Raw genomic sequence first — 67694 nt, 5'->3', positions numbered from 1 at the left:
TGCTCACTAAGCAGTTGTTGTACTGTCCTGTGGTTTAAGGTCACCTGTGTATCATATGAGATTGCTGCTGCTTGTGTTTTTTAGTTTTTTTTGTTTGTGTGTTTGTTCTCTGCTTGTCTGCTTACAGGTGCTCCATGTGCTTCTAAGGTTGGATTCCCCACAAAAGCCGTGAATCGTCTTCAGTTTTGTTTTTACAGGTGTAGCAGCTGGTTGTCTGATTTTTCATTGTTTCTGTTCTTTTTTTTTTTCTCTTCTTCGCTTTCCCTGTCTCTCTCTGTCCCCCGGTCCGGTTCGGCACTATTATCTTATCATGTTAAATATTGTAACAAAAAAAAAAAAAAGATGCTCATAAACACTCTGAATGCAGCACTGGTGGCCTCTATCTGCGTGAAAAGCTCGAGTTCAAGCCCCATCCGACCTTAAGTTCTGTTACTTTTCAACTACGACGCCACTTGTGATGGATTAAGTTTGGATATTAGACACCTGGTTATGGTTAGAAATTGTAATTACCTTAATGGTTGGCTCTCAAACTATTTTTGATGTCCAGTATGTTTTCCTTTTTTCGCATTTCGTCAATAATGCAAAATATTGGGTGTTAAGAAGACCTTCAATGACTGTCATCACACTGGGTGTTGGAGCTGACATAATAAGGGCAGGAGAGCAGGAATATGTTCATTCATGGAGGAAAAATACACAGGCCGCACCGTCAGCGCTGTTAAGAAAAACAGTCCAGCTTCCTTCTTTATTTATAATGTGACTAACACTGGTTACAGTGACAACATCAGCATAAGAGCATGGAAACAACCGTTTTCACAGGCTAACAGTGTGGAACACTCGAGGTGCCCTGCAGTGGGAGGCCCAGACTATTTTAGCTTGCAGAGGATAAGTTTATCTGCGTGTGGAGTATGCATGACAGATGCTTAAATGTTTCTCAACTGATTAGCTGCGGTATCTGCTTCAGTTGTCTGGGGCTGGCTTGCTTGGCAGAGTTTCCAGATAGAAACCGTTTTTACTCTCCCCAAAAAAAGATGAAGGTGGGGTCACAGACCATCTGAATTGGACGGACACTGATTGGAACAGTCTCTTGTGGATGGACTGTTCAAAGTTAAAAGTATAGCAGTCTCATCCTATACCTTCAGGGAACTTGTTTGTTACATCCCAAGTCTAGTCTGCTCCAAAACTACATGGAGTAGAAAGAGAACGAAGGCATGTAATCAGGCTTGACCAAAAGGTTCGGACCATGCAGCGAACAAATGGATCTGTTCTGGATGTGGAGAGATTGCTGGAAGCTACTGTGAATAATCTCACGGACAGGAAGGCCAAATTTTCAGAACTGGGATCAGTACTAAAAGTTGATATTTTGAGTTGATATCTCTAAGGTCTGTAACATTACTTTTGCATTCTGTCCTTTGTATTGTCTGACAGAATGGCATGTCAATGAAACTGACTTCATCCCAAAAAACTGTGCAGCAGAACTTCATTGTTTATGCGTGCGTGCATACTTTTGGAGGGCACTGTACATTCCAATTTGCTCCTGCCAATGTCCTGCCGTCTCATCTGGGACATACTGCACGCAGATGTACTAACAAGCAGTACAAATGTGCCCACAAGCACTCTGTTCATGTGTACTCTCAGAGAAGATACGCAATGGAGCATGACTTGCAAGGCCAATTAGTGATAGTGAAAATGTTTCAGAAAAGAGCTCAGAAAAGGAGGAGTTATCAACAGAAATACTGGGGATTTCTGTCGGACTCTGAGGAGACCTTTCGAAGACAGGAAGCGGCATAGCCTGCTGACTCAGCAAAGATGGAGACTTGAGTTCCCATGAAAGGAAAAGAAATCGCCATATAAACAAATGTTTGATCTCCTCGTCTCGCTTTTGTGTAAACTGACTCCCCAAATCTGGTGGCTCTGTCGTCAGATCTTAAGAAAAAAAAAAATCAAAGCAAAAGTATGTTTGCATGTACACCTTCGGTGAAAGTATTTCTGGTCTAATTGCTACCAGGTACTTTCTACCTTGATGATTAATAAAAATGCCACCTCGCTTGTTTGCCTTATTTTCGTGTCTCTCTCCAAGCGTAACAGCCACACACGAAAAAATAACAAGTAACATTAATCTTTATCTTTGAAAACAACTTATTCAGGCGTGCTGTTTGCGTTACAGTGGCGTGCGACGAGAGTGAAGCGATGAAAAGGTAATGACTTGCCTCTCTGCAGTAGTCTGGCTGTGAGATGTAATTACTTCAAAGCAGAGGGACGCTTTGAACTGTGTATAATTAATTCAGGCAAGCAGAACTAGGGTGTCTTTATTAAATGCTCTGTTCTTGCTTGAACAACTCTCAGACAAATGTAATGTGACCTTCCTGGACAGATCCTCTGGAGAATCCAGCCATTCAAGCAGATAATTCACTTTGCTCGAACAACGAGCTCACACTGCTTCAAACACTGCAAGGTTTTAGTGTTCATTCCTGTGAAATCTGTGAAGGCTGTGTTTTAGAGAAAAGTTTCGAAACTTATAGAGTCAGTATTTGCCGTTTCGAAGCTATCATTCAGCAGTATTGATTTACTGGTGCTCCGAATGCCCTCTGTGGCTTGCTGTCATGCCGTGACAATGGACTCTTAGCCACTGTGTCAGCGAACTGCAGCTCAGCCCAGAGGTTTTGTTTTCCAGGCAAACAAAGGATCAGCTCGGCTTGTCACGGGCCACAAAGATTTGCTTGTTTTCTAAGAGCCACAATAGCTGTAGGAGTTTGCACTGCTGTACAAATTAGTTTCAAAACCATTATTATGTATTTTGTTTTGTTTTGACCATGATTGTTTGTTTTAAAACAAACGATTTAAAAAAATCTAATTTAAAACATTAGAATCACGTGACTCCACCTGTAGTTTGAGGTGGCTTTCCATACCAAGATTGGAGCTTAACTTTTTAATGTCTTCCCTTACAGCCATTTTATTTCCTCGGGGCAATTTGTAATCAGTTATTTTTCAGGAAATGATTGCGGTATCACTTCAAAGTTTTAAAAAGTAAGGGCGTAACATATACCTCAACCATGTGGTAGAAGTGACTCGGCAGGTTTGTCCTACCCTGACAAATTTGTGTGGTCACTGCAAAATGTGCTGGATCTAATGGTAGAGCAGGACATCAAAGGGTTACATAGAGTTTATCCCCCTCATACAATTGTGATTACTGTTTAAAACTAAGGTTTATGAGAGTATTTCTTATGGATTGCATCAGATCAGACTGACACAAAAAGCATCAGTTTCTGCTATTCTGGTATTCAAACATGCCAACTCTGCAAAAGTTACAGTATTTCTTACAGTATTGTCAGAATGGCAGCTTCTGAACTTGCCAAATCAATCCGTTTGAATTAGATTCTTTAGATTTTTCTGCAAACATTTCTTTTGTTAACCAGTTTACAACTGAGGTAAACTCACTTTGTAAATGCACTTACAAAGAGGGACTGCACATTCAACAAGTTGCTCTCCATTTAAGGCTTGCGGTGTCTTTTTTTTTTTTTTTTTAATTCACTGCTTTGAAAAGAAAAAACACACCATAACAATGTACATAAAAACATTTTGCGTACATTTTGATTTAATCTCAGTAACAACCAGCATGGACAGCATATGCTAATATTTGCCGTTTTACATCAAATGTATCAATAAAACATCATTTAATTTCTCTTTTTAAAATTAGGCCTACTTTAAATTTTTGTTAAGAAACCAATAACCAACAACATATCGGTAGAACAAAGATGCTTCATTTGAACAATTAAGAGGTAAACAAAGGTTTTTCTCTACTGTTCTTTAGGCTTTGAACTAAAACTTATATGGCTTACTTACATCCGTGTAGTTTGTCTGACAATGAGAAAAGGCAGACGAGTCCTCAGTTGAAAAGAAAAAAATGTTGTATAACTTCTCTTTTAGTGAACACAAATAACAGGCCAGATTGACCCGGACATCTTTACGAGGTCAAATAAAAGTTGAAATGTAAAAAATAAGAAACTTCTGACAAAACTTCAGTCATAAATGTCCTCTGTTAAGACTGAAAAAAATGCAACTGGCTTGGCTTGGCTTAGCTACAGCGTTAATAAACTGCCTTTATTTGTATTGCTTTATGTGTTGTTGGGGACTACTGTAAAAAAGCAAAAGCTAAGGAATGTGAAATTCCTCGGTGATTCACTTTTTTTTTAAACACCAGTGTGCATGTAGGGGTTAGGACCCTCTCGTGGGGTTCCAAGATGATTACAAGCCTTAGACGCTTGACTTTCCTCTGAACTCAGGACTTGTAAATCAATTGTTTGGCCAACTGCACCAAAAAATGTCCACGGGAAGCTTATTCAGCCGGTTTGTTAAAAAAAAAAAGTTATTTTAGATAATATCAAAGGCCGCGTGACCCTTCCACATGCCAGTGGATCATTGAAACATTTTCATGATGAGAAAGAAGGCCTGAGTATAACTTCTCCTAATATGTCACTCATCAGAGAAGTTTTCTTTCTTTTCTGGGAGACAAAAAACAGATTCAGGTCATCAGTTGCTTTATCTGAGAGTAGATATGGTCGAGAGAAACATAACTTTTCTTGTCCAGGGACAAATCCTGGATCATGTTACTCTCAGCTGACAGCTGACTTGTTTGGCTTAAAAAACACGGCGTAATCATGAGCAGTGTCGGATGGACATCAAATGCCCAGTAGATAACATGCAGAACAGAACTATGCTGGGTCACAGTTTGTATATCTAGTTGCATTTTTAAGAGAAATATTGGTTGTGATTTAATTTAGGTTTTCATTGCGCAGATGCATTATTTCAGGTGGTCAAATCAAATTGTAGATTTTGATGAGTTGCAATCAGGCTGCTCAGATGGTAAAGCTGTGGCCATCTTTTAACAGGAGCCTAACCTTTGATAAGATAACGTCTCTGTAAAGCCATCAACGGAAATTTATAGGTCCCTGTAATGACACTGCTCTGGGTTGTACGCGCTTGTGCTCAGTGCTTAAAAGAAATGACAGTCAGCTTTTTTTTCTCCACTTTCCAGTATCCAGGTTGAAGGAACATGGGAGCACAGAAGCCTTTTCGTGGAAGCAGCACTTCCCTAAGAAAACAACTTCAGACAGAGATACTGTCTAAAGTTGGAGACGGAGAGGAACACCGGGGAGATGGACACGGTGGTGTTGAACAAGACAGCTGAGGAAGAAGCTGATCACACACTCACACCAAACACACACACACACACACACACACACACACAGGGCTGTTTAGAGCACACTGTTAGAACTCATTCATCAGCACTGTTTAAACGACACTAATTCAGCTCAGATGAACAAAACCCCCACGTCCCAAAGACTGTATCTGACGTGCCCTCGTGTTGCAAAGCGTGCACACGTGTGTCAGTTTTTAAAGGGTGAAATCACCACTCCCAGCCCCAAGCAGCTAGCTCTGAATAGTCAGCGAGGCACGGGGGCAGCAGGAGTCTTGCATCACCTTTCCTGTCGTGGTGGTCTGTGGAGGGAGTTTCCCAGAGGAAACTGGATATATCCTGAGACGGCTGCCCTCCCCTGTCATTCTCCAACATCTGGTTTCCATCAGGAGCTGCTGTGCTGTCAAGGTTTTCCCCAGAGGATACCACCTCTTTTTCTCTTCCACTGACATTTTTTCTCAACCTCTTTCAACTGTCTCCATTCAATTTTCATTTCTTTAGATCAAAGCCAAATTGCAGCAACGTTTGGACATAGGCTGATAAGTAAGTTCTGGCTAATATAAATTTAGGTAAAAAACTAAACGGGTGGTACATTCAAATAAGCGTCTCAGGGTGGTGATAGCCAAACTACACCAACCTTGTCTTCAGCCTTGGCTGCATGATAAGCAGTAGGGATTTAAATTTTCCGCTCACTGACCAGGCCGGACATCATGATCCTAAGCAGCAGAAATGCTTTCAAATTCTGGATGTAGGTCTATGATCCGCTCATTAGGCTCAAATTCAAATCCTCATCTCTGCATTTTGGATGAGTTGAACAAGTTGGTCGGAGTTATATCTTCCTTAATCCACACGGGCTATCAGCAACTTAAATTTTTCTTCTTTTCTGCACTGCCTTTTGAAGTCAAGTCAACACCAAAGGTTTCTCAGGTTCTGCTAACCACTGAGGAGAAAGAGCGTGTCAGTAAGACAAGAGAGTGTCCTGTTCAATTTCTCCGCACAGTGAAAACTCACCCATGCATACAGTGTGACTGACTGTGAGTGCTTCTTCTGTCGTGGCTAAACTGGATTTCTGTTTCCCTATATCTCAAAAGAAGATTTTACCACAGAGGAAAAGTTGAAAGAAAAGGGTGTGTGCTTTAGATCATTTTAAGTCCAGGTCTGCAGTCAGCTGTAACAGTACCAGTGGTTAGTTTGCATCACCCAGCATGTAAACTGTTTGGTCTCTCGATTGGATGTTTTCTTGGCATGCCTCTATCCTGTTTTTGAAATCCATCTTCCAACATTACAATGGCTTCTTGAAAGACAAAAACACGTTTTAATCAGCACACCAGAGAGAACATCACATCCGATGCATGTGGATGCCATGATTTTTCCTAAACAGACGACTAAATAAAAGGCACATTTCTTACAGATAACTACTCTTGTTCCTACAAACTGAAGATTAGACTCTTACAGTCAAAGTCAATGATGAACGAACAGGATTTGTGAGCTGGTGACGCAGCACACACCACGCAATGACCAAATGAGGTGACTGCTTCACTGCGCTGTAATTACATCCACATGATTGGGCCTGTGGATCAGTCTCCTTGGCTCAGTCCACACGGCTTCCCAAAATTTTGCAAGACCTACTTTTCTGACTTTTCAAAACTGGGCACAGTCTGAATGTTTAATCATACATTTCACACAGCTCCAAAGGAGATCGACTCACAACAAGGAGGACATCTGCTGATATGATATGGGCTAAGTTAATACTGAATAAATTAATGGATTGAGACACTTTAAAGTCATCTTAAGACTGAAGCCTGGGTAAATCACTGGCATGATGTAGCATATGAACTCCGCAGTTCTATCAAGTAACCTGCCCCAAAAACGACTTTAAGTATTCTGAGCACATCAGCATTTTTCAGTCAGAAGACTGTGATGCTGTCAAAGCCTTGATAGGAGTGCTCTCTAGTGGAGAAACGATGTAACTGCATGCTGCAGAATCATTTGTCTCCATGTCAAGCATGCAGATGAGAGAGTGGAATAGCACCTCATACCAGTGCAGTTAAACCCTTTGTTCAGATGCATATCACCAAACAAACTACATGTGTAAGACATTATGAGTCCAGCCCTGCCAGAATTGTGGTCTACAGGTTGCTTATTGTTGGGGTATATAGCCTACTACAGTGTGCATTTACTAAAGCATTTGTTTACAGTGTGTATGAAGTAAAGATGCATGTTGTAAAGATTTAAGCTGTATATTTGTGCAACTAATAATATGCCCCCCAGAAATTCTCTACACGGCTTTTCATATGATAATAAAAGCCTGAGAAAGGATGATGAGTTAACCCATTTTCAGTAGACAACGCTGAGTGTTGCGCCAGTAGTGCGCCATCAATCAAGAAGTTGTCAAGGACCGGTGGCTGCGCAATGTTGGGGCCCCACTGACGTTCGTCGGTTGAGAAAAATATTGTGCCAATGAAAACAACCACCTGATGCCAAAGAGAACCCAAATAAAAATACATCAATAGGCCACACAGGCACATGTATAAGAAGTCAGTTAACTTCAGTGTAAGATAATGTCCATCACAAACACTATGGAACCACTCCCTGGCTTGAGTGAATGAGCTAGAGATGTGACAGTATGTTGTGGTGGGCTAAGGTTTTAAAAACAATATATATATATATATATATATATATATATATATATATACATATATATATATATATATATATGTAATCCAATGAGAAGCTATTGTGTCAGAGTTAAGGAAAAACACTCATTCAGCCCTCAGACAACAGAGAAGAAATTTTATTTAATAGATCATTTCCAAATGTTTTTTGAGAATACAAGGTCATTCATAAAAGTGCTTAAACAACAACACTTATTGTGAAATCTGGTGGATCTTTCTCATTGTTTTTCCTGTCACATTCAGCCCCTTTTGTTACTACTCAACATATAAAAGGTTTTATTGATGCAGAATAAGGCCTGCAACATTAACAATACAAGACCATCCATTTTGTCATTCATATTTTCTTGCTCTTTTATATTTGATTTAAAAAAAAAATGTTATATTGCTAAGTTATCTTTTGTACTTGTGTACAAAGGAATGCTGTTAAATAGGTGGTTTCATCACCTTAGACTCTAATCCAGTTTTATACACTAGTACTTAACAAACAATCAAAGCGATTAAAACTGATAAGTTATTGGTTCAAGTTCTAGCTGGTATTGACCAGAAAATCAGATGATGTGCTCACTGATGAAGAAATGTGACACGCTACAGGCATCATAAAGAATACCTGTAGTGGAACTTTAATATAAATATACACTTGTAAAATAAATAGCTATAATACAAGATCTTCTATTACTGGAGAATTCTGAAGCATCCTGTGTCCAGCATTAGCAACAATACACAGTTATTTTAGTCATCCCTGCACCTGTCCATTTCGCTGCTTACAATGGACTGCAGCTTGTCTGAATACGCGTGGTTCATCACAATGCATCACATATAGCCAGCTATATTTAGACATGTTTCTAAGTCCTGGGTGACAGTCGCAGTTCTCCTGTTCAGCAGTTGAAAATGGAATTAATCCTCATGATACGAAGGACCTTCCTTGCGGTGTAACTGTACTCATACTGCACGTGTTCATGGAAGAAATACAAGTATCCTGAAAGAGAAAAGAGTGGTATAATTATTAGTGAAGGTAATGCTGCTTTGCTGAAAAAAAAACTTTTTTTTGTCTTGTATACAGAAAAGGAGCAGTGTGAAGTATTTAGCGACTTCTAGTGGCGAAGTTGTAGATTGCAACAAACTGAATACCCCTCGCCTCACGCTGTTGGAAAAACCACAGCGGTCACAGACAACATGGCCCTCTCCAGAGCTGGTGTTTTATTTTTTTTTTGTCTGTCTGAGGATGTAGATATTTGTAGATATGACTTTTAAAAAACTAAAGAATTAATCTTTCCATGCAACTCTACTCCAGATAAAACACATTGTTTAGTACATTCTATTTTTTACCTATAGATTACCCTGAATGTTACATACTGGAACTTTGAATGTATTGAGCATTTGATAGTTTTTATAATACCGTAGCGAAAAGCAGCAGCGTCGACCTCATCATCCATTCCTGGAAAGTCTTCCTCCATGGATCGTGGGAAGCCACTGTCCATGATGCCTGTTGCTTCATCATAGCTTTGGGTGCCAAACAAAACAGAAACATTGAAATATAGAAGTCTAAGTAGCAAGATTGAGTTCTGGTCCCTAAAGTTACTGTTCTGTGCTAATTTAAAGATTTACGACTGTTAAATTATCTGACATGTAATATGGATGTCCACATACCTCCAATAGTCTTCTTCAGTGAAGAGCAGAGTTTTGCCAGTGTCTTTAATGTGCACAGCTGCGTCTATTTTCCTGACGGTCTTGGGAAGACCTAGTTTGTGTATGTACTTTGGGTAACCATCCACAAGGTTATATCCATTTAAAGCCCACATTCGAATCCCTGTTGAAACACCGAACAGAGTTTTGTTGTGTACATACAGCGTCTTGTATTTAACAGACAACCAGAAAGTACATAAGACCTACCACTGAAAATGATGACTAAATCCTTCTCTGGGTTCTCATATGCTGCATCAACTTTGTTCGGGAGGGAGGGCCATGTTGACTTGATCAATGTCTGCTCGGGTTCCACCATCTGAGGATGGAGACGCCAATAGAATCTGCAACAAGGTCATAAATCACAATAATCAAACACATGGTGAGTTTATCAAGTTATATTGAGTGAAACTTCTGAAAAGCCTAGAGTAATTCTTCTCCCACACAGAAGTTTTATAATGGCGCCTCACTAGTGGCAGCCTGCTGCAGTAGCCCTGGACATGTTGTGTCCTTCTATGCAGCTTCTTGAGATTTTCTAATGAGCCTATTTTTTTCTGTGAAAACTCAGATGTTTAAAACATTTTCCAAGCTGGTGTGGACGCTGTGTGGCTGGAATGGTTTGTGCTGATTATTCTGCTAATTCTTTTTATATCTGTTATTATCCATGACCCAGGCAATGGGAAAGTTGTTTGCATGTTGGAGCAGTGGAATGAGCTTTCCAAAGCCTTAATAATGCCCATAATAAGACCCCCCATCCAACTGGCTGAAGAGGATGTTGTGGCTGTAGAGTAGGGAAGTGGAGACAAAGGAGGAGGAAGTTTAATCCATTTATTCCCTTGATTGTCATGGGAAATGTGAGATCACTGGCAGATAAAATGGATGGACTTGGAGTGCTGACAAGGTCACAGGGAGAAAATCAGGAAGGCAGTATTTGTTTCACCTCTGTTAACTGCTGTTGCGATGTGTGATTGTCAGCTAAGTTGCTGCCAAGCCACGGAAACAACACCCAAATCCACTGATGGCGATCTCTGAGGATTTCTACCACACCTCTTTCTGTCACACTTCAACTTTCTAAGTGTTTGTCAGCTGATTTTTGATTTTATCTTATTTTGTTGTCAATCTATAACAATAGCATAACATTTTCATAAGGATTTATGCTTCAACAATATAATTTATTATATTGTATTAGTCAATTGAGCTGAACTGAACTGAACTGAACTAAATTAAAATGAATTTAACTGAATTTAACTGGAGCCATGGCGTATAAGTTTAGATTAGTCTCACGATGATGAAGATCTTAAGCGCCATATTTGTAACAGGCAACTCCTACTTTACTGTACCTGTCTTTGAAGATGATGGTTTCTCCTCTGAGCTCTGTGACAGCATCAAGACTCAACATGGGATCACATTTGTTTGGCGCCTCAGGCTTTGGCTTCACTTTCTTTGAGTCTGGATTCGCTCCTGGAATTGACATCTGGCATTAATGTACGACACTCATACTACTCCTTGAAAAATAAACCAAGCCTTCAAATCTTAATAGTGAGAATATTATTATATAATACATACAATGACGCTAAATCTAAACATAGATTATGCATCTGCCCACCATAGAGAGCTTGAATGCCTTCAACGTCATCCTCAGACAGCGGGAAGCCTGTACTGTAAGAGTAAACTGGATACATCAGGGCACCTGCATCTGATGAATGGGACATGCCGAGGGCGTGGCCCAACTCATGGGCTGCCACTATGAACAGATTGTAAGCTGTGGGGGAAAATCGATGGTAAATTTAAAAATATTGTTGACCTTGCCAAAGATCAATGTCATTGTTGAATATCTGACAACTATTATCACTTGATGAGTCTTTAGTCCAGTGTTCATCCTCATCAAAATGAGTGTCTCCTCCAATCCCTTGGCCGGGAGGGTAGGCATGAGCCAACAGTCCATCAGGCCCATCAAATGGGTTGTAGTCTCCATGCTCTTCAGAATAAATGGCAGAAACAATATGAACCATTATAATGTAGATCTATGTGTCGTTTCAAAACGCTTTAAGAATACATTGTTGTAGGCTTTATGTACCTTTTGACCCAAAGCTTATCATGATGTCAGCATTGCCTTCGTGCAGCTTCTGAAAAGTCAAAGGGGTGACATCAGCCCAAACGTTCAGCGCCCTGCGGATGGCTCTGTCTACATCAGACCTCTTCAGATCTGGTGTGTAATTCAGTATCCTAAAGCATCAAGGGACACAAGAAAAGGAGAGTTGGTGAGTAAGTTACAGTCACATGACTAATGCCAGGCCTCACAAATTTGTCTTCAGGTATGTTTCACTTCATACCTGAATGTTACATTGTTGTTCTGCCATTTTAGGTGTCCAGGGAAGTGGTTGTACTCGCCAATATCTGGGACCCCACACCTGGCTTGCTTCATCAGGTCCAAAGTGTTGTCGTCCAGATTCCCTGTAACCTTTACAAGCAGAAGAGATTGAAACAAAATTTGTCACTTAGGTGCATGCGGTGCCAAATTACAAGAGGAGATGTCAGTTTAGCAGTTGCTGTAACAGTTCACAAGAAGCACATCCTCCTTCCTCTTTTTAATGTGAAATATTGATTGTATTTGACCAAAAGAGACATGTAGGAAAAGAAAAACTCTGAAACCATGGCATAAATAGATATTTTCCACATATGGTCACCTCGAGTTTGAAGAATCTTTGCATGTCCATTATCTTGGTCTGAAAGGCACCTGATGACGATTGTCGACCTTGGTAACCAGCTGGAAGACCATAGAAGCGGCGAAGGTATTTCTTTTTGAAATAAAGAAAAACCAGTCAGATAGACGCTTACACAGTAAATGTTTTTTGATCAACTATGACAAAACAGCCAACTGAAACCAGCTAATAAGGCAAAACAATGAATGAATAAGAGCTTAGATCTCACCTCTGCTAAACTCCAGTTGTCTCTGTCCACAGGCAGCAGAGGCAGAGCAGAGTAGTTAGCGACCAGCGCCAGCAGCAACAAAAAAGCAATCATTGTTGTTTACTCTGAGTTGTCCAAACCAGTGTTTGGAGTCAAGACGTTCTGAAGGGTTTTTATAGTGTTCTCATTCAACTTTTTTTTTTCTTTTCCAAAGGATCCTGGTGATTCATGTAAAAACACCTAGCCACTTCCTATTCTGCATGTTGGGAATGTGCTTGTGTCTGTAAATCTGCAGTGACTGTGGTTTGAGGATGCTGTTTTGCACTAAACAAAAAAGCTTTGATGACCCCCCCCCCCCCCACACACACACACACTACCTCTGGCTTCTGGTCATCATCATCAGTGGAAGTTAAATAGTATAACAGAAAACAGGGAATTTTTCCATCGTGCTGCTGTTGATAGTCTCATGATAGTCTTGAGTCTCATGTGTCTTAGTTCATCTGAACACGTCACATGGCAATGTGAAATCTAAATTTCAAACAAATGATTTACATACTTCTTATGAGTTTGATCATTTTCCAACAGTGGTCAGCATGCTGTGATTACTGTCATCCTGGCAGGACATGAGTTGGTGTATAAGATTTGATTTGAAGTATTAAAAGCATTGTTACTTGATGTTGGTGTGTTCCATGTTGCCATGTAAAGTCTGATTCAGAGTTACCAGGAATACACAAAGCATAAATATTAAACCGGATACCATGATGACCCAATTCTGAGGAACTGTAGGATGTTTTTAATCATAGCATCGAAAAACCTCAAAGCCATTCCACTTAGATTATATCTAATTTATATTATATCTTAGAATGCAATGTTTTCAAACATAGCAGCATACATAGTATACAATGTAATACAAGGTTCATCTGATCATAATTAGCATATTTAGGGATTGTAAAATATTTATTAGGTTATTACTATACCATAAATGTACTGGATATGGCTTGCATTTATGTGAGTGGTGTTGTAGAAACAATATGTTGGCATTTATTTACAGGAAGAATATGTAGTCCTTACTGTGATGTTTTCCACCTCTAACCAAGTAGTTTGGTTCTCTAACTCTAGACAAGTAATGGTATTCCTGAAATACAACCAGGGGCCTGTACTATAAGCAAGTTCCTCATAAACCCCCCATACCCCCCACCCTAAACACACTTCCTTTTTCTCATCTGTGTTTTCCATCCTGACAAGTTGGAAGCTAGTGATATGTAGCCTATAAAAATGTCAAAGGTAACTTTTTCAACATTATCTTTCATATTACAAGATAGAAAAACTGCTCTCCATTACTGTGGTTTGGTGGAAATCCAGTCTTATTTGCTATGTAGCACTAAGGTTCCGAAAATGCAAGAAGAACAAAACGAGTTAAAGAGCCAGAGCTTGTTTGGTAGAATATCTGCCTGAGATGTTCACAAAGCTTTCAAATGTGTTTTATGACGTATGAAAGATTTGAATGAAAGCTGTATCCATTTATGTTAGGAGCCAGTGGCTGCTTGGCCTCGCTAGTCGTGAGCCACTGGTGCCAGGTCCGGCCGAGCGAACGGTCTCTGGCAAGGCCCATGAAAGGTTTTCCATTACAAAAACTTCAAAAATTTTGACAACAATGAGTTTTTGGGGGATTCATGACTGCCAGAATCAACTCTTAAGTCAGTTCTCAGTATTACATTTCAAAATGAAAATTTGGCTGGCAAATATATGTAGGGTTATTTCAGAGAAAGGTAGGTAAATACTAGCTGCCTCTTACTGTTACTTCTCCATTCGTGTTTCTGAGACAGCACATTGGAATGCAATTATTAGCTCCTGTCAAGATTGTAGAAAAAGACTGGTCAATGACCATTAGATTTGTCGTCTTTTAGGCACTTACTGCCATCCTAAATCAATTAGCAGTGAACTGCTGCCCCAGCGATTGACAAAACAATTGCTCTGATTGTCAACATTCTTTTGGAACATATGTTGCTGCGCAGCCAGAAAAAACCCAGATCTCATTCACTGCCTGAAAAACAGCCATTGGGGTGTTAGTCAATCATGGTTCGTCAGCTATAGTCTGATCACTTCAAAAAACTAAACTGAGCTTACACCTCCATGTAGAGAAAAATACATCATAATATGGTAATGTATGTCATAAAAGTCTAAAGATAAAAAAACAAACAGAGATTAAAAAAGGCCTTTCCCAGGTGCACTCTATTAGAGATATCATGTACTGTGCATAAAACAAACAATCTAACCCACACATTGCCACATCTTGCAGAGAGACAAATATTTTTGGAGTAACATCAGTGTTGAGGTGGTGGCTGAGAGTGCTTCTGACTCATGCTGGGGAAGTTGAATGTTGGGGGGGGATTTTTGCAGTTATTTTAAAATGTCACCAGCAAATAAACATACACATACATAAACACTGTGGGAGAACAGACACCACTGATCTGTGCTGTGTGTGTCTGTGCTGAGTTGTGAAAAATCCAGTTGACCTAAAAAGTCCTGTGAACCCCTCCCTGTGCCCTCAGTGACTGTTACAGACATAAGAAATATATTGCCAAACTATGCAGAATTGACACATTTCTGAAAAAAAAAGGTTTTGTGATGTTTCAGACAGCCCCGTGATTTTGTGTGTGTGAGTCACCAGGTGCAGTTTTTAAAAGAATGTATTCCAGTGGGAGATGCCGTTCGTATTACCTGAGGGTGTACTATGAATACTACAAAGCAAGTTCAACACAGCCAGGCTTTCTTGGTTTAAACCGTCTCAACAAAACCTAAATCACCACTCAGAGATAATGGGTACTTATGATAATGGGTGATTATGATGCTTTTTTTGTCAACTCATGTCCGCTTCAGTATCTTTGCATGCTCAAATAAAATGGGTGTTTTATGCATTATTTGACACTTTGCCTACACAAAATGCATCCCCCATGATCTTAGGTCTGTCATTCTCCACTACCTTTGGAGGTGCCGCCCATTTTGACTTTGGGACTTCCAACCCATACTCGACACAGATGTTCCTGTACAATATTCCTGACACTTGGCAATGGTGTCCCATGTATGTTGTACCTGCCTGCATCTTACACCTTGCTGCTATGATTTCTGGAATGTCTCAGAGGCCTGTTTGCCAAGTTTGCATCTAGGGTCTTGTGTGGTATGGTAGTCCCTGGCTTCCGTAACCAAGGAAGTAACCAAGGCCAGTTCTTGAGCTGCCATTATTAGCGCCTCCGTATTGTCTTTCAGACCAACCTTTTCTAGCTACTGATAGGATTTCTCGAAATCAGCCACTTCTTCAACTGTCAAAGGTACATGCCATGCAGAAACTGATCCTTCCATGATGGTTCCTCCTCTTCCTCTTTGCCTCCTCTGAGACATTCACTTGGCAGTTCATCACTGAGGAGTATCTTCTTGATGTATTCCTGGATATTTGTTGTGACACTTACTAAAGACTGGCCTCCCTCTTTCTCCTTTGTGTACAATCTCAGCGTGTTGGACTTGGGGTGAAACTCTCCATGCATTGTGAGGAGCTTTCTTGTGTAGATATCAGTGGTTTCCATCTCCTCCTTTGGCCAGGTTATTATACCAGCAGGGTATCTGATGACTGGCAGGGCTTGTCTGTTGACCTGTGTAATTCCAAGGTATTTGTAGCTGTTCTGAATGTCTGCTATGCTGCCCTCTGGTAACCCCATCAGTCGTAATCACCTTGCTTCCCGTTGATGTCATTCAGTTGCATTTAACTAGTTTGAATGACATGATGTATATAAACTTGATTGTCAATTGGCAAGCTTCGTTGTAATTTCAGGAATGGTCCTCCTGGCTTCTTAAAACGTGTCTTTTGAAGATAAGTTTTGGAAGAGCTTTGGGTTTGTTCTCCCTCTTGGCTCTGAGTTGGACCTTCTTCTTCTGCTTTCGGCCTCTCCCTTTGTCAGGGGTCGCCACAGTGAGTCAATCTCGCATCATCGATTTGGCACGTTTTATGCCGGATGCCCTTCCTGACACAACTCTCACCATTTGGCTCTGAGTTGGACAATCACTCCATAAAACCAGTTGCTACTGATTTACAGTCCAGTTCTTGGAGTTACTTGGCATACCTCAGCCTCTTCTCCTTGTTTCCCTTTCTTAAGAATGGCTTCCTGAAAGCCTCCATTCCATGAAAACTATTCCTAATGAGGCTTAGTGAACAGGAAATGCACAGTATAATCTATCAAGGCTCAGATGAATTCATATCTTGTGTGCTGAATTTATTTTTTCTACTTCACAAGGACATCACTTTCAGATTCTGTTAATCTGCTTTAGATTTTTTTCCTCTTTTGTCCTCCATGAATCCAGTTTCTAAGGACCCAATGCAGTTCATACCAAGATACGTCAAGTTTTCAGCACATAGCCCTTTGGGAATATTACTTTATGTCTGTCAAACTGACTTATCTTTGGCATTTTTCATAGACAAACTAAAGAAAACTTTGACATCCTGAAGAAATATTGCTTAAGCCGCAAGCAATATTTGACATGACACAGTACAAAACTGATACTGCAATTCAATTTGTTAACACTGCAGTTCTACAAATAAGATCCAACAAATGGTCCTGGCTTCACTGAGCAACTGCAACCAGAGACAAGATACTACCCTGCCCTCTTGTCAACACAAGAAGGCAGCAGAGACCCAATGCAACAGCTTTCCAGGTTAGTTGAGAACTTTGAAGATGCAAATGATTCTATCACTTAGACGTCTTCTAGTTGTCAGTGCTCGTTGACTATGTGACACTTTGGCAGATGTTGCTGTCTGTTTATTTTGTTTGTTTTTTCCAGAGAATTTTCTGTTCATGATGATGCTTTGCTCGTTTTGTGCTTGAACAGAATGTGAGCTCACTTTTGCCTCTCTACCCTTTCACGAAAGGCTGTGGAAGCGTTTTAATAATCAAACAATATCATTTAGTAATTTCTGAAATAACCATTGTCAATTTGTATCTTTATGTCCAAGACAAGAATATAATATACAAGTAAAGACTTTTTAGAACTTAGGTGAAATTTTCACGTGATTACAGATTCTTTAGAATTTAAATGACATATGTTGGTATATATGTGTGTGTGTGTGTGTGTGTGTTTGTTTGTGTTGTTGAAAACTACTTAGTCAAAATGCACAATCTTGGTTTTAATCTTGGTTTCAGTTGCAGTATTTTATAGCAATATTTCTGAGCCAGAGTCAGGTTCTCTTAAAACAGTTTTTCATGAACTCTGTGGTCATGCCTTTTTAAATCCCTGCAAAATTGATAGTATAGTGATGCGTTTATTAGAACTTATCACTGTATTTAGGAATTTACAGTTTGGACTAAGTTTTCCTGAGTGATAGGAATTGATGGAGAGATGTGAATATATTATTAATGTTGTCTAGTTCAGTGTTGTTAATAATGTGCAATCACTTACCTTCGATATATCAATAAAATCCCCTGTTAGGAGAGAACAGCCTCCAGTTCTGAATAATGTGGTAAAAGAAAATGCTTTTGAATACTCATTTTAGACCAGAAAAGATTTTTTCTCCAAAATTGGAACATGTGTATTACTTCTGTCCTCTTCTCTGGCATGGCAGTCATGGACAAAGCTATTATGCTGAAACAGAGGGGTTTGAATAAAAAGTCAAAAGAACAAGTTCCACTACAGTCTACAATTTAGATTTTTGTGTTTGATGACTGTGCAGAGTGGAAATGTGCAAAAGTACATGAACTTAAAAAGTTCAAACATTTTAGTCCATATTAGACTTATCAGTGCAAACAGAGTAATGCAATTTCAGTGTCAATGCACCTTGTCAGTGATCTAGGGCTTCAAAAAAAAGCAAGAACCTGGCAGAAGGTCAGAACTTACAACACCGGATTTGGTTAGTATCCACAGGTATGATTTTTGCTGTTTTTTCAAGAACACAACTCTGTAGAGTGACATAGTGTCACAGCGTTTTCACTATTTTGAAAAAGTCATGTATTGACTGTTGCCTTACATATTCCATGGGACAAAAGGTCATTTGGAATTTGCAGGGGTTGAAGAATTGTGCTACACAACTCCCTGACAAATGAGAGTCAAGATCTAGTTCATTACTGACTGCCAGTACTTTTTAGTAACTTTATCCTTTAAAATGGCATTTTGACATTCAGCCACAGCGTTTCCTGTGGTTTCACTTGCTGATTTGTTTCTTTTTTACACTTTAAAAACTACTTGGTCAACAGTAGATATCAAAGTCGAGATGGCTACAGTTAAGAAAAACACCATGCTAATAATGTATCGTATCAAAAAAATAATTTTCCTGGATTAATGGCTGCTGAGTCTAGCCCTCAGGGCTGAGGTCACAAAAATTGGTGGACACACAAGCCATATGTCCTTTTGAAATACATTAAAAAGTTGAATAAATAAAGAGATTTTGAAAAAAAAACATTTTCTTTTACTTGTCTATTTCAAGTTTTCTGTGACACTGGGTTGCAATAGTACCCTGTAGTATACCATTGACTCTAACTAGTGTATTGTATGAAACAAAAATTCAAAATCCATACTCTTGTCTTGTTTTTGTTTGTTCTCTGTATGTGAGTCCTCTCATGCTGCATTCTGATACTTGAATTACCCAGGTATTTGGAAAGGTCTCTCCCAGCTTGTAACCTGGCAGTACTGCACTCGCACTCTGAAATACCACCGCTGGTTAAATCTGACCACATTACCTCGTCTGTACTCAGACTGTAAAACCAAAGCAACACAGATTCTTAAAGTCTTCCCTACAGAGGGAGGCTGTTGGTCCCATAAAGCTCCACAATGACCAATCAACTGTAATTGTAGCCTGAACGTACCGCAGCACCACCCTTGCCAGTCTAGGCATCCTGGCTGGTGGCAATTTTATTTTGTGAAGGCCTCAAATCCACCCCTTGCGAAGGCCTCAAATCCACCCCTGCAAATCCACCCCTGCAATTTCAGCTCCCTTTCCTCTCATTGAAAGCTCTTCAGAATGCGTGGGACTGAGAAGTGCCTCTCAGGTCATTGTATTGAATTAGTCTGGAGGGAGTTTAGATGATATTCTTCCTCAGAGGCTCTTTTGAGGGAATCATGTACATTTTATATGGTATAATTACCAACATGAGACCATAAAATGAACAGTGCATGCATTTAAATCCTCATTTTTGCAAGTATGTCACATGACCAAAAAAACCCTAAACGTTCAAATGACTGTTTTTTTTTTTTTTTTTTGCTGTCCCTCACACTCTGCAAACCCCTCCCTAAATCCTTTGTACTGTATGAGGCTTTCCAATGATTTGCGAGTGGTATGAGTCACAATCATCATTTAAAAGGCTTTCTCATTAACCAGAACTTCCATGTGCTTAAACTGTAGTAGGTCACTGCAGTTCATGCAGTATTAAGACTGTGAAATGCATGTCATGCTGCTTTCTTTTTGTGTCCTGGTCTGGCTTGTGCCGGGTCCAGGTTTTACAGCACCTACATTTATTCGGGACGAAGAGAGCACTCCATCAACAGAACCACAGGTTGACTTGGAGCTGGCCACAGTAAGTGCATAATTGCATGAAATGGAAATTGCATAATGCGAGGTAACAACCTGGCAAGGACTTACTTTTGTATTTTGATAAATAATTGTTATTGCATTAGATTTTTGCATGGGTAGGAGGTGCACGTAAGTAACTGCTATGCCCTTTGAGTCTTTGTCGCTGTTATATTGCTGATTTTAGCAGATTCTTTCTTTCTTTGTTTGGAGCAAGCTGCCTGTTATCCATAGTTATCTGATTATCCATATCTATAGTTTTCTGATTATGCACAATCTCCAATTCTTGCTGTAATAGTGTCATCAAATTTTGCATTAATTAAGATTATTCATCTGGATCCTCAGTGCAAAATAGTTTCTGAATGTTTTCTAAATCTACTGATAGGACTACCTTCAGCAATATTACAACCTGCAAAGAGATCCTTTGGGGTTCATGAAGCGGAGTGGGCTCTCCTTCGTCTCCAAAGTGAAAGACATGCAGAATTTCTTTGGGCTCAATGCTACAGGCGTGTTAGACTCTGACACCCTGGAGCTGATGAAGAGCCCCCGATGTGGAGTTCCAGATGTGGAGGAATACAGTCACATCCAGGGGACACGCTGGGATAAGAATGTCATCACATACAGGTACTGAATGTGGGTTTTAATCATGTCTTATGATCAAGCTGCTCTTAGTCTTTTTACTTTAAAAGCTGAGGAAAAAAAAAGGTCTTTCTGAGACCTGTCGCGGATGACAAAAAAATAAAACCGTCTGGTTGTTCTGAATTGCGGAACCCCGCCAATTCCTTAAACTCAGTTTGAGCCAGCAGGCAATAAAACATTTTGGCAGAAATAGAGGGAATCAACTGTCACAAGTCATTGTGGTTAACAGATTTTCGGCTTTGGACTCCTGCCTCTGAGAGGTTTTGTGGGTTTGTTAGAGAGCCAGGTTGACCATACATGCATGAACTTATGTAACATTGTCTGTCCATTTCAGGGTAAGCTGTGTTTTAAGGATGCCTAGAGGATTGCACACAGAATAAATATATAATTAAGGACAAGTTAAAAAAGGCAGCTATTGTCATTTCTTTAAAATATAACAGTTAAGTTACAGAGGTTTGTATAAATATGTATGTACATGTTTTGTCAGCCATGAGATTGGGATTACTACTAGTCTTTGAAAAAAAAAATACAAGTTAGTATAATGTTGTGGTATCAGGGATTTTAAAAAGAAAATAGCTAGTGTGCTTGTGTGGTGACCCTGGATAGCATTTTACATTGTTCTTTTCTGTGCTCTCGCAGCATCGGCAGATACACCAGAGATTTGCCTCGCAGCACTGTGGATTCTTTGATTGAGTCAGCTATCGGTGTTTGGGCCAGAGCCAGCGGCCTGACATTTATTAGGTCAAACACCCAAAATGCTGACATCATGGTAGAGTTTGTGACCTATGGTGGGTTGGATTTTTTGTCTCACGCTGAAAAGTGGCAAAAGATGTCAGGAAGAAAATGTCCGAACAGCAGATATCTCAGGGTAACCTGTAAAGAGGCTCTTGCAGTTTCAGTTGTAACTTAAATGTTAACTCAGGTAGTATCATCTTGTGTTGGTTGCTGAACTTGGTAGACTCATTCAAATGAGGTGAACGTGTAATTTCCAACTGGCATGAAAGAAAGTGGTTTTCGCTGTGGTTTCTGTCTCATGTATGGCCTGGATTATCTTACGAAGCGCACGGTGACTTGTATCCATTTGACGGCCCTGGAGGTACGCTGGCTCATGCTTTTGGTCCGGGATTGGGAGCTGGAGGGGACACACACTTTGATGACAATGAGCGCTGGATGGCAGGAGAAACAGGTGCTGCACTGACTCACACTGAAAGATGCTACACAGAAACTGCTAAAGGCAATAATGTCTACCTACATGCACTTTTTGTCTTTGTGGTAGTGCAGGTTTTAATCTGTTGGTGGTGGCAGCTCATGAGTTTGGCCATGCATTGGGCCTCAAACACTCCAGAAACCCTGAGTCACTGATGTATCCTACCTACAAAACCTCACCTCCTGCCAACCTGCTATCCAGAGAGGATGTGGCCAATATCAACGCACTTTACAGTAAACTGTTTCTATTGATGAATATATGACTGTATATCTACAGTTGTGTTAAAAAGAAGTTCTCTCTAATCCAGTTAAGACGTTTATGAGTCAGAAAAAAAAATAATAATAAATCACCTGGGGGGTATTCCTAGAAAGTAGCAAAAGTAAGCCAGGCTATAGCCGGTAAGCGTCGCTTGAACTAGCGCCATCTCCCAATTAAGCCTCAAGTCGTTCCCCGAAGACATTCCAGCTGCATCTCGTTGAAGCTAAGGCTTACATAGCCTAGCTTAGTGTGAGTGCACGAGCAACGTAAGAAGCCCTGACGAGTGGATGGTGGAAAAACGGAGATCTGTGTGAAAATGAGAGCGAGAAGCGCTGTTATTTTTTCGGCAGCTGAACAAATAATGCTTATGGAGCTGTATGAGGATTTTAAAAGTGTCATCACCAGAAATGGTAATACAGCTGCGATCAATAAAGCGAAGAAACGGCATGGCTAACAACTGCAGACAGACTAAATACGTAAGTTATGAAAGTTTCATACCATTGTCAATTGTTAGACATTTATTTTACTGTCCTCGTGTATTTATATTCTCCTCTTTGTGTTATAATTTGTTTACATAAAGCATGCTGAATTGTCTCTGTATGTGATGTAGGCCTACAGCACAAATATACTGGCCCTGCTCACTTTATTAATAACCCAATAATCGACACGCATCATCATACTTTGTGACTATAATATCGTGAGTGTGAGACCCACATATTAATTTTTTCACTGTTACATCTCAACAGGATCAATCTAACAGCCAAAAGCGTACCTGTCAGCAAGTGAAGGTAAAGTACAGGAAAATATTTCAGAGTGGTAAGTAGCCTTTGAAGAAATGTGTTTGTCCAATAAAGAGAGCACCAAACTAGATATGGAAGAAACTGAAAATAAAAAAGATCAAGCTAGAGATCATGAAACTGGAGAGGGATGTTAGTATAAATTCAGATAAAGGAGAATTTGGTGTTGTGAACTGTATTTAATTCTGTTTTCTCTCCACAGCTTGAGAAACATGTAATAATAATTAAACAATTCAACTCAACTTGAACTCAAACTTGTCATTATTGTACGGTTCATGCAACGTGTTAGAAATGTGTTTTTTACATTTTTATTCACAGTGGGGTGCCATGACCTAAGGTGTGGAAAGTTATAAATCATCGCAATACTGACACTCTCCCTCTGTTCAAGTCTAAACTCAAAACCCATCCGTTTAACTTTGCTTACCTACAGTGATTGCTCCGTTCTGTGTATTTTTAATATGGTATGTTTTAATTCCTGTGTTTTTATCTAATATCTTGTTTGTACAGTGTCCTTGACTGTTTTGAAAGGAGCTTTCAATAATTTGTATCATTAACATTATTACCTGTCCCCCATTTTTCTGAGTCGGGTCCTACGTGGGTGTAGATCGGGTGTTTGTTAGGTATTGATTAGTTTTAATGAATACCATGTTCTCTCATTTAATTTCATGCTCAATACGTGTGTATAGTTGCGTTTCTTTAGTTGCACTGGCACCGACTGATTGATTTTTCGAGACAGTGAAAGTGGTGATATGATAACCACAGTTTTTGCTTTGTTTTTTAGACAAGACATGAGTTGCGGGAGCGCAGAATTCTTGGTGAACATTTCTTTCCGGAGTCCGTTTCAGCCGGTCGGACATTTTTTGAGTTGCAGCTAAGCTAAGCTTCAACTTTAGCCTGCCCGCGACCAGGCTAGTTCAGCAGCATAAACTACCTTGGTTACTCAGCGGGAGTTCAAATAAGCCAGCTTTATGGAACGGAACTCTCGCTAACTTTAGCCAGAAGTAGCGAAATAAGCCAGGCTTTCCGCTAAGCCAGCTTCTAGTAATACCCCCCTGGTCCTTATCAGGTGAGAAATAAATAAATACAACCTCAGATGGACAATATATTACACCATGTCATTATTGGACATAAACTAAGTCAAAATGCAGAAGTGCAGTGTATGTGTAGCCTGGGAAATCCCATGCTGCTTTGCGCTCGATTTCATTCTCACTGCAAAGTCAGCCTGGAAACCACCGCCCTTATTTTTGCCAGAGTTTGGGAACCAATCACAGAACGGGGGGGGGCGCGCGCAGCAAGACGATGACGACGTCCATGCGCTACACCGAAGCTTGTAGAGTGTTAATCCAACATGACAGCGGACACAACATTACCGTTCGATGCAGCCTTAGAAAGTGTTTCGGAGTAGATTCACCCTAAGGTCATTTGAACCGTGACATCCAGCCAAGTAGCCCACCCGAAGTTTTTCCGATATTGGCTGAACATCAGCTGAGTTACTGAGTTATCCCGAATACCTTAGTACAAGCGCTGACGGACCCTGGCAGTATCTCCAAAATTACCACACTAAAATCACATGTCATGACACCAAACTTCTACAGTAGTACAAATATGGTCTGTACTCACAAAACGATGCATTTGGAAGTTTGTACATAGTCCAGGAGTTTATTATTATTATCAACACAAGCCTGATAGCTTTTCTGCTGCTAAAGCTCCGTTGACGTCACTTCTGGGAGCTGGGAGCTTCAAAGTAAGATGAGGGTTGATCTACTACTGTAGACAACAAAGCAAGGCTGCTCAATTTCTCCATTGATAAAATAAATTCACAACTCTACAACATAAAAATTCATGTAGAATATAGCATATAGGCCTACTTTGTTGTTAATTTAAGTAGCTTAGAGCGCAAGTTTACTTTTATTTTACTTTTTTTTTCTTCTTCCTCGTCGAATTTCTGTCGTCATCTGGTATAAGTGATACAATTGGCTATGAATCGCGCGCAAAGCAGCATGGGAAGAACCTGACGTCATTTGATAGACATTCGTAGCGCCCAATAAACGGCTCCAGGCATTCGTAAACCACGCCTCAAATACGAGAAAATGCACACCTAGTTCCCAGACCACCATCTCATCGAGATTGTGGACGCGTCAGCCAGGCTAGTGTATGTGAAAAACTAAGTCTGCACTTGCTAGAATTGGAATTAAGGCCAGGTGCTGCTAATCAAATGCACTTGATAAACTGATCATCAGCAGGCGTGAGCACCTCTATAAAAACAGAGGTTTTTTCAATTTGTTGTTTTTTATAGCATTCAGGTGTGTTTTATGGTAATGCCAAAGTAGAAAGACATCAGCAATGATCTTAGAGAAGCAATTGCTGCTGCCCATCAATCTTGGAAGGGTTATAAGGCCATTTCGAAATTATTTGTGTCTTATTCTACAGCGTGAAAGGTTTTTTACAAATGGAAAACATTCAAGACAGTTGCTCATCTTCCCAGCAAGTTCACCCCAAAATCAGATTGTGAAATGCTCAGAGATATTATAAAAAAAACAAAAAACAAAGAGCTACAGACTAGAAAGGCCTCAGTAAGCATGTTGAATGTTAAAAAACTAAACAATGTTCCAGTCAAAGTCCAGACTTCAGCCTGTCTGAAATGTTGTAGTGGGACCTTGGGAGGGTGTTTTTGTTTTGTTTTGTTTTTCACATGACTGTACATGCTGGATTTGTAAAGCTATTATTGAATATTTCTCCGTAAGTGGACCCTGATTCCTAAACTTGTCTTGATGTATGTCAGGTCCTCTCAGAGGTCATCTAAATAATGTTCTGAGGGGCATTCAGCAGAACCCCCGTCTGTCCATACCACTGTCCCCCAGACTCATACAGGACAAATGTGCACCAGACATGACGTTTGACGCGGTGACAACTCTCGGGGATGCCAACGTCTTTTTCAGAGACAGGTTGATAACTTTGCTTAACATTCATTCATTCATTCATTAAAAAAAAAAAGATGTGTAACCTATCATATACAGAAGAACAAGTTTTGAGTGCAACTGTAATTGACAGGCAAGAAACAGCAGTTATCATTATCGTTGTAAAAGTTGTTTGTCCTTTGTTTAATTCTGACAATGATGACCCGACAAGATATCTTTGGATAAAGCATAACGTGCAGTCTGACATCAAACAAGGTCCCATTACCAACTTTATGCCCAAGATTGAAACGAGAATCGATGCTGCTTTCTGGGTTCCCCGCAGATCCACTGCTTACCTCATTCATGGTAATTATTCAGTGACATCTCTTTCACAATTCTAACCTGCATCATTCAACAAAACCTTCATTTTCACACAATTTTTTTTCATGCATTAGTCAATTTATGACTACTAAATGCAGAAAATAATCCGCACGTTTGATGGTGCATTTCCATTGACAGAATCCATGTTCTGGACAGTGAAAGGTTCCCTTGTGAAGGGAAAACCTCGAGCGCTCACCCACTTTGGATTTCCAGTCTGGATTCAAGATGTTGATGCAGCGGTGCACATCGTCAAAACAGGACGCACCCTCTTCTTTATGCATGATATTTACTGGAGGCAAGGCAACACATAAAAAAACTTGTATTCAAAAACAACATTCTAAAGATATTCTAGACTGCAGTCACTACATCGCTTTGCTGATTGAGAGTTATTTGAATTAATTTGAGCCAGTTTACCCCGGTGTTGCACTACACAGTTATGCTTTTGTGCCCTGGGCAGGGAAGTGGAGGCATTATAAATGAATGTATTAGCGAGCTGCAGACGGAATTCAATCATATCATAGTCCTCTTCTCACAATGCATGTACAAATCATGTGTAGATAACACTGCTAAAAATCTGCCTTTTTGTTCCTGGTCTTTTTCAGCTACAACGAAAACAGAAAGGTTATGGATTTTGGTTACCCAAAGTACATCAGTGAAGGCTTTCCTGGAGTCAACACCACGATACAAGCAGCTTTCTATAAAGAGGGTGAGAAAAGTACAGTGCAAATAAAGTAGAGGAGAGTATGTCTGCAAAGTAAATTCAGTTGCTTGTGCACTTGAAAATGTCCCTCTACAAACCATAATGTATTATATATATACAAGGACAAATGAGCAGATTCAGTTCTGTATAGTTGTGCCTGTGGCTCGAGGGGCTGTTTTTCGTTATTAGAAGCGCAGGAATGCTAATTTACTAACACAGGAATGCTAAAGTTTTTATAGCACATGTCGCTCTGTGTTTGACAGAATATATGATTTAAACTCCTTTCTGTGACATACTCAGTGGTGGACAAAGTACTCAACTCCAGTACTTGAGTTAAAGTATTGATACTCATGGTCAAATCTTGCTCAACTACAAGTAAAAGTTGCTCTGTCAAAATTTTACTCAAGTTAAAGTACTTAAGTACTTACTTTTAAAAATACTTAAAGGGGAACTGCGGTATTTTCAACATTAAGCCTCTTTTATGAGTCGTCTGCAATGTTTTAGAACCCCCCTCACCGCTTTTTTGATGTCGTGTTTTATTTGGCAGCTCGTTCATGCTCGCACTATTTTCTTCGCGGTGGCGGAGTAATATCAACAAACATCCAGTACAAAATGTCAAATAAAACACGACAGAAGCAACTTTTTGCAACGAAATTTGATATGGATTACCAGTGCACACCAGTAACCACTCCAGTGAGTTGATGATTTTGAAAACGGACGTTTATGGTGCTTTTACGGACCTTTTTGGACATGCACCATGCTTGCCATTCTGAAGCAGGTTGAGAAGAATCAAAATTAGGCAAATACCGGAGACAGCAGTAAACATCAAAAAAGCGGTGAGGGGGGTTCTAAAACATTGCAGACGACTCAGAAATGAGGCTTAATGTTGAAAATACCGCAGTTCTCCTTTAAGTATTCAAAAGTACAAAGTACATTTTCTCATATCAGCACATTGCTGTATTGTTTTCTGAGTGCTTTTACAGAACCATGTAACTCTCTGAAACCACCCGATTATGTACTAACATGTAGACTTTTTGTACACCACACATTCACTATGGAGCAGAAGTTTACTGTTGAGTCCCGCGAACAAACTACAACTCTGCTTTGATGAAGATCTTCAGTTCACAAAACACTCATCGTCTCGGCAGAAAACAGCCTTGCAGCCAAATCTAGTTTTCTGTGGAGACTCCAGATCTTTTTATACTACTCTGGTGTGGCCAATTGCATTTTAGGAAAGAAAAACAGCAACAGTGGATTACAAAGTCTAAAAAGAATGAGTAACGACAAGCTTCCTAGAAATGTAGTGGAGTGGAAAGTACAATATTTGTCTTTGAAATGTAGTGGAGTGAAAGTCATAAGTTTCCCAAAAAACAAATACTCAAGTAAAGCACAGATACTCTAAAAATGTACTTAAAGGGATAGTTCGCCTCTTTTGACATGAAGCTGTATGACATCCCCTATTTGCAATATCATTTATGAACATTGACTTACCCCCCGCTGCGTCCTGTGAGCCGAGTTCCAGCCTCGTTTTGATGTTGACGAAGGTAGTCCGGCTAGTTGGCTGGGGTCGCGAAAATAAAGCGTTTTGCTTCTCAAAACAATACGCATTCAAAAGAATAATACATTTGCATCACAAAATCGTCCCTCCAGAAAAAGTCAGACCTCACAATCGCTTGGCGCTATTTTTGCCTCCCTTCATATCAATGCGTGCAGCCACCTAGCGATAGCCGCACCTGTTACGGTGTTTACTGCTCGGAAGCAGGGGACTGCTCGGTCTGCACTTCGGTCTGCACGGTTTACAGAGCCCGTAGTGATATGAAGGTAGAGAGAAATAGCTCCAAGCGATTGTGAGGTCTGACTTTTTCTGGCTAACGATTTTGTGATGCAAATGTATTACTCTTTTGAACGTATATTGTTTTGAGAAGCAAAACGCTTTATTTTTGTGGCTCCAGCCAACTAGCTGGACTACCTTCATCAACGCCAAAACGAGGCTGGAACTCGTCTCACAGGACGCAGAAGGAGGTAAGTCAATGTTCATAAATGATATTGCTAATATGGAATGTCATACAGCTTCATGTCAAAAGAGGCGAACTATCCCTTTAAGTACAGTACTCAAGTAAATGTACTCCATTACTGTCCACCACTGGACGTACTATAATTTCAGCTGCAAGCAAAAGTAGACATTTGAGTTTAGAAGATGCTCATCATCAAGATTCTAGATAACACAACATTAAAAAAATGTAATAAAGGGTTCTTCTTAAAGAGCTGCTCTTTACTCTTGTGTGTGTGTGTGTTTTTAGATTTCATCTACTTCTTTGTGGGACCACAAGTCTACAAATTCGACTACACCCGCAAACATATTGTTGGAGTTGAAGCAGCGAATTCCTGGCTTGGCTGTTAAAAATACTGTACGATAAAAATACAATAAGCAAGGAACTAACCTGAATATCTTGATGACAACATGAAGGGAAACGCACTTTTCGGGTGAAATGTATGAAATGGTAGTCAAGATCTATCAAAATAAAGTGTGAACATCTAAACTTGATGATACATGTTTGTGGTTATTTGGTGTATATCACCGAAAAGCTCTCAACAGTTCTGAGCTGTGTAGCGACTGTGGTTGGTGTGATATAAATCTTTATCATCCTTCAGCGTGTGGTGTAGACTGCTAGACAGACACATCCGAGGGTAAATTAGGTTTGCATCACAAATGACTGCACGTTTTAACTTGACTGAGTATGAGAAGAACTTTTTTCACTTGTTCCTGTCCATGGTTTACCCACGTGCCGTTTACCCTTACAGACAGAAATTCCAGACATACGAGGATGCTTCATTTTAAGGTTTTAACCACAACACCTCCAAAAAATTAGGGCAGGTAGATTTAGCTGTAATTACCAGGATTGGAGATTTTTCAGCCACCTGACTGCCCAACAACTTCAAGACTACTCCCATATAAAAACGTGCAGCCTGTTGGCACTGAGCATTTTCAAAAGATGGAGTTGTTGTGGATGTCACTGATGTATGTGGAAATCTTGTGGACTCGACCGATTGATGAGGATCAGCAGCAAAGGCCTGAGGATGTGGATGTGGCGGAGGTTTGTGGACGGATGATTGTACAGCGAGTTTAAACAACAGTTATTTAAATTAGAATCAAATCTCATAAGGGAAATGTTTCTCAAATCAAATTGTATGTTTGTAATGTCTATTGTGCAACCTATACTGCAAATCTTACCTGTAACAGTAATTTCAGTGGTATGTAAGCATATTTGATTTGATTAAACCCAGAAGTGGTAGTTGCAATGCAATGCAGGTGTTTTTTCTTATCATAAGTAATAATTCTTCCATAGTTGCACCAGAACCAAATATTCCACATCGTATTTTCTTTATACTTTATGCTTGCAAGTATAAGTCTAATTAGTTCAGCCCCATATTTAAAAAAAAGTTGGGACACCGCTGAAATATAAGTAAAAACAGAATGCAGTGATTTACAAATCTTAAAGACCAATATTTTATTCACAATAGACTCTTGGCAATTTGTAAAATGTTGAAAGTGAGACTTTTTGCCATTACATGAAAATTTTAGCTCACCTTGAGGCTGATGGTTCCACCACATCCCTAAAGCCTTGGGACAGGTGCAACAGAAGTCTGAAAAAGTGAGAGGTGCTGACAAGACACAGGAGGAGGAACATGGTGCAACTAATTAGGTTCATTGTTAACAGGTCAATAACCTGACTGGACATGAAAAGAGCACCATAGAAAGGCAGAGTCTCTCAGAAGTAAAGATGGGCAGAGGTTCAGCAATCTATAAAATGTGAAGCAAGTTCAGAATAATGTTCATCAAGATAACATTGGAAAGACTTTGAACATTAATCAAATGCGCCGGTATATAATGTCATCAAAAGATTGTGATATTCTGGAGACGTTTCTGTGCAGAAGGGACTTGGTCGAAAATCAATACTAGATAACCAGGTTATTGGGGCCTCATGTAGCACTGCATCAAAAACAGAAATGTCATGAAAATGCCTGTATGGGTTTAGGAACACTTCCAGAAATCTTTGTCTGCGAACACAGTTCATCATGTAATCAATGTCGGTTAAAGCTCCATCATGCATGGACCAAGGCAAAGTGGAAACCAGTGACATTCTGTTCAAATAAATTTCAGCAGATACAAAGCAAAAAAAACAACAACAAACAAGAAAAAAGGTCAATTATAGCAAAGTAGTTGCCTTTTCTTTTTTCTGTTGTTGTCTTTGTCATTTATTTATCGTGTATGACAGTTGGATAACCATCAGCCTTAAAGCTGCAGTCTGCAACTCTTTTTCAAGCATAATGCCTGGAACTGTCCGGGGATTCTGAAAGTAGTACATTAAATACCCCAATACAAAAAAAAAATGAGTTCTCTAGGTCCCCTATATGTCCTGCTAGGTCCCTCCAAAGCCAGCAGGTTTGTTTACAAAATTTCAGACCGGACCGGTAAAAGGTAACCAATCAGGTTACGAGCTGGGCTCTGCTGCCTGTCAATCACCGATTGTGCACGCGCGATACAAGGTAGGCTCGTCCCCACGCTTATTTATCTAGACTATTGAACTTCATTACGGGCTAGTCTACTTACTGTGTCTTCCATGATCGCAAATGACAGGTGAGTTGATGAATGAGGAGTCGTTTAGGCGCATCTGGCGTGCACGTAGACGTGCACGAGTTGTCATGTGTTTTGAAGGGGCGGGACAGGAAGTTGAAAAACTTTTTATTTTTCAGGAAAAAAATAAGCATTTCTTGCATTTTGCGACTACGGAGGTCACCGTTTTCAACTTCAAGCGTTCTGATAGATCATGTAAACTCTTAAAATGCCAAAAAGTAGGACTTTACGTATGACAACAACAAATCTTGCAGACTGCAGCTTTAAGTAACATTCCAATGTCTATCAACATGTCAGCGTTTTACTAAGGATTGTTTGTTTCTTTTGCATTTAATTTGAGAGTAACACTTTGGCAGGGAACGTGTTGATGTAACAGCACTTCTTTGTGCAGCAACAAGTAATCTAATTACAAATCAAACAATGCATCCATTATCTTTGTACTGAGACATTTCATTGCAGTGGAAGAGAAGTCTCTCTAATGGGTACTCTTAGTGTCATGGCTTCACCAACCCAAGATAGATAACTATAATATGCTGTCAGATAACAGTTATCTACTGTTAATCAAAAGCATAACAAATGTTTACTTTCAAGCACTGTATGTATAAATTGTAGTTTACAATTATCATAAAATGCATTATATTCAAGTAGAGTACATCAGACACCAATACTGTAACAAGAGAAAACATAATAAAACCCATTAGAGAGATACATTTTAGACACCTTATCATCACTTTCCAGACCTGAACTCGATTATCTCAAGAAGCTCTACAGTCTGAAGCTCAGAGACAGAAACACCGGAGGACCAGGAAGGAGGACCAGGTCTGGGTCAGCCATGGAGGAGAAAATCACAGAAATGCAAAACTTCTTTGGTTTGAGAGAAACAGGAAGCTTGGACTCTTGCAATCTGCATGAGGTGGGTGTCATGAGGGAGCCGAGGAGTGGTGTCCCACATTTACCCCTACAAGCCTAAATGGAAGAACTCACATTCAAGTGAGATCCCATTTTTATTAGTAAATTTATCATTTACCCATAGATTGCACATGCAATTTGTCAAAATTTTTTTCACTGCGATGCAGGATTGTAAAATATACCCCGGACACGAGGAGAGAGGATGTGGAAAAGTCCTTACATTCGGCCCTAAAGATGTGGATCGATGCAGCTCCACTGCGCTTCATCAAAGTCAACCAAGGAAAAGCGGATATTGTCTTCACCTTCGCCCGCAGAAGTAAATCTGAAAACATGTCTGAGGAGCTGTTATCATGGCTTCTACGTTTGTCTCATAAAAGAAGTAAAGATCAACTGGCATTCCTTCACTGTGTCAGAAAATGTCTCTTCCTCTGTGGTAGTGCACGGATATTTATTTCCCTTTGATGTGTTGGCTCATGCCTTTCAGCCAGGAGAGGGGATGGGTGGAGACGTGCACTTTGATGAAGATGAGATGTGGACAGCAGGGAGGCAAGGTCATCCGAAACATGTTTTTGTAATTGAGAAGTCCTTTTAAGGAAAACAAAAAATGCCAAAACCTTAAAGGGATACAATGTAGTTTAGCGGCAGTATAGCGATCTCTATTGGTCAAACTGAAATTCTACACTGTTGTAAAAATGCCCACCTGTACACACCCACTAACTAAACATCGTGGCGAATGCTGCCGTTGTGTTATTTAGTCAGTGCAGTTAGGTCATCTGATTCACAAGTGTAGACTGCCCACGTAAGATACTATAATCAGAGATTTTCTGAAGAGAGAACTCAAGATAATATGCTATAATCCTGTTGCTGGAGGAAGTGGCCGGGGACAGGGACGTCTGGGTTTCTCTGCTCAGGCTGCTGTCCCCGCGACCCGATCCCCAGACAAGCGGAAGATAATGGATGTATGGATGGACTGTTGCTGATCTTGAATGGGATTCTTCCCTCATCATGGTGTATTCGTGGAGTGATTCCTTTGTATTAGCAGACACTTACAAAAGTTACATCTTAGACAGATGCGCGCAGGCACTACCAACACACGCCGCAATAAACGCAGACTAGCTCTACACTATTCCGATTACAATCACAAATTAATCAATTTTCATGTGTAGATAACAATTCTTGTTCGGATCAAAACGCTATTCTTATTCTAATCAGGTCAGTCCGTGTATTTCTGAAGCTAGGCTTCGTCTCGAACTCAGGAGGAATTAGAGCACCGTCATCACCTGTCTCTTTGCGATCTAAAACGCAGATCACTATGGTAGATGAACAAGATCACGCTTGGAGAAATTTCACAAAGATGGGAAATGCCAACATCGAACGTTTCATATTCAGTCTGTGAAAGGCAGAATATGAAACGCTTGGTGTTGGCTCTTCAACGCAAGCAAACACATAGCCTACAACTACAGCTAGCATACAGTACCTAGCTAAGTGCCGTAAACACAAACGATCACGACACTTCAGAAGCGGGTCGCTCCTGCCGAAGTTACATATGGGATTTTCAGCACACAGACCCCTGTTGGGAGCGAGACAGGCTTCATTCGCTTACCATTGACTTGTTTAACCTTTGGTAAATTCCTGAAGGCTATAATTTTAGGTGAAAATGCTACCTAGTGCCCCTTTAAATACATTAATAAATATACAGATTTCAAAAAATCCAGTACATATTGTTGCATGTGTTTTAATCAATTACTAAGTTAATAATGTATACATTTATTTGAATATTCATACATTATCTTTCAATTCACTTTTCTATTTATCAACTTTAATATATACATACATTTACTTCTAGAGTTTTGTATGGTAATAAGGAACTCATGTTTCTAAAAGAGGATTTGTCACCTGGGAGTACCAGACAGAAGCAATCAGTTCTGACCAAATGCCAGCTGTGGCAAACTTTCAATCATTTTCTTGGCTCATTCATTTACGTTGATATAATTTCAACTTGATTGAAAGGATAAAAACGTCAGAAACTTTCTGTTTTAAGCAGGTCAACATTTTGCCGTAACGGATCAAACGGTGGTCTATCACATGTCATCACATAAGCCTATACTGACTGAAAGTTTGACACTGCTAGCTTGTTTTATGTGGTCAGAATTGATTGCTTCCCTCTGGTTCTCCAAGGTGATCAGTCCTGTTTTAGACCGAGGTCAGAAACATGCAAATGTAGAAAAATCTGTAAAAAGATCAACCTAGAAATAGATCAATAAACAACGAGGGTGATGGATGAATATATTTACAAACATAAGTTAATAATCTAACACATTCATAAATAAAAGCAAATATGATTTATTTATCATCTATCTGTTGGACAGTTTTGGTCCACCACAAACTTTTTCAGTTCTCACATATAAAAAAAACAGGAAAATAGTTCAATTCAGTTAAAAATTTCAATTTCCAGACAGTTATTATGGGCCTCACTTGTGGTTGACTTTTCAGGCCACACCCAATCAGGGAAGCTATAGCAGTTGTCGACAGCTGGCGATAAGCACGTGCTGTTAAGCTTTCCAAACCACAGACAGCAGTTCTCAGTAATAAATAGACTAATCGAGTTTGTCTCATTTCTGTGTTCCAGGTCACAGCCTATTTGCTGTTGCAGCTCATGAGCTTGGTCACTCACTGGGTTTGGCTCATTCAAAAGCCCTCCTCTGCTATCATGTAGCCCACTTACAGGTACCGCAGCAATGCATCGTACTCTCTATCCACAGATGACGTGCTGTATGGTGAGGAACGAATTAAACATGTACTGCTATTTCCTAAAAAAAAATTAAGTCAAAGTGTAAGAGCTCGTTATACATTTAAATGCACTGTTGATCTTTTCCTCAGGGAAACCCAATAAAAGGTGGAAACCCTGCCAACTGCTCCGAAAAAATGTAACCCCGACTTTCATTTGGATCCAGCGGCAATGATCGAAAATAAGATTACTTTCTTTAAAAACAGTTGCACCATGCTGTGAATCGTAATTGTATAAGAAGCTAAATAGATTTAAACTGCCAGATGCGTGTGGATGAGAACAACGCAGCCGACTTATTGGAATCGCCTGAGAGAGGGCCACATCAGCACATATTTACCCAGCATCAGTTCTCATATTGATGCTGCTTAGGACATCCCTGCCAAAGGCGCGGCGTACATGTTTGTGCTAGAGTAATGGGCAGTCTGTAATGTCTCGTTCAGGCCTTTTCAGCATGACAAGGCTGGTTCTCCAGCAGGAGAACACAGTGTTACACCCAAATTACAGGCTTCTGCAGCTTAAAGGATAAGACCGGTTTTTTGACATTGGGCCCTTGATTTCACATTATAACATGATGTTCTACTCACCCCTGCTTGTTGTTGAACATTTGGAGCTGTTCCGAAGATATTCGAGAGGCGTCTGGCTGCTCTCTTGAGATATTCGGCCATGAAACGGTTTCCTATGGGCAAGCTTATACAGGCACAAACTATGCTGTTTATAATTTATTAATTACTGTACATTAGCACTGATAACGTGGAGGTGCGTCGCTTACTTAAGAAAATCCGGGTTACTGTAATTTTGAATTTTTGTCGTAAAGTGGGTGTTACTGACGTCATCGTCGTGCTACTGCCACAGACAGCCCACAGACCTGCTGCCTATTTATTCATTCGGCTAAAATTCAAAATTAGTAACCCGGATTTTTTTAAGGAAGCGACGCACCTCCACGTTTTTTTTTTTTGCTGTGTTTAGGTGGTAATGGTAGATGGGGGGAGTTTACCACACCAGAAACATTCAGTTTGAAACCAAAAAAAAAGTAACTGAAAGAAGAGATAGAATCAGAGATAGAATCAGAGCTGAACCTGATCGTTCCCATTTGATTAGAAACAAAATTCACATGCACATTTTTTTCTATGAATATGGTGAAAATAATTCCTGGAAATTCTTGGCTGGGACGCTGACTTGTTGAAAATGTCATATTATACAACAATAACATGTGTCAGACCACATAACCTAGTTGGGCGTGAAAAAGTGTGTGTTTTTGGGTAATTGATAAAAAAAAAAAAGACCAAAAAAACCCACTCAAATTAATCTATATTTACAGCTTGACACGCCATCCTCTGAATGTTTCCCTGTAGTGGAAAAAACGTTGCCATCTCACAGCTTCTGTGTCTTTTTTGAGACCCTTAAATGTTTTCAACGTGTGGACTTTTTCTGCTGTAACTAGTCACAAAGTAAAACTAAAGCCCAATCTAAAAAGTGTTACACAGTTTGATTGAATTTAAACAACCAAGCTGCTTTACTATAGCAAATAAGAAGTGGGCCAATGAATGTTTGTTGAGTAATTTTGGTGAACTACGTAATCAAAAAGATCAAAAAACATTTTTGGCAATTTGTTCTGCTTTGATCATGTTCTGCTTTGTTGCTCTTGACAAAGGATGAACTGAACATTTAAAATATCTCTAAAAGTAAACATTACCTGCAGAAATTGGTAAAAAAAAAAAAAGAAAAAACACACAAAGTCCAACTGTTATCATGTGTTATCAGATGGGCCACTTTTCAACCCCTGTCAATTTCCAGCAAAGGGGCGGCTTTCATCAGGAGCTGGAATAGGCCATGCCTGAGTACACTTTGCGCTCCTTGTCGGTTTTGATCAAACCCACCACGGGTTGTATTTAATAGTCCAACAGGCAAGAAAAAACTCCACAGAACATGAACAAGGTCACGGGAAGGGACGCGAAACATCAGCACGTCGAAAACTATGATAAGAGCCAAATAAAAAAAAGGGGAAAAAAAGCATCTCGGGTCGCAGAGCCTGCATTTTTGAAGAGGAAACTAAAAGAAGAGAGGAAAACAGAAGAAAATAAAAGATGCGTCTCGCTGACTTTGGGATATTGCTTCTGGCTTGTTTATCAATGTGTGATGCAGCACCTGTCGCCGCTCCAACAATGTCGTTAGGAGAAGTCCTGGCCAAGGTACGGTCAGTATGAATATTAGCAGCAAATAGTCCCAATGGAAAATTCCTAAATAAATCCTCTCTCTCCATCAGTCATACCTCTCTAACTTCTACAGTGGTGCTGGGTCAGTGAGCCCCTTGATGCTGACCATCAGCGATGACTTGTTCAGCCAAAATCTCCGGAAGATGCAGACTTTCTTTGGCCTAGAGGTAATGATGGCGAATGAAATATTTCACTTCTAAGAGTACTCATCATTTGGGTGAGCTGTGATGAAATATTAAAAGCTGACCTTTTGTTTAAGGACACTCGGTATTCGCATGGATTTATGCAAAAGGATTCCTTTAACAGTCTCTGTGCTAACCCTCACATCAGGTGACAGGTGTTCTAGATAATAACACCTTGGAGGTGATGAAGGCACCGAGGTGTGGCGTGCCAGATGTTAAGCACTTTCAACACATCTCCGGTAGACCCAAATGGGAAAAACAGCTAATTACTTACAAGTAAGGAGTCTATTGTTATTAGTAAAACTGTATTGTTATATTTCAGGTCACTCTATTGTGCAAATATGACTGAGGAGTGACAATACTAACAAAGCTGGTGGTAATGATGTGACTTGAACAGGATCACTCAGTATACTCCGGATCTGCCCCGGAGTCAAGTGGATGCAACTATTGCTCAGGCCTTCAAGCTTTACAGTGATGTAATCCCACTGGATTTCAAACAGGTTGACACAGACATTGCAGACATCATGATCCTCTTCCAGAGAAGTTGTGAGTGTGGATGAAACTCTTATCTTGGGATCAAATTACAACCCGTTCCAAAAAGTTGTGTTAGAATGCTGTGTAAAATGTAAACTAAAACAACATGCAATGATTTGAAAATATCACACACCGATGTATATATATATATATTTTTTTTTTAATATATTATATATTTTTATTTATTTCAGATTTTTTTATATATATAAAAAATCAAAAATAGAACATGAAAACATGTTAAAGACAGAAAGTGAAACATTTTATTATTTCATAAAAAGTAACAGCTCATCTTGAATTTTGAAGGTCTCAAAAACACATTTCAGAAAAGTCGCCGCGGCAGGGCAGTACGTGGTTTGTCGATGTTGTGCTGAAACACGCAAGGCCTTTCTCGGAAAGATGTTGTCTGGTTGGAAGCACATGTTGTTCTCAAACCTTTATTCACCTTTCAGCAATGATGGTGCGCTTCTATATGTGCAAGTTGCCATTTAACAGAATATAATAGAAAATACTTTATTCATTGACACCCATTTTGATAATCAACATTTGTTGTGAATAAAATATAATTTTATAAGATTTGCTAATCATTGCATTCTGTTTTTATCTACATTTCATAAAAGGCTCCCACAATTCTTTGGAACTGGGGTTATAAAACAATCAAACTTCAAATTTTTTCACTGTATTCTGAAGCAAAATACGATGCAAATAAAAAGTGAAACCGTTAAACATGATTTGCCCTGCTGTAGATCATGGGGACATGGAGCCTTTTGATGGGCCATCGGGGACGTTGGCTCATGCTTATCCTCCAGGACGGGATATTGGAGGTGACACACACTTTGATGAGGATGAAAGCTGGACTCTATCCCAGGATGGTAAATATATTCCACCGTGTTATTTTAGTAAAGTTGTAGCTGATGCATGTGTATGTAATGTGTATAATCTGAGTTTCTTATCTCTTATGGTTGCTTTCAGGTACTAATCTGCTGCTGGTGGCAGCCCATGAGTTCGGCCATTCTCTGGGCCTGGACCACTCGAGTGACAGAAATGCACTGATGTTTCCCAACTATCAGTATGTCAGCACAAATGGATACAGGCTGCCAGATGATGACAAACGTGGGGTTCAAGCACTTTATGGTAAATAGAAATAACAGCTTCCATACACTGATTTAAACATGGTGTCTGATTGAAAAGAAGACTTTCTATCACTTATGACTCAAGTAATTAACACGAGTTCAAGGCTTAAGGATAGTTTGTTTGATTTTACTTCCTCATTTTTCAGGCATTCGCACACAAGTCCCCACAACAGAACCAAGTTTCAAATGGCCTCCTGGTCCAGAACCTGGACCACAACCTGGACCAGGATTGGAACCAGGTTTGGGACCAGGTTTGGGACCAGGATTGGGACCAGGTTTAAGACCAGGTTTGGGACCAGGTTTGGGACCAGGATTGGGACCAGGTTTGGGACCAGGTTTAGGACCAGGTTTGGGACCAGGTTTGGGACCAGATTTGGGACCAGGTTTGGGACCAGGTTTAGGACCAGGTTTGGGACCAGGTTTGGGACCAGGTTTGGGACCAGGTTTGGGACCGGGATTGGAACCAGGTTTGGGACCAGGTTTGGGATCAGGTTTGGGACCAGGTTGGGAAATCCCAGAAATGCCTTTGCCCAACCCACAAGATCAACGATGTAGTCTTGAGCTGGGATTTGACGCTGTTACCTCCATCCTGGGAGACCTATACTTCTTCAAAAATGGGTACATTATTAATCGTACATAGTGAGCGGAATTATGTGGAACACCAATCTTACGTCTTTCTTCATTTCAAACTAATGTGTTACTAGATACTACTGGTGGAAAAGTTCTGGTTTTCCAGAAATCAGATTCTTTAAAGTGAGCACAACGTGGCCTCAAATCAGCTCTGTGGATGCTGCCTTTGAAATCCCTCACCTGCAAGTGGTGTATCTTTTTCAAGGTAATTGTCATAGGGTTGGAAAAAAAAACAGCCGATGGATTAAATGAGTTGAGTATTGGGAAGCTGTAGAGGTATATACAAGATGTCACAATTTCCAGCCTGTTTCTCTGCAGGGCATCAATACTGGGCCATCACAACATACACAAAGGCAGTAATACCAGGCTATCCAAAGCCCATCACCGACTTTGGCCTCCCTAGCTCATTCAGAAAGGTGGATGCAGCTGTCTATGAAACAACAACAAGAAGAGCTCTCATTTTTGCGTACGATATATATTGGAGGTGAATGCTGGTAAAAATCGAGTTTTTATTTAGCTGTTAACGCAGCAATTAAAGAAATGAAAACCAGTAACACATATCTATTAAGCACAGCAACTTAACTAAGTGTTGCACATTTCTCGATTTCTTCACAGCTACGATGTCATCATGAACCGAATTGACTTCGGATTCCCTCGATACATCAGCCATGATTTTTCGAACATTGGCTCTAAAGTTGACGCAGTCTTTGAGAATTATGGTAAGAGATAACTACCGTGTCATGTCACCAAAGTGGCTCAGCTACAAGAACCCTGCCCTGATAGAGCTTAGTAGCATTTTCCAGATAACTGTTTGAGTTCAGCTCAAACAACCTAATTTGGAGCAAAAGGCAACATTAAACAAACAAACAAAAACAACTCAGCTGTGATCTATGTTCAGGGCTAAATGGTAGACAGGGTTAATAAACATGGCAATGAAACAGCCAGTTGGCAAAGAGGCAGAACCACAGCTATGGTTGATTACCGGTGATTCTCCTTGTCTCTTAGGAAAGAAGTAGCAATATTTTACTATACCAACTTTGCCGGAAATACTAAATGTGCATTTTGTGTTAGTATGTATAGATTTAGCAATTTGCCTTTAAATGAAGTTTCCCATATGAATACAAACTGAATCTCTCATCCTACAGGATATCTATACTTCGTAGATGGCCCTGTACAGAGTGAGTTCTACCTGCCGTACAGAAGAACGACGCGTGTGCTCCTCAACAAGGAGTGGCTCAACTGTGACAATCAGTTTGTAGGATCCAACAACAATGACTATAACAATTACGATATTCTACGAACACTTCCCGTTTTTCAATAAAGAGGCACCAGAACAGCAGTTTTGAGCAGAACAACCAGTTGTGCTGTTCTCAGAAATTGACCTTCTTTCATAGATGTGTTTAGCAGCAAATTAATCTGTCATTGAATCGATTCTGTAGATAAGCATTGACTAGAATAGAAATGCTGTTGTTTTCTGTGTAGAACTTGCAGATACAAATGCTGAATGTGCAGACTTAGATGTTTACTCAATTATTTAATGATGTCGAGTTGCTCAATGTTTGATTAAAGGTTGCCCTGTGACCACATCCCTTCATTACAAACAAACTTACTGTGTGTGCTCTGGTTATTTACTTGTTTCAGAATATATGGAAACACACACACACGACACATATCCAGTGTTCGAATTATCCACCGGGCTTCGGGGGGGTCGGACTTTTTGCGGATCAATTGATGACGTCATCATCTGGCAACCCTCCAAAATCCGTGCTGCGCAGCCGCAGGTGAATTCAGCTCAAATCTGCACGCAGCACTGTCAAGTTCAACCACCTAGCCAAAGTTTGTCTCACACACGTTGCTGCAGCAGGACGTTGCTAACTTTCCAGTTAGCAACAAGCACAGCAGCACAACCAACACATGCAGAATAATACATAAATATTAAACCTAGCAACGACCCATCTTCAAACAGCTGTATGGCTTACCAGAAGCCCACTAGCAAACTAGCAACTAGCCTACATTATGTAGTGCCCATGAGACGCAATCAAGAAATGTCAATCAGCAAAGTGAACCCAATGACGCATACAGAATCAAGCTGTAAATTATCAGACTACAACTGCCAAATTCAACATAGCTTGTAATGTCCGCTGTAAACAGTGTGCGCTTTTCTTGAGATTGAAAAGTGCTATCAGACAGCCCCGTGGTGCTAGTCATGGTACACTGCTAGCTGCTATATGAAATGGCTTCAAACAGTCAAATTATGATTAATCCTATATTTGTCACGACGGACATATGGTAAGGAATCCCATTTTCCCTCCCTCTTTGTGGGCATGCTATCCTTTTTGCCTTCTTGCTCGACACAGCTATCTTTGCTTCTTGCTTGGTGGAGTCACACTATCCATTTGCCTTATTCTAACTTAGTTAAATTATATTATTCCAATTGTGCTTTAAACACATGATAAGCCTTTTACTTTATTTTCTGACATCAAGTATGTTGGTTGGTGTATTCTGGATTAGAGCAGTCCGCCTCTGTCTTTGAACTGAGACTACTTGTGCATGTTAACTCGATGGAAATCTGATGTAGGCTATCTTTTTTTCTCAGGGGAGAAAGGGAAAAGCGGTCACCTGTCTTGAATGTTTGTTCAGTGCTTTAAAGTTGAAATAATATTAGTCTGATTTGTTAGTTTCATTTAACAAATCACGGGAAACCTCCACCTTGACAGCTTAATTCCACGCGCTCGCATCTCAAACATCATTTTAACGTGCATCAAAACCCTGCATCTCAGTGCTGCCGATGTTTTGGACTATGCGCGTGCGTGAGCTGCCTGCGAACATGCGAAACGCGCGCTGGTGGTACAGTCCATTGAAGGGGTGTTCCAAAATGCATTTTATTTGGTTATTCATAGTAAACATTGAAAAATACTAAGTAACAAGACATTTTCAACACCTGATTTTAATAATAGATCAATTTTTTCAGTACCCCCCCAAAAGTGTAATTTAGTCCCATTTGGGGGGTATCAAGTCTCAATCGGGGGGGTCAGACCCCCCCGGTACCCCCCGTAATTCGAACACTGCACATATCTGAGTGAAGAATTTTACAGGTGAAGCATATTTGCAAATAGGCTGACATTTTTCAAGTGTTTCCAGGGAGAGCAATATGCATGAGAGGGAGAATAAGGGGACTTAAAATCCAAAATGCTTTAGGTAAAATATAGAAATATACCCTCGTACTTTAGCCATAGCTACTAGGGATAACTCTGCAGGCTTTTGTTAGTTGCATACACCGACGTGAATGAAACAGTAACATAATATTGTAAATAATTGAATCCAATATTGTTCTGAACACGTCTGAAGTGTTATGCTGTCAAACACTCATTTATTTTCCCTGGATGCTGCAATTTTAGAATTTGGACCACAACGCTTGGTTAGCTACTTAGGAGGAGATCCATTATCGAAAAAGACATCTAACAGACTGCTGTTTTTAGAAACACGGATAAATCAAGGATTTTATAGTTCAGGGTTTCATATGTCCCTAAAGATGCTGGCTGGGGCACACAAGAAAAACAGGCGAGGAAGATAATTAAAAGCAGAAGATCCAAACTTTAGCAGGGGAGCTTTGAACAGTTGGTTTACCCCAATTATGAAAGCCGATATTTCAACTCTCGATTTTGGTTTGTATGCACTTTAAAAAAAAAAAAGATATGTGTGTGAGACATCTGCTGCCTTCCAACAGATTGTAGATGAAGGGTTTTTTTTTTCATTTGTTACCACCTGCACTGTATTACACAATGGATAAACCTGTTTCCAGAAATGGTGTTCCAATAAACCAGATAACCCCCAGCACACTTTCAGCATTTCTTATGAACAATGTAACCCCGGTACAAAAGCTGTCCGCAAGGAGGTTTGTGAAGAACTCAGACCAGCACCGCAAATTAACCCCATTCTACGGATGCAAACATTTTGGAAAGTCAGCAGATAAAGCATGACTGTTTGCACAATTACAAACCACACTCTGCAAATGGGAAAATGCATTTTTGTAATTTAGGTGAACCAACTCTTTTTTTTATTTATTCATTTTTATTAATCTGTTAGGGAATTTTTGATGGTTTTAAAAAACACAAATAAGACATCACTGCTTAAATCAGAATTAAGGAGACGCTAACACTTTTATTGCTTGCTACCATGACAGAATATTAAAATACTTGGCAGTACTTCCAGTGTCCTAATAATTGTTTCTCCATGCAACTCAAAGGAGCGCAGCGTCCTCATTTCTGGCGATCACCTGTGTATTTCTTGGCTGTAGGTCTGACATATTTAACCATATCTATACATACAAGATACCCCTGGAATCTGGGTGTTGAAAAATAATTGAAGAGATTACTTGGCAAAAAAGCTGACATCTACGAGTGTTTGTTGTGTTCTTCTTGTACTTCCTGTAATGCGTGTATATTTTATAGGTGTGTTTCCATGGTTTTTAAAAAGAGAAAGATTTGAAAAATGAATAATCAGTCAGTCAATCACTGAAATATAAATCAACCAATTAGTTCCCCACAAAGAACTTAATGTGTATCAAATACACGTCAGCTTTTTTTGTTTTCCAACCTGACTGAGCCGTTTTAAATGCACAGAGGTTATTGTTTGTAAATATTGACATGTTTATTAATGGAATACTCTACATTCGAATAGGGATTAAATTTACCCAGAATTTTTTAACCAACAGATAGTTTATGGAAGCTTTTCTGTGCCATCAGAGTTTGAATACGAATTTCTAATATTGAATTTTTACAGCATCAAAATCAGACTTTGAATTTGAAAAACCAACAGTGTAAAAAAAAAATAATCAATTTCTAAAAACAAAAATCAGTGTAAAAAAATTCAACATCTAAAAAAAAAATTCAGTGTAAAAAAATTCAACATCTAAAAATTCAGTGGAAAAAGAACCAGAGAACCAGACTCAACAGGGTAAACAGGGAGAAGCAATCGATCCCTGTCTCTATTCATCCAACGGCAGCCAATCAAGCTAATATCAGCTCAATAGATATTAGTAATATCTATTACTCAATTTTACTAACACAAATGGCAAATAAAGTAAACTCACTTGCACCATCACCCGCGTTGGTCGACATGGCTGATCTGTCCAATGGAGCGTAACTTGATTGGCTGCCGTTGGATGAATTGAGACAGGGATCGATTACTTCTCCCTGTTTACCTGGACGTTGAGTCTGGTTCTTTTTCCAATGCTTTTTCCACTGAATTTTTTTTTAGATGTTGAACTTTTTTACACTGATTTTTGTTTTTAGAAATTGATTTTTTTTAACACTGTTGGTTTTCAAATTCAAAGTCTGATTTTGATGCTGTAAAAATTCAATATTAGAAATTCGTATTCAAACTCTGATGGCACAGAAAAGCTTCCATAATAGCTCAACTTTAATCTCAAGTATGAAAATGAGACCATTTCATCACATTTCATCACAAAACTAAAATATTTTGTATTGTAGTTAGTTTACTTGCAGAGAAACTAACTACTAATGAACAAAAGTTTGATATTTGCTTCAGTTGGGTCAGCAAGTCTTTTATACATGCACCACTTTTAACAACACTTTCATTTAATTGTGCTATATGTGCATTTCACCACTTTTCTTAAAGCACGTTTGTTTTATTTTGTCAATTTTGCAAAGGCTAAACCGGATATCCTGTAGTGCTCATAGCTATAATGCTCGCTGAAAACCGAACTATTTAATCCTCCATTCGTTCCTAAATTCATAGCATAAACAGACGTTTACAGTTTATTTTTATTCCAACATAATATGACACCAAATTGAAATGTGTGTATGTTGTAGGTTCTATAACCGTCTGCTTTGCTGGTTATTGTCAGCCATTTAGGCACTGCAAATGTAAACAACGGCATGAACAAGACAAAGGTTCCGCTTGACACGGAAACAAACTGGAGCACGAATTGAAATAACTGTTTATTGCCTGTGCTGCAGGTACTTGTCTGTCTTCTAACAAACTAAGCCATTACTGTAATGCATTTTGTTATTCGGAGCTGAAAGCAGATATCAAGTCGTACATTCAAACGGAACTTGTCTGTGTTAGCTGTATGTAGCGTCTTAATGTTACCGAGTGTGTGTGCTGCCGACAGCCAGACATGATAACAACGTTCTTGTCAACTTCTCTACTCTCAGGGCTGCTCGTCCCTGTCGTTCATGGAGTCACTCAACACGTTTGAATCTGAGATGGAGCCCGACGGGCAGGGGAACTACTCCCTGTTTCCTGCTTTGGACAACATTGCAAGTCTGTCTGGGACTGCCGAGACTCTCGAGAGGTTGTTCAAAAATGATGTGATCCTACAGCACAGCCCTTTGCAGGGTTTAAATGTCCCCTGTTGACTCATTGTCTACAAACATTAAAGTTACAGCATAGATCAATTCATATAGAGTACTGCTACATCAGCATTTTACAACTTTAGGCCATGTAAATGCATCCAAATTTAAACTGTAGCAGGATGTCGTTATTTACTTTCTTTCTTTCTTTCTTTTTTGTCTTTTCTGTTTTTGGCTGGTTCATATCATTTCATGTACACATGCTTGATGCAGCTTCGCAGTTATTGTTATTAAGTGTGGACAAAAAAGTGCTCTAAATGTTGGTGGTATCATGCTTCTTTTTTTCCCTTTTGCAGTGAACCTCCCAGTGATATTGCAGAGAAACCGAACCTCACATGGCTTGATGCTGCACAGGTATCTGCCACGTGTGCGTCACACTGTAAACTTATCTGGAGCGTCATTGGCGCCATCTGCTGCTGCAAGCTTTTTATTTTCAATTTGTTTTTGAATGTGTGTTGTCACGCACGTTTTGTGCTCCTTTCGTGCAGATTGTGTTGGAGGAGGCCGGGCGACCCATGCACATAAAAGAGATCAAGCAGAGAATCATCGACAGGGGACTTGTTCAATCCAAGTACGGCTGACAAAATGGGGATTCCCTTTTTTTTTTTTTTTTCCATTTGCAACTTTGCACAGTTCTTTTTTACGACAATTGATGATGTTAGTCTCACTGTGTCACCAGAAGGTGGCGTTGTGTGTTGCTTTCTGGTCAGTAATTTAGAATTTGTGACTATGCAGAGTCTCTGCTTACCTTAATGTTCTCTCTTCGACAGCGCAAAATCAAGCCTGGAGGCTGTCATGTACCGTGAGGTAAGGATGGTGTTTGAGACTCAGGCTGATGGCAACCTCTGCTGTCGAGTCTAACCCTCCTAATCACACCTTCTTTAGTGTATGGATCGATTACACGTGTCATCTGTATTTGTGTCTTTTGATTTCTCCATGTTTTGCCATTCCGCCTCTTTAATCTTATTATTTCTTAAAAAGACACAGACATCTCTTAGGTGTGATCGAATCAAAGGGAGCTCTGTGCTTCGATGCCTTTGACTTGCTCTATCCTATAGTGATTAAATCAGTCGAATTTGACCCCCCCCCCCCAGCTTTGGGAATGAAACGTAGCTTTTTCAAAGCCCTGTGCATTTGGCCTCAGTCTCACATTATGTTTCAGACACAAAAAGGCAGCAGGAGATTCAAGAGGATTGAAAACAGAAACGGAGTCTTTGCACTGCTGGTGAGTCATCTGGGATACTAATACCACTTTCATCCAAAACGTTGAGTCAGCATTTTACGGTATACAGAAAATTTGCTTGACTTTCTTGTCATTTTTGTTGATTACGGAGGCCCTGCTGCAAGCACAGGATCTATGCCCGGGTCTTAAGCAGGATATGCATTACTATTCCAATACTGTTATAGCATATAAACAGCATTAAATTTCAGCATCATTACAGGCGGTAGGTGTAGTGTTCTCATTGTGGAGACGCAGTGCTGTCTGACTAATATTGGAGCCATGTTGGTAACTGCTTGCGACGAATAAATCCAGCAAAGGCAGATTTTTAACGGGCTCTGTCTTAAAGTGTGCCGTTGGAAACGTTCCCAGATCAGTTCCGGCATGGATTTTAAAGCATAAAAAACAACCTTTCAATTCATTTTGACGTTTTCAACAACGTGCGCACGTTTGGCTTTTGGTTGACTTGCATCCGTGTTGTATTTGTTTTGTTTATTTATCTGTTTTGTCTACATTTCACCACTCTGATGGCGATGCGAGCAGCATGTTCAGTTACTCTTTCACACGTCTCTGTCTTTGTCCTCCTTCTGCCTCCTCGCAGAGTGATGAGGAACGACAGCAGGCCCTGCAGGCCTTCTCTGCCCAGGCTTTCCTCGGCTCACCCCAGCAGAATACCGCCTCCAGCTCCGGCTCTGGCACCTCGGTGACTGGTCTCCTGTCCTCTGAGCATAAACCCAAGGTGAAGAGGGGTCCACGGAAAAACCAGAACGAAAAGTACAGACTTAAGTACTTGAGGCTGCGCAAAACTGCCCGTGCCATGATATTTGTAAGTAGCACATGTATTCATGAAGAAAAAAGCCATCGTTTCACATCTGTAGATGTAGAATGACAAAATGTAAGCGACTTGGGATCCACGGTGAATATATTTGCTGTTTTACCCCCAGGAGAACGCAGCTCTCTGTGATGAAGTTGCTCACTTAGAAGAGAAGTTTCTGAGAGCAAAGGAGGAGCGCAGGTGAGTACAGATGCCTGAGCTGGACTGGTGGTTCCCTTAATGTTCTGCAATTAGTTTAGCTAACCGCTGCAGTGTTTAGCAAGGACCTACCAAGTCTTTGGACTTGCCATTTTATAAAAGTCACATGACATCAGGAGACCCCTTTTTTTCTTCTTTTTTTAAATTTAACTTCCAGGTTCTTACTGAAGTCGTTGTTGCAGTACCAGTCTCTCTCAGAGGGAGACTTACTGCCTACATCCAGCTCGAGCACCCTTCCGCCTGCGCCATCTGCGGCGTCGACCTCGGGACCCGCCGGGGCTTCGAGCCTATCCGCGGCCCACAGCCTCACATCGTCGGCTGTGGCAGGAGAGGAAGCACAGCTCAAAAAACCCAAGAAGGAGAGGAAAGAGCGAGGAAGGGAAAACGGAAAAGAAGAACGTAAGTTTGAATGCAAGCGCAAGAGATTGGTGTGGCTCGGTGTGGATAAATGGTCGGAAAATTGTGCTTCCAGTTCCAAAGAAGATGTCAAAGAAGAGGAAACTCGCTGACGGGTCACGGAAGCTGGTGCAGCCCATCCCCCTGGACTCATCCGGCCGTCCCGTGTTTCCCATCGTGCTGGGAGGTTTAACAGTCTACAGTCTGGGAGAGGTCAGCATCTGAGATGACTCTTAACGTAGAGCTGGGACTTTCATCTTGTCATACAGTCATATTGTTCTGATCACCTAAACTATCAGAAAAAAAAAAAAGAAAGATGTATATAAAATCAGTCCGTTCTGAAACTGCTGAATGCATTTCTCCGTCTTTTCTCCAGATCATCACAGACAGAATGTTGTTCCACGACGAGTGTGCAATCTACCCGGTGGGCTTCTGCAGCACGCGCTTCTTTGCCAGCATGAAACACCCTGAACAGCAGTGTCTCTACACCTGCCAAATCAAGGATGGGGGGACAGGTCCACAGGTACGCGCGCACTCACAGACCTGCCTGCCCACACACAGGTGTGGCTTTTTGCAGCCATACGAGGTGTCAACGCAATATTGGTACAGCCACGCCATCGTTTGTTCATATTATGCTTACAGGCAGCCAGACTTTCTCGTAATATTTTAAAGTGGTCTTGAGCAATAGTTCTCCAGGCTTTCTGAAAGAACTGAAATATGCTGCTTCACTCGTTCTGATAGCAGTCACGTACCTGACCATTTTCACAGAAAAATGTGTTTTTTTTCGCTGGTTACAACATTCAGCACTGACCTATGAATCATTCAAGCATAATCAAAGTAGCTAACCCAAGGGAAGAACTGTTTTTTCTATGTATACATAACAGCAAAAAAAACCCAATATTAGATGGTGTCCTTAGGTACTTTGTCCGTCACAAAGACGCATCATTTGTGCAATTTTTTTTCAGTTGCCTCAATGAAACATGCCAAAGACAGACAGAAAATAGTGCTTCTGCACCAACAAAGGGATTCCTAAAGAGCTATCAGCTGGAAACTTCAAATTTTAGGACAGTGTGCAGTGTGTCCTTAAAGAATGTGATGAAAGTTGACAGGTGGAGGACAAAAGAAGAAGTAGTAGCAGGACTACATCTACAAATGGTGAAAAGTATCTGAAAGTGATGTCCTTAACAATTAGGGGAAAAAAAATCCAACAAAAGTTGAGACAGGACCCGAGAGATGCACCTGGAGGTTTAAGGGCAGATTATAGTTCTGCGTCTATCGTCTTGACGTGTTGCTTTGCTCTGGTCGCGAACCACTTTTCATGTTATGGTTCTGCAACCTCGGTCTGGAATTTCTAGGGACGCACAGCAGTTTCCCCTCGCGAGAATTTCGGTGGGCGGTGACGAGAACTTCGGCGGCGCCGGCGGAAGTGTTTATCTTTCAAAAAAAAAAAAAAAGTGTATGCAAGACATAGATCTGGAGTTGCTCGACATCGAAGAAGAACAGCTTCTTTTATTGGAGTTGGCGAAAATGCAAAGGAGGAAGCCACACAGACAACCGGAAAGGCACACCGAGGACCAATCACAGCCGCTTTTGTCTGCGCACTTCCGTTGGTGGTTTGCGTGCGTCTGTCGCGTAGTCAGGATTTTTCTGAGGTGCACGACAACGTGCGCAGAGCCTCTGCGTGGGGGAGTGGTCAAGATTTTGACGCTCGCAGAGGCTCTGCGCCCGAGCGTCAGAGGCTTTGCGTCTGAAGCATAAATCAACCTTTAGTTGATCCACGATTGAAGCCTCATCAGACACGGTCACCATGGAATGGTGGCTGTTTAGAGGTCTGAGGTGCGCCCAATGACACAAGAAGTGGACTGAAAATCAGGGGCAACAGGTCTTATGGAGGGAGGAATCCTCCCCGGAGCCTGGACCTCAAATTTATTAAAGTAGTTTGGGATCATCTTGACAGAGAGCGGAATAAAAGGCAGCCGACATCCAAAGAAGAGCTTTGAATTGATTTAGCGCAGTTGGGGTTTAGTTTTCAGGACTTATTAGTTGAAACATTTTTAAACACCCCTCTGTCCTCCATCTTTAGTTTGAGATTGTACCCGAAGAGGATCCTCAGAATGCCATCGTGGCCTCCTCTGCTCTGACGTGCCATTCAAATCTACTGAAGGCCATCGCATCTAACAGGTACTGGACTGATCAGTCTTATATTGCATAAACCACCAAACTTGAGGTTTGAAGCGCTAAATTCTAGCGTTATTTTTTTGCAAAAGCCAGCTATTATTACACTGCAAGACATCGTTTGTGATATAACCTCTGAGCTAAGTCGGTTGTATTTAGCAGTTTTTCAACATAATCCCACACTCTCCTCCCTTAGTTCCAAGTCCGTAGCACCCATTGTGCCATCGGGGGCGGATTTCTTCGGCTTCTCTCACCCCACAATCCAGAATCTCACCCAGAGCTGTCCTGGAGCTCGCAAATGTAGCAAGTAAATTTCCACTGCTCACTGAACTTCACCACACGGCATGCGCTTTGAATTTTATCTTGGATTTGCAATTGTCAGTGAGGATGAGCACATGGCAGTATCGCCTTTTATACACTGTAGCTGGTATTTGTTGTTGAAAGCAACAGCTTTCCTGGCAATCTTCTTGTCCAGCTATATTTAACTTATTTCTAAAGCAAACTCTGTTTTCGACTTCCACACGGGACGTGATGGGGCAACAGGCGAATTTTACAGATGGTTCATGAATTTTTTAAGTCCATGTTTTCAGACGAGACTGATTTTTCCAAGCTGTTGCACACTGGTGCTAAACTCTCATACTGCAGAGCGAAAGTTGTGCAGTCACTGAAGAGAAGAGAAAAGAATGTTGTTCTCTTCTCTTCTCTTCAGTGTTATGTTGTTATGCAAGCTGGACTATAAATCACGATTCCCATTTTCGGCTTCTTAACCTGTACTTTTCGTTGGGTTTTGCTTTCACTCGGTTCATTTAGCTACAGATGGGTCCGGTTTGAGGTGTGTCGCCCCGGCGACGGCCAGGTCCCTCACAGATTATCGGAGGATGACGTCTCGGTCAACTTTGAAGCCTACCAGAGACACCAACGCTTTGATGGGAACATCAAGACGGAGCACATCACAGGTGTCCTAAGTATTCTTTTTTTTTTTATTGGCAACAAACACTGCATGGCCAAAAAAAAGAAAAGGAAAAAAAGTCTTAGAAGTAGCTGTGATGACATCTCATGCTACCTGAGCCACTCTTTCACAATTTGAGCCCCACAGTTTGGTATTGTGATCTTGGAATATGCCTGTGCCATCAGATGAGACAAAAATCTATTGATAGGAAAACCTAGTGATTCAGTATATTCAGGGAGTCAGCTGACTGTAGTTCTTGGGCATAATGTTGCTAAATAGAGACTTTACTGATTACAGATCATCCTGTTGCCTCTACAAGCTTGTATTAGCCTTGAAGGCACGAGGCTTCATGGCTTTAGTAATTCTTCTCGGGTGGAGTCTCACCTTTTTGTTCCCTTGAAAATTGATGCCTTTTGTTTTTCCAGTTATTCCCAGAGATAATTGGCCTTCTTAAAGGAGAATTCCGGCTATTTTACAAACATATCCCATCTGTTGGAGACCCAGGAAAGTTGGCCAAAGGGAAAAAAGCGAGAAATTTTCATGCCTGCTGCGCAAAGTTTTCCAATTGTGCTGATTTCCATAGCCCCTTTCACACTGCCAAATAACCCGCGTTTAATTCGCGAATTTAGCGTGTCCGCTGTTGCGTTCACACTGCCGACCCGGGCTGCCGCGTCAACTCGACTCGTCTTTCGACCTGCGTCGGACCCTAGTCTTTTTGCCGAGCCGAGTTTGATGTGAACGCAATCGACCCGGGTCGGACGTGGGCGTGGCGTGAGGAGTTTAAAAGACAAAATGGACAGCTGATTCAGAACAACAGCGACAGGTGAGGACAAGTTTCACTCTGTTTTAGCCTACATCAAGTTGGAGACATTTTTAATATGGCCAACTGGGGAGACAAGGAGGTCCGCGAGCTCCTCAGCCCCCGAACAGAGGACGTTATTTACCGCCACATTTCGGGGACGGTGAAAGATGGACCTCTGCTGGAAGGGCTGGCGAGAAAGATGGGAGAGCGCGGTTTCCCACGCAGCAAGACGCACCGTAAAGTAACATCTCCATGAACTGCATATACAATTGAATAAACGATATCTCAAGGTGTCCCGCCATCGTTTGTTTGAAAAATTTGATGCAGACAGGTGTATTTAACCCTACCTCCGACGCATGGCTTGTGCCTACGTCATTGTACACGCCCAGCATGTTATGTGTTTCGTGTGACGCTCTGCCACTAGGCAACGCCCCCTGAACTCGGCTTCAGGCGACACGGGTCACCCTAACACGCCAAGCGTTCACATTGCTCGACGCGGGTCGAAGGTGCAATTTGGACCCACTAAGGTAGCGGGTCGCAGTGTGAAATGGGCTCATGAAAGCGGGCTCTATCGGGCAAGCGTTTAACCTTTCCTGAGGCTCTTAACGTGTATCAAAATACTTTTTACCGAATTGGCCGTGGTGTCAGTAGCAATACAATTCAACCCTGGGGCTAACCATACCGTTAGCTAGCACAGACATTATACATTTTGAGATTTCAAAAACAGCGTACTTACCTTTCTCAGCTTCCGTGTTCAATAGACGTGCGCACAAATTAATCGATCGCCGAAGTCATACACTATAGTATTCCAAAGTACTGTCTTCCTCTGTGGTCAGTGCAATACAATGTCCACATCTGCACCACCATGTCTCCCCAATGCGTGACCTAGCAGCAGCTCCCGTTTCTGGATCATCGTTTTGAGCCATCCTCGCTGCATCTTGTGCCAACAACTCTTCATCAGTGTATTCTGGTTCAAAAAGATAACCCCGACCATCAAACTCGTCAAACTCTTCCATTCCAACATCAGAATCTGACGAACTATCCATCTCTAAATTGCTTCCAATAAAATCCAGAGGGTTCTTATCTCCCGCAGCTGAATAATGGGCGACATCACGGCGAATATGGGTGTTGAAACGAGTCAATTGTTCGATAGGAAACAATAGCTGACATTTTGTACTGGATGTTCGTTGATATTACTCCGCCACCGCTAAGAAAATAGTGCGAGCATGAACGAGCTGCCAAATAAAACACGACAGAAGCAACTTTTCGCAACGAAATTTGATATGGATTACCAGTGCACACCAGTAACCACTCCGGTGAGTTGATTATTTTGAAAACGGACGTTTATTGTGCTTTTACGGACCTTTTTGGACATGCGCATGACTTGCCATTCTGAAGCAGGTTGAGAAGAATCAAAATTAGGCAAATACCGGAGACAGCAGTAAACATCAAAAAAGCGGTGAGGGGGGTTCTAAAACATTGCAGACGACTCAGAAAAGAGGCTTAATGTTGAAAATACCGCAGTTCCCCTTTAATAATGCGTTGAATAGCTCTTAACCCAGTTTTAGTAGTTTTCGCATTCTCTTTAGTTGAGCTAAACTGCTTGCAGTATTGCTAACAGGTCACAGATTAGAGTCCCTCATTTGGGACAAATAATAAACTCTGTAGTGTTCCTCAGCAAATGCTGTTTTGATGTCTGATCAGAGCTGTGGAGCTGCTCAGTTGTACTTAATTCTTCTTGAATCTGTATGTATGTGTGTGTGTAAATTACCTTCCTAATGCCAACAAGAACTCCTCCAGGCTTATGGTCAGAAAAAAGTAACATGAACGGAAGTGGATATGTTGGCTGAAAAGTGCCTTTTCTCACTGGTCACAGATATAACTTCAAAGTATCGCCAGAATACCTGCTTTTGTCGGCTTTATGCATGTTTTGACGCCAACCTGATGCATCAGTGACCCTTCTATCTCCATCTCTCCTCAGCACAGACACCACAATCTCCTAGCTCCTCTCATCAGCACCACCTGACCTCGACCACCATGAAGCCCTCCACCTCTTATTTCAGCTCCTGAGATTCCGGTCATGTGATCCTGTGATAGAGGCCATAACTTATTTACAACCCTCCCCCACCCACAGGGTTGTTTCTTCACCATTCTTTTTCTACGTAGGTTAAAAACTCAGGAAACTGAAGCGCATGTTAAGGTAACTCCGGTCTGTTGTTGATCATGTCCGCTTTTAGGAAGCCTCAGACTGCGTTGCCGAGGTTGCGTTCAGAGTTCATGCTGCTTTATATCCATGGTGTATGTCACTTAGCACATTAAAATTCATTCTTAACATGCCAATAATAAACCTGACACCTGTTGTTTATTTATTGATTGTAGAAATGTTTCATATTTGATTTAAAAAAAAATAGTATACTTACTTATAGCATTTGGTGATGTTTCTGAAACAGAAAAACAGAGTCTCTTCAGTCAAAGGCTTCTCCAGTTTGGATGCAAAACGGACCGCTACAGGAAATCTTTCCTGCCCACAGCCATCAGCATCTATAATAACTCCTTGATTTAATTGAGTTACATCAACATTTAATTTCCCTCTGGGATAAATAAAGTATTTTTGAATTTGAATTGAAATCCTACAGCTGTGGTATTTAAATAATACACTGTAAAGAACTTCAGTTTTATTTCTTTATTTGTTCCGGTAATGTTTAATTGGACATTTGTCGTCTTTTTCCTACATTTCAACAGTCCAGCATGTGAATAGAAAAGCAGCATAAACAATAATGAAAACTTCTTGCACTTCGTTTCCACAGCGGCGTCTTGATAGTCAAGTAATCTGGTCATTACCAGGTCTTAAATTAGGTGAATACAACCTGTAATGGAGCAATACAAGATGGATTACGCTGGGTAATTATTTAACAAATGAGAACAGCTCATGATTCAAGAGCATGTAGAACCACACTCAGTAATAAAGTACTGAAAAGATTTGATCTGTTGTGTAAAAAACAGTCCAAAAACAAGTTAACTTTAAAAACACATTATTTTCCTTCAGTTGCTGGTTCAGTAGCTTTTCCAAATGTTTCCTCTGTCTGGATACCGGCTGACAATGAAAGGAGGTGCGGGTAAAATCCCAGAGGCGCTGTAGATGGGGCAGGCTTTAAAGTCGCATGGTGAGTCTTTCCAGGCATACCGAAGAGCTGTGACTTCACCAGGAGGCTGACAGTAAGTGGAAGATAACTGGACAGTGGTTGGACCCCACGTCACCATGGCAGCGGGAACCCACTGGGACTCTGGCCCGTGTGGATGCTTGCTTACCGAGCAAAAGATCTTGATTTAAAAACAAACAACATGAGGACAAGAACAAGCAAGACATGATAAGACTAATAAAATGATTTAACAGTGATAGGTTAATGGTAATACTGTACAAACAGAGGAACCCACAGTAGTGTGTTGCGCTGCCGTGGTGTAGGAGACTATGTGGCATCAACATTCAACTGTGTTCTCAGGCTAACGCAGCAGTGAGGCGACTGCTCTGCTGCCAGCCTTACCTCAAAGATGTCTTTGGATGGTGTGACGGAGGCGGCTTGGTCGTATGTAATGATCAGAAACATTTCTGTGGACACTATTTGTCTGGGGAAAGGTCCGAGGAAGGGCACGTCCTCCTCGCCATAAGCCACGGCCCTGGCGCCCAACGTCAGTCTGTAAGCAACATCCTGCTTGTCTCTGGGGTGGATTCTGAAACAGAAAAGCAGACCGAATGGAATAGATTTCGTCACATCAATTCAACTCTTGAACACTTGTGCTGCAGGAGAAGAGTAAAAAAAAACGGCCCGTTTTGGCAGCTTCCGGCAATCCGAGCCATTTCTGCAAAATTAAGCAGTTTCTGATTCAACCTGCAAAGCTAAAAACAGAAAGCGACCACACCTCTGCCCTAAAGGGAGATCCAATAACCCCAGCTCACTACGCCAGTGGTATTTTCCCTCAATATTCAATGAGCAATATACTTAAACTCTACCAAAAAGTTCAAACTAGTTTAAAATGATCTTTTTTTTTACTGTAGTTTTATATTGAATCCTGACAGCTACACAAGTGATGTGGATGACTGTATTCCCATGTTTCTATTTCTTCCACGTTAAAAACAACATCTCCGTCCGTCACTATCCATCATTCATTTCATCGATGCCCCCACATTCCCATCTGCTGCTTGTACTCTACGAATATAAGGGCTCTTAACGGTATGAAAACCTGGGCAGTGACTCCGGACTCATTACAAAGCGCAGATTTTCTTGACAGCTGAGAGCAGATATAAATCCTGCGTCTTCTCAAGTGAAACCAAAGTGTGAATCTCATAAGTAGGTGGAAGGAAAGTTTAAAGGCTTTTCAGTCGCTTAATCTTCAACGGCTGCCTACAAACCGGATCCTTACGTGCCGTAGGGGGAAGTTTTATCAGGCAAATCAAACGCCACAGCCATGAAGGTCTTCTTCATCCGGGGGTTCGGGACAAAACCCACGTCTGCCGTTTGGTGCCAGCGGATTTCTGCAAAGCCGTCGTCTGTGGGGCCGTCTTTGTAGGTGTCCAGCTACAAAGAAGACGAAATCATTTGTCAACGAATGCAAACGCGAAGAAGAATAAAAAAAAAAAAAAAAAAAAAAAAAAAAAAAAAAAAGGTGTTTGACGATTTATTTAGATCATGAAAATTATCGTGACTCAACCGAGGGGCGAGAAAACTTCTTCAGACTTCGGCGCAGCGCTTACTTGGACAAACCCAAAGGGGAAGTCGAGAGCCGTCTGCCCCCCTGAGCCCTGGTAGAATGCCATCCTCCAGTCATCAATCAGAGCAGGGAAGGAACAGTTGTACTTGTCCCGATGATAGTCTGCATTCGCCTCCCCTGGAAGTGTGAAAAATCCTACAGATGCCCCATCTGGAACAGAGTACACTGAACGTGCGCTATCTTTGAAAGCTATGCTACCTTGATACCAGATGGCTCCATAGATGGTCATACTGAGCAGGGGGTGGATCATTGCGTTCCATAAAACTGAGTTTTTCTCTTTCGGACTGAGAGATGGCAACAAGCAGAAAGAAAACAAATGTAACTACACTTTGCTGCCACGTGCATAAGACGGCGAGTCTTATGCAGACTTCTGCGTGTTTTCACCTGTCCTCATTTTGCTCCAATCCGCACTGCCGCAAGGCTCTAAGAGATGACCATGCTTCCACTGGCGTGCCTCCCCAACAGGACTCCACCAGTCCTATGGGATACTTCAACTTGTCGTACATGTAACGTCCAAAGAGCCAGCACACCGCCGAAAACTCCCCAACTACACCTGGGAAACGCAAGTGTCGGCCGATCAACCAGAGTAACGCGAGCAAATAAACAGCAAGCAATCCAACAAATGGTATCATGGTTGATGTTACTTGTGTCAGGAGTATCCATTTCCATCAATTTACCATACGATGCAACAGAATTAAAGTGCCTCAAAACAAAACCTTTGTGTGCTTCAAACAGTTCTCCGAATACATAAAGAAACTCTGGTCTTACTGGCTGTGGGCACGGACCAGGGCAGCTTCACTTCGATGAGATCGATCAGCTCAGTTTCGTTCATTCTCAAAGCTGCCATGAAGGGCCTCACATGAGGATATTTAGCTGAAAGTGCCAGTTCTTCAGACGCGTTGAAAATCTGTTTGAGAGGAATGCATTAAAGAGAAATCAATGGACGTAATCAAGAAGATAAGTGCAATTTTCTTTCCAAGGCAGCTAAGCACCGATGAAAACGTTCTAACTGACGAAGCCAAACGTGTTCAACCAAACGAGTGCCTTTGGAAACTTACCTGGAGCCAAATTCCTATGTTCTGTGTGTCAAATCTATCAAAAAGAGTACAAATCAAGATTACTGTTCACCGTACCTGTGATGTATTGAAGTACATGTTGCTCTGGCCTCCACACAGCCAAATGTCCCCAAACATCACGTCCGTCAGATTAACTGTGCTGTTGTGCGAGGCTGCGGTCACAGTGTAGGGACCGCCGGCATCAACGGGGTTAAGGGTGACTTGCCAAATGCCTGGGAAAAGAGTCACAGATAGGTGGACTGTCAGAAGACAAGGCGACAGACGTTTTCGGGTGCTTTTTGAGTAGTTTACTTGTGGACTAAACGCGGAAGTGGCTCAAATGCGCACACGACTCCTGCTTTTGATTTTTCTCCTGTAATGAAAACAAGATGCGAGCCAAATTCTCCCTGCCCTCTTTATAAGTTCAACGCCCGTATTGACAGGTGGCAGAAAACAAGTCAATTGGCTACTGGTTGTTTCTGCCATTGCTTCGCTCTGGTTTTTGCAAAGTAACAGTTCCTACTTCCCTCTAAATCATGGCCCAAAGGATTGGTTAAGATTAGGGATAAATGATCTTAAGGAGTTATGATAATCTCTGTAAACACAGTTATCCATTATTGACCTGTCACTCTTTTCTGCAGATGTCAGGATACATTTCGGAACTGACAACGATTTGCTGCATTTACCTTTTGTCACGGTAGCCGATGAGGTTTTCTGATTTATCGGCCCTGACAGGGAGACGGTGACCTGTGCCCCCTCAGGGCCAAAATATCCCCACAGCACAGCTTTCTGCGGAGACTTCTGCAACACCATGTGGTCTCCATAGTACGAGGCAAAGCGCAGGTTCCCATCTACCCACACAGATGGTATTAATGTTCATCTGCAGCCTGTGTCTCATTAAAATGGAAAATACTTCATCCGTTTATGAGAATTAAAATAACGCACACCACTGTGGTGCACATTAGGTCTTTCATTTCTGTTTTCAAGACAACACTGACAGAGATCCGAAACAATTTAGCCGAGTGTGGACCCATAAGCTGTAGGCCTACTCACCGCAGCCACAGTGGAAAGTAGTTAAGAGCAAAACGAGAGCAGCAACAGAAACTACGGCCATGACAGGAAAACAGCCCGCGTTAGTAAAACCCTGTCAAATAAAAGTCCCGCCCGTCGACAGGCTGAACAAGCCGCTTTAACCCAACGCTGGAGACGTAATTGTTCGCCAAATGTGTGTCATTTGTTTGTGGGCGAGTCAAAGCTTCCTTGGTGTGACGTCACTCGCGCCTAGACTTTCAAAATAAGAGGTCAAATATGGATTTAAAAAAAGTATGTTTGTGTGCATTCCCTACAAATTTCAAACAGCCCTCATAGGCTCACCTATGCATGTTGTGTTTTATTGACAGGAAAAATTCTTAAAAACAGAAGACAAAATGATCAATGTGTATGAAAGCCCTAGAGGTTGTCAAATACTGACAGTAGGACACAGACTGGTGCAAATCGGCGCTCCCTGTGCGGCGATTGCGCTGTTTGCGCAGCCTGTCATGCTAGCCAAATACGTGGTGGCCAATGGGCAAATTCTAAACCTTCCACGTAAAACAACAACTTGCACACTGCAGAAACGTCACACCACTTTATAAACCATCCGACAATAAAGTCACAAGCCTTACCATCAAAACCATATGCATGGTTCTCACATTACTGGCATGGGGACGTTACAAAACAACTTTATAAACAGCATGTCACTTACCTCTTGTCGGTATGCGCGCGCATGTGAAAGCCCAAAAGAGTCAATGGACGATACTCCCATTTACAAAACAATTATCTTCTCTAGAAAAACTGCGTTCAAGTATTTAAAACATTACAACAATATAACAATATTGACTTTATTATAAAGTGGTGTGATGTTTCTGCAGTGTGCAAGTTGTTGTTTTACGTGGAAGGTTTAGCACTTGCCCTTTGGCCACCACGTATTTGGTTAGCATGACAGGCTGCGCAAACAGCGCAATCGCAGCACAGGGAGCGCCGATTTGCACCTGTCTATGTCCTACTGCCAGTATTTGACAACCTCTAGCAATGGGATTACGCTTCAAATGCCCCGGAGTTCCCCTTTAACTACTGCTCATAAAAATAGCTTACCACATTTCAGGGAAATTAAACAAAAAGATTCAAACTTTTGAACAGTCACTTTTACACCCCAGTCATATCTGTCTTAAGCACCTGTTATTTATTTTAGCTTTAATTTTGGGAGTATGATGACCAAAAGGTTTCCATGGTTTTATATTAGATATTGTCATTTTAGTATTAAGAAAGTATTTGTTGATGTAGCATTGGGCCAAGATAAATATACCAATGCTGTTGTATGCAAAAGAAAAAAGAAATAGTATTAATTTTTTTAATTTTACATCATGTTTTGCTTCATAACTGTGTCATGTTGGAGCTGATCATTTCCTTAAACTCAGTAACAGTAACAGCCCACCTTATTCTGCAGATACTTACTTTGTGTAGAGTTTAACTGCTGTTTGATGATTAGATTTTCATGTGCAAGAACTCAAATTCGTGTCCCATGAAAGCCTGCAGATGCTGTGTGTCCTAAGGTCAGGCAAAGCGGACATAGCTGCTCATCGGGTTTCTTGTTTTCGTACAGTGTTGGAATATTATTCAAAATGTTATCATTATACATTTCTCATGCTAATTTCTCATAAAATCTGGTAACACTTGGTTTGTAAGTGCAAAAGTTCATTTTTACTTCATAGAAACACAAGTTTACCAACCATAAGCTGACGTCTTTGAAATAAGAGAGAAAAGAAATGCAACTGATGGATTTTACTAGCTTACTTGAATTGAGTAAAAAATGAAAGTAAATCTTGATTTAAAAAAAAAAGGGCACCACCTTTGAAGAGGGAACACTATTATGATTAATCTGAATAAGTCTCACAGCGCTGCTCAGTAGTTCTTGCTTGAATTGACAATAAAACAGATACTACTAAATATTTATTGCAAGATTATCTTCAGCATGAGCCTTATATTACAAGTAGGAAGTGTGTGTGTGTTATGATAGCTTATAGGAATATTGTGAGGTCAGAAACAACTTGTGAATATGTGCAGTGAGATGAGTTCTGATATTTAACTATATGGATGGGAATTATGGAGATACGTCAAAAAAGGGAAGAGAATGGGAAAAAATCCCAAAGCTGAATTAAATTTGGGATTCTAATTCTAGAGACTATATATGGGTTAACGGTTAGCAACTTTGAAGTAATTAATGGCTGCAATGCATCTTCTCTAAACATCAACAATAACATTGGAAAAGGAGAGGACGGATCTGACTTTGTTGGTCTTTGTCCTAGATTCTCTTTATCAAATCCTGAACTTTCTGTAGGGCCTCCTGGAGGGGATGCTGTGCTTCTTTATGAGTCTTGTCCAGTTGGACTTGGGTTGTTACCAATTCTTGTTGGCAGTCTTGGAGCGATTGTTCAAGTTCTTTGTTATTTTCCTTTCGTTAGACAATTTCTTGGTTTGACTTATCAACCTGGGATTCAGCTACATGGATATTGGCTTGGCTAGCCGCCCTTTCACTAAACGAGCTAACATTTTATTCAAGGCTTTGTCTTTGAGCTTTTTGGTCTCCACCTCAGCCATGAGCTCTGACGTGATTTTTCCAAGCTCAGTGCTTATTATCTTACTACCATAACCTGGTATTCGCTCTTCAGTCAAGTCTATCATCACGTTTTCCACCAACTCAAACGGATCTCCATGGCTGGAGCATTCAGATTGGGGTAAAATCATGTTGAGTTCACGCGAGGGTGTTTTACAATCAGCTTGGTTAATTAGTTTGAGTATTTATGTTAGTATTAATGATGATCAAGGACTAGACTTTTCGAGACCAAAATAACCACAGGTAATGTAGTGCGGGGAAGAAACTTGTCCTGTAAACAATTTAAAAAAATCTGTTCAACTGGAATGAGTGAAAAATGCATTGTCAGCGGAATTATCACAAAGGGAAGTGTCATTTGTTGGAGTGACTAGTCTTCTCTGAAAAGTTTCCTGAAATGTTTTTGAATGAATAAAACCCATATTACAAACATTGCCCATGGATTACGACCAAATTACTTCCAGCTACATACTGACCACCATCTATATGTAATCCAAACTTTTAAAATCAATTCTACTTCTCCACATCACAAGCATTCCTTTAAAGACTTTATAATCTATACAGCATGCAACCATTCCAAATTTTCTTGCAAGCTAAGTTGATAAACAATCAGAGTGAACATTGCTGCAATAATTGCACGATTTCTCAAACCCTCTCCTCAGATTCCCAAAGCAGTGTGCAGCTGTACGGTGAATCCTTATGAAGGCTAAAGTAATTAACATCTATAGACTAACACAACAGGATGAAAAATGACAGCAGATGCAACATTAATTATCCAACAGTTTACAAGCCAGGTGTTTATTTACCAAATTATTTTATGTGTTCGTCTGCGGTAAAGACAAATGGGCATGTGGCATTCTGTTGGCATGCTATTAAAAATAAAATATCAGCCCTCACACGAACTGACAGTCTTGCCTGTGATAGAACAAGAAAGAGACTGGAGGAGGTGTTGGTTGCTGTAGAAAGTTGTGGAAGTGGAAGAACTCTAAAAATGAGGAAAAGAGTACATTTAGATGCCGTTTGGCTACAAAGATAAGAATAGTCAAAACTGAATTATTGAATCGTAATTGTTTTGGCTCAAAATGTCCTCCAGCCATGTTAATCAAAGCTATGGGAACGTGGTACTCTATGAAACAGAGAATTGACATTTATCTTAATTTGATTTCTATGGCAACCAACGACTGGGTGCTGTTACCTTTACCTTATGACGTGCATGCATGAAGAATTCTTCCCACTTGGTCTATCGTTGGGGGATTTGCTCAGGCTTTACAGGCTTGCAAATCTTCCTTTTGTGTATCTGCTAATTGAAACAACTGTCAAATTCTGCCCCAGGCTCGTTGCAGCATCTGGGACATAACTTCTACTACACAGGCAGTTGAACATGTGCCACTTAAGATATGATGAAAAGGAAACAGAATGGGAATTTTGGATCTGAGCAAATTAGAATAGGCATTTCTGAATGATGTAAAATACTTTAGTATTTTTTTTGGTTTCTTTGGTTTGTTGGTTTATTCAAAATGCAAGTTTATATTAGTTTATACTATATACTATATTATATGTATTTTATGTATCAATCTGAAGCATCTTTTAACTATACTTTCCAATCCAATTATTTTTATTTTATAGATATAAAAATCAAGAACAAGTATTTGTCCAGTATAAGTCCAGATGAATGAAATTTAAAACCAAATTACATGGGGATTTTTTTGGATTGAGACAGAGACTAGGCCCTTCAGCAGAGACCGACTCAAAACCAGAAGTTTCAAAAGGTTTATTCATAAGACTCATAAGACTTATTCATTATTCCTAATAGTGTTTTCAGGCTCTGCGGGTGAATCTCCACAGGTGACGGGGCTCCAGCAGTCGGCACGAACAGGAGTTCTCCTGGAGCGGTGATCGTTTCTCCTTCGGGAGTGATTTCTAAAGTGGTTAGTTGCTAAGTATTCATTGCAGTGACGCCAGCTCCAAGTCATTCAGGTGAGCAATAGCCACTGAATTAAACAGACTTCAGTGGTAACAACACCTGGAAGAGCTGGTGACAAAATGACTAAACAAAAATCTTTACTGAGGACAAGCCAAAAGGTTAGCCCTTCAGAGTACCACACAGACCAACTGACAATAAACGGGGAGCAGACCAGAGTATTTAAGCAGTTGAGAGGAAACAAGCCACAGGGGAGTTGAATGAGCAATCACAAAACAGACAGGAGAAAAGAGACTGACAGGGAAACACAGTGAGAAAGTGAAAATAAACAAAAGGGAAGGGATGCATCTAGATTATAACATTAAGTAAACAAAGTCTTATCTTCTTCCATATCAAGTGTTCTTAACTTTTATAAGCTGTTGTATATAGTTCCACTATGTATTTTACAAGCCTTGGGATTACACTTGAATTATGAGTGAGGAAAGGGCCCATATTTGTTTTTGAGATATGAAACAAACATATTGCAGTTATTTCTTATATCTGTAAATGTAAAATGATAGATTGCTTTGTAGTTAGTTTTTGCTATTTATTCTTTTCTAATATGAGTAAAAAAGCAACGTGTCTCTTTAAAAATGTGATACTTTTTTTTTAATTACTCAAAATAACTCGTATTTAACAAAGTTAACCCAACCCCAACTCCTCCCAAGATAGGAAAGTGTATGATACAATACCATCTCCAGTCAACATGGCATTATTCGTTTTATATAAATTATTGTTCTACAAATCCAATTTTTTAATTTCTGGTGTAAAATTCCTGTGGTCAAAGCGCAGTCTTTATGATCAGAAAACAATACTGGCCCACACTGATCCTTTACTCAAAAGATCACAGTAACATGCTGTTGCTACTGTGTGTGTGCTGTCTGGAAGCTTACAAGAGGAGAGACAACACCTGACCAGCCAACAGAGCACAATTCAGCTTCCGTTCCATCAGATGTCTTTCGACACACAACTTTGTGTTTCCTGTTAATTCCCCTTCAATAACACCCAGACGGTGTTTTTCCTCTGAAGTGGCAGATATTTTACCAAGCTCTCTGTTAAATAAAAGGGGCTTCAAGGATCTATTTCATCCGTTCAACATATACACGTCAGAGGTGATAAAGAATTTAGGGGCTTTAACATGTGCTTACACTGTGCAAACATTAAATCTCAATATTCATGATTTTCCATTTTGAAAACTCAAACCAGTTCTTGATGCTGAAGTTTTAAACAATTTTCTAAATATTTTAACATTTAAAAACTTTTCCAGTTTGTTTAAATACCAGTTTAAAAAAAAACGAACATTAGAATTTGGAACAGGGTAGGTCTCAGGAGCTGTTTCAACAGATCCCTGAACCAGGTTTATGGAAAGCACTAAGAAGAGGGTGTTTGTTTTCTTCTTTTATTTTTCTTCTGGCTGTAATGAGCCCACAGATGAGGACCTCATTAGGGTGTGGCAGACTCAGAGAGGGAAATGTTGACCAACTGTCTTGCACACTCCTGCAGTATTTACAGTATAAACCTTGTGGCTGGCAGATGAGTGTGTTCTTATTTATCTTGGCTCTGAGCTTATCAGTAGAGATTGGAGCTGTTATGAGAAACATTTTTTTGTGGGTGGCCTCTCCAGCGTTAGTGGTTAGGTTATAAGACTTGTAGTGAATTAACTGCTGCCTTGAATTCTGTTGTCATCCTCCAGTGCACTCAACGAGACGTATCCTCAACGCATGTCTTTTCTGGAAATGTGAACACAATTTGGCTTTTTTTCTAATAGATATTTTCACTTGTATTATACTGTTAGTTTCCAACAAAAGACTGCATATTTTAAACTGTGTAGTTTAAACATCACCTCACATCACCATGATGACAGGAGCTAAAACTCCTTGTTTTAGCTCCTGTCTCTTTAAGATCCCCTTCCAAAAAAGTCAGCTGTGCTCTGATCAGCCTGCTAATCAGTCACAAATGGTGTGAAAAAGATTTGTTGTGGCTAGTATACACCCAGCCACCTGCTCTATAACTTTTAGAAAGCTTTTTCCTACACAAAAAGTAAAATATTACATTGAAGAAACTAAAACCCCAACCCACAACAGTATAATATGATCTCTTTAACCTTTTTAAAGGTATTCTTTGAAGGAAAAAAAAATGTGTAAAACATTAAAAGTTCAGCTACAGGTAAACAAGTCAGTGTGTAGTTTGTAATAAATCAGGACCCTAATGCCAAATGGGTAACAGCGTCAATATGTTTGTGGTAAAAAACGAGCTAATGTGTAAAGGTAGCTGTGTTATCATGCTCAGCCAGTGTATGTTGTCATATTGTTAGTTGGCCGGTATTCTAATGATTTTTCTGTTTAATTGAAAGGTGCCACTAGTAATAAACAGGTAATAGAGCTGACAAAGAGTTTTTTGGGGTATTTCCTTTAAATTTTCTTTGATTCTTTTTACTTTTCAAAAGCAAAGTTACAAAATCCACTTTTGATGTCCCACTGTATAGAACTCATTTTTCAGTGACTACATATTATCCTCTTATCCTCTTGAAAATCTTTGCAAGTAGGCCTTGTCTGAGCTCTCCTCAGCACTCTGTTTTGGTATGTATTTCCTCAAAGTGTATGTATACCACCTATCATCACTTGATATGCTTGGCATGCACACTTTGACTTTATTTCTCCTTCCCCTGTATTAAGTGAAATTGAATGTTTTAGTTGTTGTTATTATTGGAAGAAGAAAAGTTCCATTACCTCAGTTAAACAAAATCGCAGGGGAACAATAAAGGTATCTCTGTTTCTGATATCCTGCCTGGTTTTTGGGGATTTTCTGCTTGCCACACATCACCAACTCTTTTTTTTACCTCTCGTGAAATTTACGTATTTAAGTATGAAATGAATAATTAGGTAAAAATTTGTACTTGCACTCCATTTCTTTTTTTCAAAAAATGCCAAATAGATTACATCTGTTTATCATATTCAAGAGAAACTAAAGAACATTAAAAAAAGAGACCTGAATCTTTAGAGCTTGGGGCCACAGCAATTAAATCTTATTTCACAACATCTCCCAGAAGACATTTCAACACAGACATGGAAAAGCATCTGCACTGTAGTATCCTTGATAGATAATATTGAACGTCAAGAATAATAAATGACACCACAAATAAAGAAAATTGTTTTCTTCACACATTGCTCTGATTTGTATGCAGGGAGAGAGTATAACACCTTCTCAGCCAGCTTGCCGGTGACAATTTGCACACATTTCCCACGCAGCCAATTAAGTGACAATTAACTTGCAAGCATGTGCACACACACACAACAAGAAAAAGACCACATATACAGACGGAAAACATGAAATGAGAAAAAACAAGCCTTCTGCATTGCCTATCTTTAATTAGCTTATCACTCTTCTGTACAAACAGACGAGGGCA

General features: G+C 40.5%; 4 protein-coding genes across 8 annotated transcripts; 2 read left to right on the top strand and 2 right to left on the bottom strand.

The window, feature by feature from the left end:
- Positions 1-8081: 8081 nt before the first annotated feature.
- Positions 8082-12573, bottom strand: mmp13b (matrix metallopeptidase 13b). Its single transcript, XM_075474469.1, has 11 exons — positions 12481-12573; positions 12237-12347; positions 11883-12010; positions 11627-11775; positions 11402-11527; positions 11156-11311; positions 10890-11010; positions 9760-9893; positions 9517-9676; positions 9266-9369; positions 8082-8845 (listed from the first exon to the last, which is right to left on the bottom strand). The coding sequence occupies exons 1-11, from the start codon at positions 12571-12573 to the stop codon at positions 8745-8747; spliced, it is 1383 nt and encodes a 460-aa protein (XP_075330584.1). The 3' UTR covers positions 8082-8744.
- A 7291-nt stretch (positions 12574-19864) lies between these two features.
- Positions 19865-41305, top strand: LOC142388706 (uncharacterized). The gene is made up of 23 exons (XM_075474252.1): positions 19865-20012; positions 20391-20629; positions 21284-21432; positions 21705-21830; positions 21926-22091; positions 25699-25851; positions 26036-26169; positions 26323-26479; positions 26787-26890; positions 29185-29272; positions 32597-32745; positions 35059-35156; positions 37302-37406; positions 37481-37597; positions 37761-37888; positions 38010-38158; positions 38890-39015; positions 39116-39277; positions 39423-39894; positions 39981-40111; positions 40225-40390; positions 40522-40625; positions 41052-41305. The coding sequence occupies exons 1-23, from the start codon at positions 19878-19880 to the stop codon at positions 41225-41227; spliced, it is 3534 nt and encodes a 1177-aa protein (XP_075330367.1). The 5' UTR covers positions 19865-19877; the 3' UTR covers positions 41228-41305.
- Positions 41306-46088: 4783 nt separating this feature from the next.
- tbrg1 (transforming growth factor beta regulator 1) lies at positions 46089-55479 on the top strand. 4 transcript variants are annotated; one of them, XM_075473870.1, is made up of 14 exons: positions 46089-46225; positions 46580-46637; positions 46772-46854; positions 47054-47090; positions 47446-47508; positions 48104-48328; positions 48447-48517; positions 48693-48934; positions 49008-49144; positions 49308-49454; positions 51015-51112; positions 51303-51413; positions 51917-52062; positions 54839-55479. In XM_075473870.1, the coding sequence occupies exons 1-14, from the start codon at positions 46107-46109 to the stop codon at positions 54925-54927; spliced, it is 1626 nt and encodes a 541-aa protein (XP_075329985.1). In that variant the 5' UTR covers positions 46089-46106; the 3' UTR covers positions 54928-55479. The 4 variants fall into 4 exon arrangements, with proteins under 4 accessions (XP_075329985.1, XP_075329984.1, XP_075329987.1 ...); XM_075473869.1 differs by having other exon boundaries at positions 46577-46637; XM_075473872.1 differs by having other exon boundaries at positions 46577-46637; positions 54844-54949.
- Positions 55480-55525: 46 nt separating this feature from the next.
- siae (sialic acid acetylesterase) lies at positions 55526-59940 on the bottom strand. 2 transcript variants are annotated; one of them, XM_075473868.1, is made up of 10 exons: positions 59733-59940; positions 59366-59530; positions 58758-58912; positions 58393-58531; positions 58009-58177; positions 57823-57908; positions 57608-57741; positions 57277-57431; positions 56400-56586; positions 55526-56178 (listed from the first exon to the last, which is right to left on the bottom strand). In XM_075473868.1, the coding sequence occupies exons 1-10, from the start codon at positions 59791-59793 to the stop codon at positions 55912-55914; spliced, it is 1518 nt and encodes a 505-aa protein (XP_075329983.1). In that variant the 5' UTR covers positions 59794-59940; the 3' UTR covers positions 55526-55911. The 2 variants fall into 2 exon arrangements, with proteins under 2 accessions (XP_075329983.1, XP_075329982.1); XM_075473867.1 differs by having other exon boundaries at positions 57608-57908.
- Between the last annotated feature and the right edge of the window lie 7754 nt (positions 59941-67694).

Source organism: Odontesthes bonariensis, chromosome 9 (genome assembly GCF_027942865.1).
Source record: "Odontesthes bonariensis isolate fOdoBon6 chromosome 9, fOdoBon6.hap1, whole genome shotgun sequence".
Classification (NCBI taxonomy): Eukaryota; Metazoa; Chordata; class Actinopteri; order Atheriniformes; family Atherinopsidae; genus Odontesthes; species Odontesthes bonariensis.
This window is presented reverse-complemented; position numbering and strand designations above follow the sequence as displayed.

What these genes read in the sequence shown, in the direction of transcription:
- tbrg1 (XM_075473869.1), top strand. Translation starts at nt 46,107, where the DNA reads ATGGAGTCACTCAACACGTTTGAATCTGAGATGGAGCCCGACGGGCAG. An exon ending in CAGTCTACAGTCTGGGAGAG is followed by an intron (nt 49,145 to 49,307) that starts GTCAGCATCTGA and finishes TCTTTTCTCCAG; the next exon opens with ATCATCACAGACAGAATGTT. An exon ending in ATGGGGGGACAGGTCCACAG is followed by an intron (nt 49,455 to 51,014) that starts GTACGCGCGCAC and finishes CTCCATCTTTAG; the next exon opens with TTTGAGATTGTACCCGAAGA.
- mmp13b (XM_075474469.1), bottom strand. Translation starts at nt 12,573, where the DNA reads ATGATTGCTTTTTTGTTGCTGCTGGCGCTGGTCGCTAACTACTCTGCT. An exon ending in GATAAGCTTTGGGTCAAAAG is followed by an intron (nt 11,528 to 11,626) that starts GTACATAAAGCC and finishes TTTATTCTGAAG; the next exon opens with AGCATGGAGACTACAACCCA. An exon ending in TTTAGTCATCATTTTCAGTG is followed by an intron (nt 9,677 to 9,759) that starts GTAGGTCTTATG and finishes GTGTTTCAACAG; the next exon opens with GGATTCGAATGTGGGCTTTA.
- LOC142388706 (XM_075474252.1), top strand. Translation starts at nt 19,878, where the DNA reads ATGCATGTCATGCTGCTTTCTTTTTGTGTCCTGGTCTGGCTTGTGCCG. An exon ending in TTGACTTGGAGCTGGCCACA is followed by an intron (nt 20,013 to 20,390) that starts GTAAGTGCATAA and finishes ATCTACTGATAG; the next exon opens with GACTACCTTCAGCAATATTA. An exon ending in AAGAATGTCATCACATACAG is followed by an intron (nt 20,630 to 21,283) that starts GTACTGAATGTG and finishes GTGCTCTCGCAG; the next exon opens with CATCGGCAGATACACCAGAG.
- siae (XM_075473867.1), bottom strand. Translation starts at nt 59,793, where the DNA reads ATGGCCGTAGTTTCTGTTGCTGCTCTCGTTTTGCTCTTAACTACTTTC. An exon ending in CTGGTCCGTGCCCACAGCCA is followed by an intron (nt 58,178 to 58,392) that starts GTAAGACCAGAG and finishes TGCGTTTCCCAG; the next exon opens with GTGTAGTTGGGGAGTTTTCG. An exon ending in AAAACTTCCCCCTACGGCAC is followed by an intron (nt 56,587 to 57,276) that starts GTAAGGATCCGG and finishes TTTCTGTTTCAG; the next exon opens with AATCCACCCCAGAGACAAGC.